Source organism: Xenopus tropicalis, chromosome 10 (assembly GCF_000004195.4).
Source record: "Xenopus tropicalis strain Nigerian chromosome 10, UCB_Xtro_10.0, whole genome shotgun sequence".
Classification (NCBI taxonomy): Eukaryota; Metazoa; Chordata; class Amphibia; order Anura; family Pipidae; genus Xenopus; species Xenopus tropicalis.
Genome location: NC_030686.2, coordinates 18094083 through 18166171, shown reverse-complemented (window position 1 = coordinate 18166171; position 72089 = coordinate 18094083). Strand labels below are relative to the sequence as shown.

At 40.9% G+C, this 72089-nt stretch overlaps 3 protein-coding genes across 5 annotated transcripts; 1 reads left to right on the top strand and 2 right to left on the bottom strand.

Annotated features, from left to right (window-relative positions):
• Window positions 1–18883: 18883 nt before the first annotated feature.
• LOC101732764 lies at window positions 18884–24364 on the top strand. Of its 2 annotated transcripts, none has more exons than XM_012952926.3 (5): window positions 18884–19145; window positions 21789–21811; window positions 22590–22655; window positions 23001–23157; window positions 24046–24364. In XM_012952926.3, exons 1-5 carry the CDS (start codon window positions 19071–19073, stop codon window positions 24046–24048), a joined length of 324 nt encoding a protein of 107 aa, XP_012808380.1. In that variant the 5' UTR covers window positions 18884–19070; the 3' UTR covers window positions 24049–24364. The 2 variants fall into 2 exon arrangements, with proteins under 2 accessions (XP_012808380.1, XP_004918645.1); XM_004918588.4 differs by having other exon boundaries at window positions 18887–19145; window positions 24014–24364.
• A 153-nt stretch (window positions 24365–24517) lies between these two features.
• LOC100488563 (all-trans-retinol 13,14-reductase) lies at window positions 24518–35907 on the bottom strand. The gene is made up of 11 exons (XM_002935545.5): window positions 35548–35907; window positions 35054–35236; window positions 34197–34426; window positions 33799–33994; window positions 32369–32563; window positions 31553–31672; window positions 30902–31040; window positions 30369–30478; window positions 30090–30256; window positions 29538–29697; window positions 24518–26099 (listed from the first exon to the last, which is right to left on the bottom strand). Exons 1-11 carry the CDS (start codon window positions 35702–35704, stop codon window positions 25954–25956), a joined length of 1803 nt encoding a protein of 600 aa, XP_002935591.3. The 5' UTR covers window positions 35705–35907; the 3' UTR covers window positions 24518–25953.
• Window positions 35908–41960: 6053 nt separating this feature from the next.
• mpp2 (membrane protein, palmitoylated 2) lies at window positions 41961–62146 on the bottom strand. 2 transcript variants are annotated; one of them, NM_001102706.1, is given in 13 exon segments: window positions 41961–45741; window positions 46066–46194; window positions 46810–47012; window positions 47828–47989; window positions 48064–48132; window positions 49635–49740; window positions 51887–52018; window positions 52984–53211; window positions 53781–53930; window positions 54990–55142; window positions 55387–55478; window positions 59288–59429; window positions 62088–62146. In NM_001102706.1, coding segments are annotated over 12 exon segments (1638 nt in total). In that variant the 5' UTR covers window positions 59325–59429; window positions 62088–62146; the 3' UTR covers window positions 41961–45564.
• Window positions 62147–72089: the final 9943 nt, after the last annotated feature.

Genomic DNA, 72089 nt, shown 5'->3' with positions numbered 1-72089 from the left:
TGGCAGGGCCAACAGCAAAATACCCTGTGTAGGGCCTCACTATTTCTAATCCAACCTTCATCTCTCAAGCTGTCGTTGAAGTCTAACTCCCAGCATCCTCTGACAATCTGGAGTCAGCACAGCTCCTCTAAATAACGGCTGTACTGAAAAGAATGCTACTTAAACCTTTGGCTTTTAGGTGTTATAGGATTCTCTGGATTCTAGTACAGCAGATGGTGAATGCAAAGTTAGCAGAACTATTTGGTGGGAGCAGGGTTATTTTTATGGGTGGCATCAGTGCCAAGGGCTGGTTAGAGTGACGTAAAGATGTTACCATGGTGGGTCTGTGGAGAAGTTCAAATGCTTTCCTTGGAGCAATGAATCACCATTCACCATGTGGAAGTGTCACAACCAAGTCTGGATATCCAGGATTTCACAGTATTTGCCTGAATGTGCTGAACTGGCTTAAAAAACATGTGGAAGAGGGAATAAAGGTCTGGGGCTAATTTTCATTGTTTGGGCTATAGCTCCCAATTCCAGTGTAAGCAAGTGAAATTGTACTAGTTTGGGGAGGGCACTTTTCTGTTCCAGCAATGATCAACAGAAATTTTGGGACTCTGTACATGTTATTTATGTAGGGCCCCCCATGAAACGAGCCAGCAGTACCAATATTTGGCCACACCCCTTATTTGTACAATATAAACAGCTGATGTTACTTTATAATAAACTGTTCATATAAAGAGTTCCATTGTATAATGTGCTAATTAACGGTCAGTTCATTGGGGGTCAGTGGAGTTTGTCCTAAGTTTAACCCCTTCCCACCTACCTGCCCCTGCTCTGCACTGTCATTGCGTTATATTAAAGTTACGTACATTTTTGCACAAGTTACGTAAACTGCATACATTTAGGGGCCCGATGATCTTGCTGTGGGGCCCAGTAACTAGTCAGAAGTAGTTCATAAAAACAGTAAAAATAATGAAAGTGCTACTAAGTCAGTCTTTTAATTGGGGGTCAGTTGAGTTTATACGTAAGTTTCTTTGAAAGTAATGTATGTTTTGCATAAGGGGCGGGGCAGAGACATTTACCTTACGTTTTTCAATTAATTGGAGGTCAGTGGAGTTTGCCCCTGCCAGCCCCTGTCAAGCTTCTCTGCATTATCTTTAGCTTGATACACAGGTTATGTAAGTTTCTAGGCAGTTTTGCGGAGGTTACATAAATTGCTGTAATTTATATATAATGTACGCAATTTTGACTTTTTGACTTTTGCAACATGAAGCAAATTCCACCAACAATATCTACTGGGCACTGTCCTCCAACATTGTGTTCACTATGGGGCAGATTTACTAATCCACGAATCCGAATCCCAAAAGGGAAAAAAATTGTATTGGAAAGGAAACTTTTGCGACTTTTTCGCCGCCGTCTCGATTTTTCGTATTTGTCGCGACTTTTTTGTATTTTGCGTGACTATTTCATCGCCGTCGCGATTTCTTCGTATTAAGCGATAGTAAATGGCGGAAAAACCAATCCGATTTTTTCGCAACGGCGACGAAAAAGTCACGGAAAATATGAAAAAGTCGCGACGGTGACGAAAAAATCGCGGGACATACGAAAAAGTCGCGACGGCAACGAAAAAGTCGCAAAAATACCGATCATTATGAAAAAATGCATTCGGACGCCTTCGGACCATTCGTGGATTAGTAAATCTCCCCCTATGTCTCGGGTTTGAACACTAAGCTGCTATCATTATGCTAGGGCTCCACTTCCTTAGCAACCAGGCAGTGGATTTTCTATTCTATATTCAGATTTTACCTTCAAAGATGGCATTTTTTTAACTTAATTGGAACAATTTTGGATCTTCGGAGGAAATACACACATACTATGTGATTGTTTAAAACCATGATGGCAGCAGATCAGGCTCTGAATTGTTTTAGATAAGTTTGTACAATGGCAAAACTTCCACAAACTTGTACTACTGTTGGGCCAACAATCTGATTACATAGGGAACATAAGCATAATGCCAAATACCTGGTTTAAAAAGAAAAGCATTAAAAACACGAAACATTTAAAAAAAAAAAAAATCAAATAGAAAATAATCTCACAATATCAATCTATCTGTCAGCCCTTACTGGGGTTGAAGTCAGGGCCAAGGAGGTAAAGCCACTAGATCTATGCCAAGAGAAAAACCTCCGTATATATCTCCATACCTGCGCCTTTAAATTCTAACAAATGAATAGCCATCATGGCTACAAACAATCAGATGGTCTGTGTGTTTTCCTCCGAAGATCTGAAACTGTTCCCATTAAGTTAAAAATGCCAAGTTTGGGCCAAGGCTGTCTCCCTTTCGCGTTCCTCATCATTGGAGGTAAAATCTGAATTTAGTGAAGATGTCTGGATTTACTTTCCCTTTTTAATTTAATATGCTGCAGATGAAAGTAATTTAAGCAATTTTGCAATTGGCCTTATTTCTTTATTTCTGTGGTTTTGGAATTCTTTCTATTTTGCCTCTATCTCTAAAGTGACACAGAAAACCAACATCTGGTTGCTAAGGGTCCCATCAACCAGAAAGCAAACAAGACTTTTTTAATGTTTGTTTCTAGTGTTTCCCCCTGTTGCTCTTATTTGTAACTAAATGTCTGGTTGCTTGGGCTAGTATGCCTAGCAACCACAATGCAATTTGAATTCCAGAATGGAAATCAAAAATAAACTGAAAAATGATTAGAAAATGTGCTAATGTTGCTGTTGGCATCGTACTTAAATGTAATTGGGACTGAATGTCCCATTTGAGAATAATGCCGGGGCCAGACTAGGGGTATGCAGAAGAGACCTGTGCCTAGGGCGTAACAGTGTGGTGGGCACCAGGCACATGCCTCTTCTGCCTGCCTACCTCTTAGATTGTAGCTCCTGGATAATCTTTGCTCTGCATACACCCTAACATTCCCATTTTTCAGCATTGCTGACCAGTTTTTCACTCCGACCCTGTAACTGCTTGGGGCCAAGGAAATAGACCCCCAGAATCATGCATATAGACAGGGTTGCCACCATTTAAAATTGCTTTTACTGGCTGGCATGGGGTGGTGACAAAAAGGGGAGGGTCATGACGTAAATGGGGTGTGATGATAGGGCAGATGATGTCAAAAGGTGCAGGATCAAAGGAAGAACAGGAGAAGGGAAAAAGTAGGAATGGGCAAGGTCGAGGCTTAGGTGGGTGGGCAAATTAACTGACAAACTACATTGCTGGTAAATTTGTAATACCGGCCTAGGGTTGCCACCTGTCCTGGTAAACCGTGCAGGATTCTCGAAGATTGGGCAATCGCAGATCACATCATCATGTCACGCGTCCCTGCCCAGAGTTCTCATGCAGGAGAGGTGGCAACCCTATACCGGCCCCAGCCTTGGCTTGTGTTTGACCAGTTAGGCCAGTAAAATATTAGCCGGCAACACTTAGGGGCACATTTACTAACCCACGAACAGGCCGAATGCGTCCGATTGCGTTTTTTTCGTAATGATCGGTATTTCGCGATTTTTTCGGAAAAATGTTGTGACTTTTTCGTTACTAATACGATTTGTGCGAAAAAACGCGAGTTTTTCGTAGCCATTACGAAAGTTGCGCAAAATCTGGCGATTTTTCGTAGCGTTAAAACTTGCGCAAAAATTTGCGATTTTTTTCGTAGCGTTAAAACTTGTGCGAAACGTCGCACCTTTTAAGTTTTAATGCTACGAAAAAGGTGCAACTTTTCACGCAAGTTTTAACGCTACGAAAAAATCGCCAGATTTTGCGCAACTTGCGCAACTTTCGCGCAAATCGTATTGGTAACGAAAAAGTCGCAACAATTTCCGAAAAGTCGTAAAGACACCGAAAAAATCGCAAAAAATACGAAAAAGTCGCAAAATGTTCGTTTTCAAATCGGAATTTTTCCAATTCGGTTCAGATTCGTGTCTTAGTAAATGTGCCCCTTAGGCTAATGTCCAACACAGTGATTTAATTGTCCGCGATAGATCTCTGCTATACACTGCCAACAATAATAATCACCAGTGGAAAGGGCTATGCACGTTTCTGCTTTCCGAAGCCACGTAGAATTGCCTACAGGAGGAAAACAATGGCACCTACAACAATATAACTAACTCTAATCCATTTTGTATTTTTAGGAAATTACCTTTTGAATTCAGTGTTGGTCCCAAAATCAGTATTTACTGCCCTCTAGTGGGAGATGAAGTTAGGGCAACATTTAAAATAGTTTTATGGTCATTGTGATTTTAGGGTGCCGAGCAAGACCTATGCCATTGTTTTATGGTATCTCTCTGTACAGGCTATGAGCAAACTTAGGGGTCTGTTCCTGAAGAATTGTGCTTAGTACAGGGGAATACCTATGCTGCCATTGTTTTATGGTATCTCTCTGTACAGGCTATGAGCAAACTCAGGGGGCTGTTCCTGCTGAATTGTGCTTAGTACAGGGGGATACCTATGCTGCCATAGTTTTCTGGTATCTTCCTGTACAGGCTATGAGCAAACTTAGGGGCCTGTTCCTGCTGAATTGTGCTTAGTACAAAAACTGAATATCAGCAGCCAAAGGCTGCTTTTTGCCACCCCAGGTGATGGGCTGATCTTGCCTCCTGGCAAGAGCGGCTCTGGTTTTACCATAAAGGAATGTCTGAGGCATGTTTGCTATACCTAAGGTGTTTGTCTTTAAATGATATTATATATGTCTACACTCTAATGACATAAGAGTGACATAATGACTGGCATCCAGCATACCTGTACGTTTATGAGATAAGCTGTATAAGGGAGTGGGTAGCATTCAGAATTTCAGTACCTGGTGTTTCATGAGTGGCCAGACTAAGTGGCTGTCCCTCTGTTTGTCGTCTACCTCAGTATTTTTCTTCGCCTTCTCTTATTGTTTCAACATGACATTCTTACTGCCTCAGGGTCACTAGAATTTTAGTCATTAATCATCTTCCTCAATTTTGGTGTATATTCCCTATAGCATATTAAATAAAGACAAGGGACAAAATAACCACAAATACCCAAGCACACATTTAAAATACAAATATTTCTACAACATTTCATGTAATGTTCTGACAACAATCCAGTCTTTTTGCATCCAAACACATGTACAGTGTTTGTTTGAACAGCTTTCAGACCTTCCCAATACATTAGTTTTGGCAAGGCCTGGAAGCTATATATTTTAAAAGTAACATTCAAAGATATTAAGTAATATGAACATCATCAAGCCTTAAGAGGATATTGCATTTAAAGGTTGAGTCTAAAAGCAATCTGTGTTTAATAAAGTATATTTGGGGGGGGGGGGATATTAACATGTTATAGTCATTTTATAGTTCAATAGGAAACGCAATCAGACACAGGGTGTAAGGGTGAAGACACACAGAGCTACTAGTAGCAGCTACTTGTCGTGTCTACAAAAATAGACTGATCATTTACTGATAATTATCTCTATGTGTATTTTAGCAGAGGCAATTCTCAGTATTGTCTATGGCAGGGTATTTTCCGGCATTTAGTAGCCGTGACAAGGAGCTGATACTATGTAGCTCTTTGTGTCTTTGTTCTAAAGCAGTGTTCCCCAACCAGTGGCTCGTGAGCAACATGTTGCTCCCCAACCCCTTGGATGTTGCTCCCCTTGGCCTCAAAGCAGGTGCTTACTTTTAAATTTCTGGTTAGGAGGCAAGTTTTGGTTGCATAAAAACCAAGTATAATGCCAAACAGAACCTTCTGTAGGCTGCCAGTCCATATAGGGGCTATTAAGTAACCAATTATAGCTCTTATTGGCACCCCAAGGAACCTTTTTCATACTTGTGTTGCTCCCCAACACTTTTTCCATTTGAATGTGGCTCACGGGTATAAAAGGTTGGGAATCCCTGCTCTACAGTATCATTTCTGTCCTGGTCTAGGCTCAGACTTTAGCAATCTAACAGATCTTATCTGAAAATCATTGTTTACTTTGTTGCAGCATTTAGAGGGCTTAAAGTAAAAGGAAAGCCAAATTCACTGGGTGTGCCAATATGTGCCTCATGTGACATGGCTCTTAACCAAGGGACAACTAGAAAAGCAAGGTAAGGTGATGGTACAGCCCTGCTAAACAAACCAGCTTAGTGGGGTTCATTTATAAACACTCAGCAAATTTGCACCTGGGAAGTAACCTATAGCAACCAATCAGTGGTTGGCATTTTTTTAACCAACTGCATGTAGAACAATGAAAGCAAACATCTGATTGGTTGCCATGGGTTCCTGTCCAGGTGCAAATTTGCCCAGTATTTATAAATGACTGAATTCACTGGGGTGGGGGTGGCTAACATTGGTATACCCAGTGCCAATATATTTTCTTGCTTTTAGGCCTCTAAATCATGGAACAAACAATGAGTTTCAGGCAAGATCTCTGATCACTGTGGCCGGAGCTTTCTGCTAAAATCTGAGCCATAGACCTAGACTGAACCCTCGCTTTAAATGAGAAAGAATTTAGCAGTAATTCATTAACAGAATTAGAAAGACATTCAAAATTGGATATCTCTAGTAGGAGAAACCGGTGCAAAAAAAAATGTGAAAGAAAACCGAAATATTATACAAAATAGTATATTATTGTATTGGACACACCAATAATTTAATGTTTCCCACAAGAAATGTTTCAATGCCAGAACAGAATAAATATCATTATGGTTCAAGCCTGACATAGTTAAGCTGGCCATACTCTATAAGAGCCACTCATTTGGTGAGGTTGCCAAACGAACATATTTTTCCCTTAATATGCCCATCCAAGTAGGGCTAAATTGAGTTACTCCGATCATTTGGCCCTAGGATTACAACAATCGGAATATGATCCTTCAGAGTGAGGACTGTATCAATGGGCTGATTCAATCCTTGATCCAATAGGAATCATCTGGGAGAAAATTGGGTTGGGTGGGTTTGGGGGAGGGGAATGGGTGTGCAGTGGGGGCCTCTGGGGTGGTCGCCATGGTAAATAACAAACAAATCTTACCATGTATGGCCACCTTAACTCTTATAGCTTCCAACATGGACAAGATTTTCATAGGCCTTTTGTTTGACCTTTTGTGTTGAGCGAATCTGTCCTGTTTCACTTCTCAGAAAAATTTGTGAAAAATGATGTGCAGCAAAAAAATTGTCGCACACAAATTTTTTGTTGCTGCACACAACTTTCAGTGGAGCCATACCTGCCGAAAAAATTCGCTCATCCCTATTTGACATTATAGCTCTATAATATTTGACCCACACTAAATAATTGGACAGCACTGCTAGATGGGTGTAAGAAGGGGCACTGAAGGTGGCCATACATGGGCAGATTTAAGCTGCTGATTAAAGTCCTTCAAATCGATTTGGCAGCTTATATGCCCATGTAAGAGGCCCTCAGACAGGCCTCCCAAACCAGTATCTGGGTGAAAATTGGCCAGGTGATGATTGGGCAGGCTAAATTTTCCTGACAACCGCAAATGTGGTCCTTGCTCCGACTGCTGCTATCGCCTTCATTGTAGGGCCAATCGCATTAGCGCAATATCACCGACCCAAGGTGAGCGTATCAGGGAAAGATCTGCTCATTAGCCGACCTCACCAAACAAATGGATCTTATAGTGTATGGCCACCTAAATAACTGATCTGATCTGCTGAAATTCTTTTGTGCAGCTGGCCACTTACTTTCCTTGGAACATAAATCAAATAGGGAAATTATTGATAGTTAGAGATAAAGGATTTGAAAAAATGCAAAAATTTTTACTTTTTCATAATTTATTGGCAAGAATATAAGGCTGCCTTGGTGGGGTTGGGGCATTAGGTATCCTCATTTCAGCAGACCTTTTGGTGCTCCATGTGGGTTTATGTAGACAGACATCTGAAAGAGAATTAGTTATATTGAAACATTATTGCCCTTTCAAATTTCCTCCACGGGCAAATCTCAATTATCCTGTGTAATTGGAAATGGGGCCATTTTGTATAATACTGAACACATGGAAAACATTTTAAGACGAGTTTGTGTATTTTTATTTTTACAGAGCTATCGCATGCTGAAAACTTCACATAACTTTTTAAAGAAGCAATCCTTCTATACATTGACATTTATTTCTGTTCATAGAAGAAATGTATCAAGTTATGTTTCTGATTTTGGAACACTGGCACCTTCACTGTAAACAATAATGTATTAAAACAAAAACTGTTATGGGCTATATATTGATAATTGTCTTGTTCATGGTGCTTTCGGGGCAAATAACTGCAACAATAGGCAAATAATACGTGGTATGGGCTCAATTGGAAATATGTGTCTAATGTGTAAAATACATCTGTTTGCTATATAGTGCCACCATAGGAACAGCCATAGTATTGCTCTTTAAATGCTGCCTACAGTTTCCCATCTTATGTGCTGCCCTTTTCTCATCAATATCGGCCCCCTGATTTGACAGTGATATATACAGCAGTCCAACTTTACCTCATGCCAACCCTGCATGAATAGAAAAAGTTGATTGTAGATCTAATTCAGTGGCAACAAAGGTAAAGTGCCAAAAGGACTAAATCATAATAGGAGTACACGCAGACTCATCAAGAAATTTACTTGTCAACTGCATATTGCAACCCAGGTCAGAAGTGACAGATATGTGACTGATCCCTTTCCATATATCAATCAAGCAGGCCTTTGTTTTAGCCCCATACATGGGCTATTAGGTCTGGAAGAAGGCCAATATGGCTAGCATAACATGTGAGATGTGGATCATTTGCAAGGGGGCCAATGAGAGCATAGCCAGGATGTGCCCAAGTTGACCAATGTGTCTGCCAGGTGGCACATGGGGTGCTTTGTTTGCCTCTGAGTACCAGTGGACAAAAAGCTCCTGTTTGCATACCTTATACAGGTATGGGATCCCTTTTCCGGAAACCCATTATCCAGAAAGCTCCGAATTACGGAAAGCCTAACTCCCATAGACTCCATATTAATCAAATATTTCAGAATTTTAAAACTGATTTCCTTTTTCTCTGTAATAATAAAACAGTACCTTGTAATTGATCCCAACTAAGATATAAATAATCCTTATTGGATGCAAAACAATCCTTTTGGGTTTAATTAACGTTTTATTAATTTTTTAGTAGACTTAAGGTATGGAGATCCAAATTACGGAAAGACCCCTTATCCGGAATACCCTTGGTCCCGAGCATTCTGGATAATGGGTCCTATACCTGTACCTTTGAGAGTTGGATGCACAAAGTATGCATCATTATGCATCAGACATGTGCCATAAGTCTTAAAGTTTGCCAGAAGGGTATCACAAACTTAAATGTTTTTGCTGGGGTCCTCGGAAACCCCTAGTTACCAATATAATATACCATATATATATATATCTGCTCATAATCATACACTTTCCTGCAACTTGGGAATGAATAACAAAACCAGCTGTAACCTTTGAGAAACATTTTCATACACACAGGGTTCTTCTGCTCCATTTTGCTCTACAGTGCTGCTGCGTGAATACAGTACTGCTGTGTGAATACAGTGCTGCTGTGTGAATACAGTGCTGCTGTGTGAATACAGTGCTACTGTTTTTGTTAGCACTGTATATTCATGAGCAGTGAGTGAGGGGAGCCACATAGATGAATGAGATATGCTCCGGTGTAGGCACTTGTAGCCAAAATATGCATAAAAACGCGAGAGAATGTCTACATGTGCCTGCACCGGAGCGTATCTCATTCATTCCAGTGCAGGCACAGGTAGGAGACGGATGGCAGTATTTTCGGCAAGCGCTTTTCCGCTTGGCGAAAATATATGGCAGACGCCTCGTCTGACATTAGCCTAACAGCAGCCCCTCTGGCATTTGCTGGCCCTGGTCTGCCAGTTGAAAGACTGCAACGGAGCCCTGCACTTATCACCTGCCTTATGGCAGTCGGTAAAGATGGGAACGGAATTTCCAGTCCAGTTAAATCCTAATGAGTATTTAAAATTCCAATACTCTAGCATTTTCTTTATAGGACACAGTGAAGACCTCTGAAGCAGACTGTGTTATAAACGTACACACGTGAACTTTCCATTATTTCCTTGCCAAAGCTCAGGCTCTACAGTTAAAAATCAGTTACCAGCTAAGGAATTTACTATTTGGTTAAGCCTCATTACCGATATTTACATATTATATACAAATAGAAATGTTATTTCAGAACTTAACTACCAGGAACAGAGTCATTTATGTGAATGATTTTCTTGATGTGCCTCATTAGGGTGAAATAAGCCTCATAAAGTCATTATTGTTATTGAGGGTGAGGGGGGAGGCATTGTTTTTTGGTTCGTGCAATAATGTAAACCAGTGCTGGAAGTGAGCCGAATAAACCCCCCTCCTTCCTACAGCTGGATTGCATTACTGTGCTTGTGTTCATGTAGCTTAAAAGTCATTGTATATGCTGATCTAATAACTTTTCAGTTTCTCACTCAGATAATTAACTTCTAGCAACCTATGAAATCTCTGCTTTCATTTTTCTAGCTGCACTTAAAGGAAAACTATACCCCCAAACAATGTAGGTCTTTATAAAAATATATTGCATAAAACAGCTCATATGAAACCATAAGACCATGCTTCTAAATAAACCATTTTCATATAAATATATTTTTTTAGTAGTATGTGCCATTGGGTACTCCTAAATAGAAAATTGCTATTTTAAGAATTAAGGGATGCCTCCTGGGATCATAGGATTCACGGTGCACCCAAATAAGCCAAGGCACACATACATGCTAGGTCACATCAGCCAATTAATGGACACTGTGTATGGGGGGCACTGTGTATGGGGGGGCACTGTGTATGGGGGGGACTGTCTCAATTGGGGGCACTGTGTATGGGGGGGACTGTCTCAATTGGGGGCACTGTGTATGGGGGGACTGTCTCTATTGGGGGCACTGTGTATGGGGGGGCACTGTCTCAATTGGGGGGACTGTCTCTATTTGGGGCACTGTGTATGGGGGGACTGTCTCTATTGGGGGCACTGTGTATGGGGGGACTGTCTCTATTGGGGGCACTGTCTCAATTGGGGGGGACTGTGTATGGGAGAGCACTGTCTCAATTGGGGGCACTGTATAAGGGGGGAATGTCTCAATTGGGGGCACTGTGTATGGGGGGCACTGTCTCAATTGGGGGCACTGTGTATGGGGGGGGGCACTGTCTCAATTGGGGGCACTGTGTATGGGGGGGACTGTCTCAATTGGGGGCACTGTGTATGGGGGGGACTGTCCCAATTGGGGGCACTGTGTATGGGGGGGACTGTCCCAATTGGGGGCACTGTGTATGGGGTGTACTGTCCCAATTGGGGGCACTGTGTATGGGGTGTACTGTCTATGGGGGCAATTGGGGGCACTTTCTGTGGGGGGGTACTGTCTATGGGGTCAGTTGGGGGCACTGCGTATGGGGGTACTGTGTATGGGGGGTACTGTCTATGGGGGCACTTTCTATGGAGGGTTACTGACTACGGGGGCACTTTCTATGGGGGTTACTGTCTATGGGGCACTTTCTATGGGGGCAATTGGGGGCACTGTGTATGGGGACAATTGGGGCACTTTCTATGGGGGGCATTGTGTATGGGGGCACTGTGTGTGGGGGGTACTGTCTTTTAGGCTATTGGGGGTACTGTGTATGGGGAGTACTATCTATTGGGCCATTGGGGGCACTGTGTATGGGGGTAGTTAGATAGTTATAACTCATAACTGACTGCCTTCCCTCTATATTTGTATTTTATATGTAGGAGTTGCTGTATTGTTTTCCTTAGGTAGTACAGTATGAGGGTATAGCACATTTTGTGTCTGATCCTGCCATTTCAACTATATAAAAGGAGTCTTTTTTGAAAAAAAATGGATGCGCTGCGCGCACCAAATCTTTTTGTCCCTCTTTTCATTTTTCAAATGTTGGGAGGTATGCCAAGTATATATCCGGGCCTGGACACAGCAGGACAAACTCAAACTGATAGTCGGGTGGGTACTTACAGACCCCTCAACTTAATTGGAAGCATATAAATTTCCAAAAATTCCAGGCCTCTCCCTGTAACAAACAGAAGTATGGAAGGGTGCCCAAATAGTGTAAAAACATTTTATTTATGCTCCAATAAAAAATATATTGCACTTACAGACTCAGTAAAAATCACCCAAGTTCCATAGTCTGGGGTTCTGGGGATACAGATTCATACAGTTTGCCGGCATTCCCCACTGGGGATGGGGCCCACAGGAATTTCTCATGTTCGTCATGAAATGCTTGGCTCTTGGGGCCACCACTTGGTCTGTCCTTTAATGCCTGGGGGCCACAATTGTCTGTCATGAATTGTCATTGTGCCTGTCGGGCCCTTTACAGTATTCATGACCACTTGGGTTTGCACTGGGTACTCTGGTTTCCTCACGCCCATTACATACAGGCAGGTCAACTGGTTCCTGATAAAATAGGCCATATTGTGTATGTGGATATTGTAAGATCCACGGAGGCAGGGCTGATATGAATGATGGATAACGTCTTTGCATGTCAGCACTACATAAATATCAGATCCTTTACCCCATTTGATAAATGGCAGGTAGGGATGTAGCGAACCTCAAAAAAAAAGTTCGCGAACCTGTTCGCGAACTTCCGCCGAAAATTGCGAATATTCGCGAACTTTGCGAACCCCATAGACTTCAATGGGAAGGCGAACTTTAAAAAATAGAAAAGCCATTTCTGCCCAGAAAACTGATTTTAAAGTTGTTTAAAGGGTGCCACGACCTGGACAGTGGCATGCAGGAGGGGGATCAAGGGCAAAAACCTCTGAAAAATTGACACACGCCGTTTTTCGAAATGATCGGTAATTTTGCGACTTTTTCGTATTTTCCGGCGCTTTCGTAAAGTTATCGTAAGTTTTGCGACTTTTTCGGAGCTTTCGTAACGTTATCGTAAGTTTTGCGACTTTTTCGGAGCTTTCGTAACGTTATCGTAAGTTTTGCGACTTTTTCGGAGCTTTCGTAACGTTATCGTAAGTTTTGCGACTTTTTCGGATCATTCATACCGTTATCGTAAGTTTTGCGACTTTTTCGGATCATTCGTAACGTTATCGTAAGTTTTGCGACTTTTTCGTACCGTTATCGTAAGTTTTGCGATTTTTTCGGAGAATTCGTACCGTTATCGTAAGTTTTGCGATTTTTTCGGTGCCGGCGAACCCAAATTGCGAACATCACGAAAAGTTCGCGAATTTGCAGACTTGCGAACACCCGATGTTCGCGCGAATTAGTTCGCCGGTGAACAGTTCGCTTCATCTCTAATGGCAGGAGAGTAAGCCCTGTATTCCATTTTACAATGTGGTTTCTGCACCCTATCTGTGCAGTATATGCAGGCATAAGTTTGATGTTTCCACGGTGAGACATACCACTTTGATTTGGAGCAGCATTTCTCTGCTATTTAGTGTAGTGCCTGGGAATTTCTGTGGGGGGGAGAAGTTCCTATAAAGGGAAGGGGAGGAATCTTCACCCCTGTGAGCTGGACAGGAAGGTGGAGAGTGAGGCACGGACAGAACTAGAGAGGAGAGAAATAGAGGGAAAGCTTGTGACAAATTAAATAGATAATCTCTGGGGCAGTAAAGAGGGCTCTTTCAGCTCTTTTCAGCACTGAAGAAACTCTATTTTGGTGTCCCTCACCCATTATCAAAGTAACAGACCAGTTACCCAGTCCCAATATTTTACAGCCAGCTGTTCAGTGATCAAACAAGTCTTGCTCATGTGTAAAGTCCCTCCTGGCTGGCAGGCTGTATGTGTACTAAATCATTCTAAAGTTTGAATTCTCTCAGCAAATAAACCTTTCAGCCTAGGCAGTTGTGATTGCAAATCAGAGACCTTCCATGGGTGGGTTATTACATCAAAGTATGCCCTGGCCTTGGGTGAAGGCATGCCAGCCTATTGTTATAACTGTTGTCAGATCATGTGTGAGCCCACAGTCTGCCATGTTGTTTAACCTAATAGTGTTCCATTAAACCTAAACAAGTAGTATCTACCCCAACCTGAAGAATAGTTGTCATAAATCAGTGGATGAATCACTAAGTGGCATCTGATCACAGTTTTTTTTTATCTAAATTTCAGGTCATCAAATCACATTAATTACTCAGTAAGACTATTTCTGTCATTCAGTTGTAGAAAGAATAACTTAAAACTACAAAGGGAAGTTTGAGAACAAACTTCATGTTGGTTTGAAAAATGTGAAGTCACTGAATGAAATCTGATTTGTTGTTCCACCAAATGTTTCTAACCTAGGGCCACAGTTATATAGTAAAAACCACTGTGCAAAGTTTGGGGACCCTGGTTTTAATAGTCTCTGAATGGCAGGAATTTAAATTTCCCCACTGAAAGTCAATGAGTGACATCTGATTGGTGGTTGGTGGCTCCATCCACTTTTTCTAACCAGGAATTGCAGTTACCCAGTGACTAACTCTGCAAAGTTTGGGACCTTAGGATTAATAGTTAAAGAACAGCAGCAGTTTAGATTTAAACCAATAAAAGTCAATAGGTGAATTGTGATTGGTGGTTGGTGGGTGTGCCCCCTTTTTCTAGCCTTCAGTTGAAGTCACCCAGTGACAAACTGCAAAGTTTGGGCACCCCGGCAAAAATAGTGTGAGAATGACAGCATTTTAAATTTAATGGCTGTTAGTGGTACAACCCACTTTTCCCATTTTTAAACTGCAGTCTCAAAGTGACCAACAATTTGGGGACTAAAGTTTGGGTGTAAAAATTGTGGGACTGGCAGCATTTTACATTTCACCATTGAAAGTAAATTGGTAAAATGTGATTGGCTGTCAGTGACCCCGCCCACTTTTTCTAACTTTGAACCACAATTAACCAGTGACTTTGCAAAGTTTAACAACCCTGGAATTAATACCTGAGTAATAGCATCAGTTTAAATATAGACCAATGAAATGTAATGGGTGGAAATAGATTGGCTTTTGGCCCCACCCACTTTCCCTAACCTTTAACCTTAGTCCCCCAGTGACAAACTGTGAAAATTTTGGGAACCCTGGCATAAATGGTATAAACCAATGAAATTCAATTGGTGAAATATGATTGGCTGTTAGTAGCTCCACACACTTTTGGGCATCCAACAATCATCATATTTTCATTCAGGGTGACCCCATGACTATTTGATTCAAGTTTGGGGAGTGTAGCCTCAAAGCTGTAAGAGTGGCAGCAGTTTAAAATTCCCCATTGAAGTCAATTGGTGAAATTAGATTTGCTGTTGTTGTCTCCTCCCACTTTGGGTCATCCAACAAATGTCGCTATTATGTTATTCAAGTTTGGGGGGTTCCCTTAGAAAAGCACAAGCAACCTGCTCCGCTATAGGGCGAAGAAGTGTGGAGAGTCTGGGTGTTGTACCCCTAAAACTGTAGGAGGAGTAGCGTTTAGAAAACGGGGGGCGCTGGAAGAAGAACAAGAAAAAGAAGATTAAGAAGGGAAAGAATAAGCTGAAGACGAAGAACAGTTTTTTTCAAACCAACATAATTCCAGTACTATTGGTGGCAGCAGCAATAAACGGGTTAATCTTGTAGATTGTAAGCTCTTTTGGGCAGGGCCCTCTTCACCCCTTGTATCGGTTATTGGTTGCTTTATATGTTACTCTGTATGTCCAATGTATGAAACCCACTTATTGTACAGCGCTGCGGAATATGTTGGCGCTTTATAAATAAATGTTAATGTAATGTAATGTAATTTATGATCACTACAGTTCCTGGTCTCTGTGGATTTATTCAAATATAAATTTGTATATAAGCAGCAAATCAATTACTGCACTTGAACATCACCCAAAAATATAGATGACAAACTCATATATGTTACAGGTATGGAATGTTGTATCTAGCAACTCGATATCCAAAAATACACCAGCACTCTTGTCATTGGTTGTCATGTAGTACAAGGGCACAGATCCCACTCAGTGAGTAACCTTCCATATACATAAAAATGTTAACTTGATAAATGATCATTGAAATGTAATGTATGGTAAAATGCTGCCATCAAGTGGCTATGTAAAGCTTCTTCATATAAAGAGCTGGCCCATGTGTAGACAAAAAGCACAAAAACAGAGGGTTTCGTATTCATACATGCAGCGGTAACTGTTGCAGTAACAGATACTACTTCACAGTACAGTACAGCTGTAATTGACTCTTTATAAAGCTCTGCAGTTAGCTTGCAGGCTAAATGGCATATACAGTAGCAGCCCAGACTTTACTGATGTTGGGTCTGCTTTATTCCATCAGGGTCTACCCAGCTCAAATAGTACATTACAGAATATCACTTGGTAGAATGACACTGGGATAAAGCATATACAATATAATATATATTATTTCAATAAACAATGATAATTAAGATAATTAAAATAATGAGAAGTACCCAAAAAATGGGATATTATGGGTCAGAAAGAGTTGGTGACCCATAGACTTGAAGCATAATGAGCAGAAACTGCAATAAGATGATAAAGCTCTGAGCTATTGTAGGCCCTTTCTTACCCAAATAACTATTAAGTTGCACCATACTAAGCATTGTTTGACCCTGATATGATAACTATAGGTGGCCATACACATGCCAATGAAAGATACTGAAGGTTTGAGTCAGCAGTTTATCGGCCCATGTATAGGGCCCTCGGACAGGTCTAGTCAACTGATATCTGGCTGATGTTGATTATGTAGGCTTAAAAATCCTTGTCAGGATAAGAAGCGCATCAGTGCCTTGATACACTCTGTCGTATTCAATGTACACAATGTTGTAATTGTGTTTGAAATGTCAGGTTCATGTGTACTCGTCTTCCCATATGATTCTTCACTAGGGATATGCTGTATGATTCTCACCCACAGTAAGTAAGTCAACAGGCCCCCTGACTAGAACCATTCAGATTCACTCAGAATATCAACCACACAGTCTTATTTGAGATTTACATTAATATAGAGTATTAAATAATAGCTCATGAGGATGTGAGGGAACATATTCAAATACAAAATGTTGCCATTTAACCATTTCTTCCTACATGGTGCTGATCCCATGGCATCCAATCACCATCCTTGTTTTAGCATAACTGTGTCTCTCTGTCCATCTATAGGAAAGGCTTAAAGTGTCTCACTGCCTCAGTACAATAGTTCAAAAATGTATCTCTCTAGTAAAAGAGATCATCAACATCATCATCATTTATTTATGTAGTGCCAGCAAATTATATCAGCACAGTGTCCTAAATAGTATTGGTATTTCTGAAACTATTTGTGACTTTCTTAACTGTTTACAGGGTAACCCTGGAAATAAAAAATAACAAAAGTGGTATAAAGGTGATACTTTTATTGGCTAAGATAATTATAGCAAGCTTTCAGAACAATTTAGTTCCTTTTTCAAGCTGATTACCTTTTTAACCTTGCACTACGAATACATGTGACAGGAGACATTGGATGCATTCCTTGTTCTGTATAAACATTCTAAGATCCAAGCAAATAGAATTGCTTTTAACCATGAAGTCATTGGAATACTAGTAATAGAAGACATTGGATGCTTTCCTTATTCTGTTTAAACATTCTAATACCAAGCAAATAGAATAGCCTATAACCATGAAGTCACTAGGAATACCTGTGCCAGGAGACAACATTCCATGTTCTGTATAAACATTCTAAGACCCAAGCAAATAGAATGGCCTATAACCATGAAGTCATTGGAATACTTGTGACAGGAGACATCGGATGCATTCCACACAACCTGTATCCCATCAACATGATTTGGGCCAAGGACCAAATGGTCAAATCAATCAGTGAAAGATCTGCAGTGACAGATCTCATGTGTATGGCCACCTTATTAGTGTTTACACTACTGGAACTGACAACTGGTTTAGGCAATAAACACAGTGGCCTCTACACCTTCATAACATGAGAACATAAAATGGTTGGACACTAGAAAACTGAAAGCTAGGGCAAGTGATGCTGAAGATATGAAAAAGAGAGAAATGAAACCAGAAAAGGGGAAGATAAGTGGGCGGGAAAGTAAAATTAGATAAAAAGGAGCAGAAAATGGTCAGGCATAGAATAAAATGGAATATAGGAGGGAGAAGAGAGCAATATTCTGATGATTCCTGGAGGGCCCACAAAAAAACAAATCTAAAGCAAAATGCACTAATGGCAGTGCAATCAAGGGAAGGAGTTGGGTCTTTTGGGCCTGATGTCAGATTTTGTATACAATTTGGAAGGACAAGGGCCAGTTTTTGGGCAGAGTAAAACCATTATTTGTTTTGGGGCCACGGTCCCATGCTGTAGGCATGAAAACATCCTTAGAAATCTGTAATAATAAGTCAAATCAACTATACTTGCTGTGTTTTTTCTTGAAGATGTTTTGCCAGTCATTTGACTGGCTTTCTCAATTCAGAATGGCATGTACAAAGATCTTCCTGGAATTAAATACCCTGGAATGTTGCTCCAATCAGCATAATGCATGTATCATATACAGCATGGGGACAGGGATCTTATGAAGGGAAGGTATTGATTGTATTAGCATGATTGGAGCTATAAGGGGTTATAAAGCCATCCAGAGAGAGGTGCCAAAACAGCATTGCATGTGACAGACAATAGATATTGAGAAAAACCAATAACATGAAACACATCAAGTCCATTTGACTTAACTTATTCCTTCAGATATACCATGACCTAGATTAATGAGAACCTTCACAGACATCCTTAGTAAAGTTGCAAACTGAATATTCTAAATAACCCACAGCCAGTTCAGGGAAAAGATGCAGAGAGAAGGAGAGACTCTGTATAATAATTATCAGGAGAGACAATGGGAGGGAAAGGGGAGGTTGCACAAAGAGCGAGGCAAGGTGAAACCCAGACAAACAAAGACAATAAGGCGGTGACAGTCTGAGATTGGGAGAAGGTCAGGCAGAGAACGAGGGTGGAGACCTGAGGCAAAGGGAGGAATGAAAGGGGTGGAGAGAAGGGGGCGGAAATGGGAAGAATGTGAGGAAAAGAAAGGCTTGGAAGGGGACGTATGGTGACAGCAGCAGAAAGAGAAAGTTACTGGGAGGAAGAGGAGAAGGAGTAAGGCTGGCAGTAAGTGAAGAGCAAGAGCAGGTGGGAGAGGAAGAAAGCTGAAAGCTGACACATGGCTAACTGCTCTCAGTTCAAGAAAGTCTATCTCAGGCTCCTCTCCACTTGCCTTATACACGTCATCAAAGCGGTAAGAAGTGGCAGCCCTTAGGCACTTGCACAATATATCACACATATATTTATTGTGTGGGCCCTGCCTTATCCATTAATTTGCTTTTGTAGTATAGTGGCAAACTGTGTCTCTCCATTTCTTTCACTGCTAATATTTGGGAGTTGTATTTTACCGGTGCGGGATTTCCTTTAGTATACAGCATCATAGATAAATATGGCAAATATTTGCTTTGGACACAGGCAGAAGGTTCACAGGTTGGGCAGCAGTGGAACAAAACATGACTGTTGCTATTTCTCTCTGCTTTATCTGCTCTCCCCCACTTTTCCCACCTACAGCCGCTGCGCTGAGAGGCCCTAACTGGACTTTAGTCCAATTTGGTTGCCTGGCGTACTGGTTAGAAAATCCCCCCACAAGTCTTTATTATTCTCTTTCTATGTCTGTCAGGAGTTGTACCAACAGTAAATTATAGAGCACCAAAATAGCATTTATACCCATTGGTCAGGCCTGATTCTGCCTTTACACTTGGGAAAAAAGAAGGATCTGCAGGCAGCACCAACATGACATGATGACACCATTTATAGAGTGTTAATTAAGCCCTTAGTAGTTGATACTATGGTAACTGCATGACATACGCACCTGCCACAAACACAACACTAATGTAAATACTGGGATTTTTCAGAATTATAAAGCTATCATAGGGTATTTGTAGTTATCGGCCAAGTAACCCCATGCTTCTCACACACAAGTTTGTTATGTCACAGGCCGTATTCTCTGCAAATGGAATAAGCCAACAGGGTCCCTACAGGGTTTGTGTCTGGCAGCTTTATATTACATAAAGGCAATTACTGTCAGAGTCATTGCATAAGAATATTTTATAGCATTGATCTTCTGGCACCATATGGATTTTCATAACAAAGTTTGAATTTTATTAGGCAGTATTGAATTCTGTAGAACGATACACAGCAACAGCTTCCGACTAAAAAACAAATGTATCATTTTGAATGTCCAACCTCGTAGCAGCGGTCAAAGCTCTTACTCCAAACCCTAGGCTTTACACAGATGGAACTATAAGGAAAAGGATCAATATAAGTTTATTGTGTATTTAGTCATAGGCATCGTATATAGTCATACTTTGTAAAACGGCAAAGCAAACAGGTTGAAGTTATTCTCAATACCCAAAAACATTTTATTTGGCATAGGCCATATATATTTATATATATATATAAAGCCACATAGCGATCCGCACTCCAAACTCTCCATCAAGTTTTTAGGTGCCCGGGTGCTGCCAGGGAAATATTACATAGTATGAAGCATATCAAAGGCGCACACCAAGGTCTTTTACATAAAAAATCCAATCTTTATTTTCACATTGCCATCCGATCAATGTTTGGGCTTTGGCCTAGAGCCTTTATCAAGATACAAATGGCCACAATCGCATATCAATATAAATACTCCCATACCACTGGGCGTGTATATATCATAAATTAGGTAACAATTTTATGTAGACTGAATGGTCTATGTGGGGTAGTATCAGTTGTTGGCCACTAGAAATAGTTTCCCACCTTGGTCACAAGTCATACTTTGTAAAACGCCAACCCAAACAGTTGCAGCTATTTTTAATACCCAAAAACATTTCATTTGGCCTAAAGGTGGCCATATACCTTACAATTATTATTTTTCCTGCAACCATTATAATATATCATACTAATAAAATCAGAATAAACTTTATCTAGACCTTTGTTTCAGATGGCAAACCCTGTTGTCCCTCCATATAAAGAGTATCACTTGTTATTCAATGGTGCACCACATGCTAGAGGCCTACCTGGGCTTATTTAAGGGTAGCAAACCAAAATGTTTTCCTATGAGATGACCCGTGACCCATGCCTTATGTGCACTGGAATCTAGAACCCGTTCAAAGACTGTGGACTTAACTTTGTGCACCATGTTAGTTGTGTGATGTCCTAACAACATTTGCTTCTGAATGACCCTGAATTTAGAGGACCCCGCCGGCGGGATGGCAGACGCGGCGGCACGATTTCGCTCAAATCGCCGAAAAAGACTTGCGAGTCTTTTTCGCCGATTTCCTGAAATCGCCCCGCCGCGTGTGCCATCCCGCCGGCGACTTACATGTTCGCCGGTGGGATGGCAGGGGTAGGCAACTCGGGGGATTAGTCGCCCGCGAACAGGGAGTTTTGTCGCGGGCGACTAATCTCCCCCGTGTGCCAGAGCCCTTACACTGACTGGTATAAGCCCTGCAGCAAATTAAAGTTATACTAATTGACAATAAATATATAACGAGATGAACAACACATTAATCTTGCGTCATTCATTGGGCTAAACATGTCATGATAAATAGGCAAAGGCATGTGTTCTCTAGTGCATGAAGTGTGACAAGTAATAGTACTGTAAACAGGACAGTTCAAAGTTATAAAATAACAAAGTCAGTACAAACTCCAATAGAATATGAGATCTTATCCAAACATACTGTAACTATGAAGGGGGCTGGAACAATTTGCACAGAACTGAAGTAGCATTTTCAGTGTTCATTAACTATTTTACATTATTATTTTAATCCTTAGAAAACAAGAAATGGGAAGATAAAATGTGATATAATGATATGATAGGGTCACTTAGTCATGATGTTGGTTATTTCTCTTCCAGGTACCCCGCTGCAGTGTCACAGAGTAAGCATAAGTATGATGCAGAAACAGCTGCTTCCCACACAGTTATATTTCCCTCCCTATTTCTCCTCCTATTGCTCCATATACTTCTCCCTATAACTCCTCCTATTGCTCCATATACTCCTCCCTATAACTCCTCCTATTGCTCCATATACCCCTCCCTATAACACCTCCTAATGCTCCATATAACCCTCCCTATAACTCCTCCTATTGCTCCATATACTCCTCCCTATAACTCCTCCTATTGCTCCATATACCCCTCCCTATAACACCTCCTAATGCTCCATATAACCCTCCCTATAACTCCTCCTATTGCTCCATATAACCCTCCCTATAACTCCTCCTATTGCTCCATATATCCCTCCCTATAACTCCTCCTGTTGCTCCATAAAACCCTCCCTATATCTCCTATTACTCCAGGGGTGATCCTGCTCTGCGTGCCACCATGAGGCGGTTTTCATCATTCAACCCCCTCCCCCCCCACGCTTACCTTTCCAGCGTCAGAGGGGGGTCTGGGGGAACATATCACTAGTGCATAGAACCTAATTTTGCTTGTTGCTCTAGAAAAGCTGGATTTCCAGTGTAATAACTGGAATTTCAGTCTTAAAATTACCATGAGAGACTTTTTTGCCACCCTGATACAGGGTTCTTTCTTTGTCTTATGGCAGGAACGCCCCGATAACACCTTCTATTGCTCCAAACAACCCCTCCTTCCAATTTTACCAATTACGCCATATAACCTTTCCTTAACACTGATCATTTAACTATGTGTATTGTGCAGATGCCTGGAAGGAACCTATTGCTGTGAACCTGAGTCTAAAACCTACCTGGACTACAGTTGGTATGGGTGGGTAATGCTATATACTTGTTCTGCTCAACATATGATGTGGTCACCTAATTCAAATAGGAAAGGGATTTTGCTGCACCCATAATAATGCTGGAGACAGCTGTTTGCAAAAACTTTTAAAGACATTTAGCTGGGAAAAGATACAGAGAGTTGTAGTTTCCAGCTTCTGGAAGGTCATAATCTTGACATTTTATTCAATGGAATGGCATTTTACTGTTGACAAAAGAAATTAGATATGTTTGATTTAACTAACTTTATGGTCCTCTACATGAGCCCTCCCACTTGACCACCCAGACCTCTGCCACCAGTCTGTATGCTAACCTTGTCCATGCTCCCTCTAACCAGGCCCCTGTTCATATGCATGCTGGTAGTGTTCTCTGTGCTCTGTCTCTGCGGGATCTGTAATAATGGATGCCAGTCCCAGTCTCGTTCTGCACCCCCGTCTCCATCTCCAAGAGGAATACCCATGAGAGATATGTGGGCACCACCGCCTTATAGTGAAGTAAGTGTGGGGTACTTCAGAGCATTACTCTGCAGTTGGATGGAGTGTAGTCTTTGCCCCATATATAGGCCAATAAGTTGCTGACTGGGTCTAAAGTAAGTCAAGTCAGCAGCATATTATTAGGCTGTTTATGGTCATCCTGCTTAATCTTTATTATGCTACAAAATCAGTGGTGCCCACTAATGGCAAAAACAGCTAAAAAGTCCTTCTTTAAAGGGCAGGAGCATTCTGGCAGTTACAGACCCGGCCTCATTCTAATGCATGCATAGTTGTCCTACAGATCCCTGCCAGTAACCTTGCCATACTTGGTTTAAAGCAGAGATTCGTAACCATTGGGCTGGAACCAAAAATGAGTTTCCATCTTGTTTACAGTGGGTCTTCATGATTCCCTTTTTAATAACGTGAAATATATTCCTACAGTAGAAAATAGCAATTATAATTAGGTATGTGACTGCTTTTAAATCAATTGGGTCACAAAGCTAATTTGTTTATCTCCATTTCAGTCCCTTGAGGAAAAAAAGGTTAAGAAACACTGATTTAAAGGATGTGGTGAAGTCAGCAAAAATGTGCCATACAGACCTTGTAGCTAATTAAAAGGAAGAGTATACTGTTTATTTAGTGGGGATACTTATGATATATTTTTGTTATCCTGGGAGTTGCTAGTGTGAGGTCTGGTTGCAAAATAGATTCACTTTCTGAATGTGTTTTTTTTAACCTTTTGGTCCTTTAACTTCTATGGGTTGGGCTCCATTCTTGAAGCATTGCTTGGGGCCCCTTAATTCATACTCTTGTCCTGGAATTTCTAGATGTGATTGGAAATTCTTACTTCTGAATATTCTTGTCTCTCTCCTGCTAGGTAACATCCAAACCTTTCCTTTACCCCCCCAGTGATGCCAGTCCCCCGTCCTACCACAGTGTCATCCAGGACCCAAGGACACCTGCCCTCCAGCAAGGAGAAAGCTGACACCAGACTATGCTGAAAGTGGTGCCCACACAATAGGTCATGAACAAATGATAGATCAGCTGCAGTGCTAGGAAAGACCAGAAGTGGAGCATAATAACACTTCATGGAAGTGGCATAACGAGCTTCTGGAGGAATCACAGGAAGAAGAGGAATGAAAAATGGAAATCATATGGAGTAATAGGAAGTGTCATATGGAGGCGCTTAATGGAACACAAGGTAGTGTTAACTGTAGGCGGTATTTGGAGCAAGAAGAAGAATTATAGAGAGGGGTTTATAGGGAAGGTTATATGGAGCAATAGGAGGAGTTATAGGGAGGGTTATATGGAGCAATAGGAGGAGTTATAGGGAGGGGTATATGGAGCAATAGGAGTAGTTATAGGGAGGGATATATGGAGCAATAAGAGGAGTTATAGGGAGGGATATATGGAGCAATAAGAGGAGTTATAGGGAGGGATATATGGAGCAATAGGAAGGTTCATATGGAGGGTTATTTGGAGCAATAGAAGAAGTTATATGGAGGGTTATATTGAGCAATAGGAGGAGTTATAGGAAAGGTTATATGGAGCAATAGGAGGAGTTATAGGGAGGAGTATATGGAGCAATAGGAGAAGTTACAGGGAGGGTTATATGGAACAATAGGAGGGTTCATAGGGAGGGTTATATGGAGCAAAATGAGGAATTATAGGGAAGGTTATGTGGAGCAATAGGAGGAGTTATAGGAAGGTTTATATGGAGCAATAGGAGGAGTTATAGGGAAGGTTATGTGGAGCAATAGGAGGAGTTATAGGGAGGTTTATATGGAGCAATAGGAGGAGTTATAGGGAAGGTTATGTGGAGCAATAGGAGGAGTTATAGGGACGGTTATATGGAGCAATAGGAGGAGTTATAGGAAGGTTTATATGGAGCAATAGGAGGAGTTATAGGGAAGGTTATGTGGAGCAATAGGAGGAGTTATAGGGAGGTTTATATGGAGCAATAGGAGGAGTTATAGGGAGGGTTATATGGAGAAATAGGAGGAGATATAGGGTGGGTTACTTGGAGAAATTTTAGTTATAGGCAGGGTTAGAATAATTAAAGGGAGGGTTATAGGAAACAAAAAGAGTTAAAGGGAAGGTATATGGACAATGGCCAGATAAGAAAACTATATATGGAACTATAGGAGGAACTGAAGGGAGGAATTATATGGAGCAATAGGAGGAATAATTGTTAAAAGGAAGGGTTACGTGTGTTAATATAATGATACTGAGTTAATAAAAAGAAGTAAGAGATATAAGAGCGAAACATTAGGAAAAAACAGGCGAATCTATGCCTGCCGAATTATTTCGCCCATCACTATTTGCCACAAATCCGGGCCTGAACATGTTGCTTCTTGCCAAATTAAAAAAAGACCAAAATAAGATTCAATCTGAATTTTTATTAAACAATACATGCAGTGGCGTGCACTGTATAACAACTCAATACGAAATGGGGTTGAGCAAGCCAACTCTCCCATGGAGAGTCATATATCCTACACAGCAGACAATCAAAACCTGCATTTCCTGCACTAACACATAGCACCACCAGCAGGTCTTTTCCTGTCAGGGGATGCTGGGAAATGTAGTTTAAATGAGTCAGGGTACTGCCTTCTGGTAACTCAACTGGATAAATGTATAATACTGTCGAGCAACACTACAACACAATAAATATACTTGTGAAACAGTGTTTGCTGTGTGTTACTTGTACTGTGCAGGAGCTCCCTTGTGTTACACTTTCCATATACACACCACTGTCTATGTGCTACTGGGGGTATATTTGTCACTGTGAGCACATCCTGGGATAGGTTTTTGTGCGTCTCAATCTCTCTTCTTCATTCTTTGCCTTTTAAGTCTCTTCTTCATGATGATTAAATCCAGATACAGAATCCGGTTGAGAACCGCGCAGGCACAGAGCAGCCCACCATGTACTGCTCCCGCCAGGCCACTGCTAAACACGTCCTGCCCTGTTGCACACAAAAACAGTTGGGATAAAAGGGGATTTCCACCATCCTGTGTAAACCACACAAGTCAGTAATATTTTGCAGCAAAATACAGCAGAAAATGGCATCTGTCTGTCTGTCTGCTAAAAGGCAGCACATAGTATTTCCATCATAATCTCTGCCACAGCCTGCAATGTATGACCCAAAACTAATTAGCAGGTGGTGGTTATATAGAGTGGTTATATGAAATAATAGGAAGAGGGATAATATGGTAGTTCTACATGTAGAATTACCCTGAAGTTTAGCATTTGATATGTAAACAAAAGCACAGGGAAGGAAAAGATTTGAGGTACAATAGGTACTTCTGCACTGGCATGGGTTTTCTAGAGCAATATGTTAAAGTTAGTTAATTGCATATAAAGGTTCTAGAGCAGGCACTGGCATAACTAGATGTACAGGGCCCCACAGAAAATTCAATTTAGGGCCCCAAAACATTGTGTTTTTGTAAGCTGACACATCTTATTAATATATATTGAAATTACTCCTGGGTCCCCTGCGACCACAGGGTCTGCTTCCTCCGTAGTTTAGCCGCTGAATGCAGTGGTCCCTTAACCTTTTTTACCTGTGAGCCACATTTAAATGCAAAAAGAGTTGGGGAGCAACACAAGCATGAGAAAGTTTATGTGGATGTCAAGATGCCTGCTTTGAGGCCACTGAGCCATAGGGGGTGTGGGCAGGGTCAGACTGGCTGGCGTGACATCAGGAAAAAACACAATGGGCCCCGGACCCAAGCCCGTTCCCCTGCCCAGCCAACCCCAGCTCCCCAGCTCTCCTGCCTGGACCACGTCCCCGCTCCCCTGCCCAGGTTGCCCCCTCTCCCCTGCCCAGGCTGCCCCTCTCCCCTGCTTCCCCACTCCCCAGATGGTAAAATATATGCAGCAGGGTGGAGGCGGAAAGCAGGAGTAGGGCCCTGAGGTTTCAGCCCCTGTGGGTCCCAGCAAACTCTCCAGTCTGAACCTGGGTGTGGGGGGCCCTGGGGTAGAAGTTCAACATGTTGCTCATGAGCCACTGGTTGGGGATACCTTGCTTAAAGGGTTGTGCCAGAGGAAAAAGGCCCATTCTATCTAGCTTTTGGCATAGCTGTAAAGATGACGTGGGGCAGAACAGTCAATATGCAAAGCTGCTTTTGCTACAAGTCCATAGGTTGCCAGTAGTGTCTTATGAGGTATCTTGTTTCTACATTTGTTAAAAAATTCAAAATATCTACAAAAAACTTGCAAAAGTGCCCAGTAGACCGTTTTCGTCTAATTGAAGTTATTTGATATATTTTCCCTTTAACTATCCTAATTACTATTTACTCTTGGCTTTGGCATAGCTGTCAGGCAGGCAACTGATCTCCTAGAATTAGTTATCAAGTATAAAGGTGGCCATACACGCACCGATATTATCGTACGAAACCTCGTTTCGTACGATAATCGGTGCGTGTATGGCATGTCAGCGAGCCGACCGATATCGCAGGAAGCTGCTGAAATCGGTCGGCTCGCCGATCGGCCAAGTTAGAAAATTTTGATCGGGCGCCATAGAAGGCGCCTGACCAAAATTCTCCCTTCAGAGCTGAATCGGCAGAAGGAGGTAGAAATCCTATTGTTTCTACCTCCTTACCTGCCGATTCAGCCCTGAATGGTGTGTGGCGGATCTGACGATGTTTCGTGCGACCGACGGTCGTACGAAACATCGTGAGATCGCCACGTGTATGGCCAGCTTAAGGGTTGCAGTTCTGTTGGTTATTCACTTTATAGATATTGCTGTGATAAGTGCATATTTTCTGTACTCTATTCTTATCAGCACATGACAAGACATCTGATTACAGGGTTTAAAGTCTGGATTAAAAGCATAAAAGGGAATGAATTCCTTCTGATCTCTCTCTGTGTACTGGGCAACTATTAACTCTGTTTCATAATATTTCTTCTTCAACTACTGAAGGCCATATATACTGTAGTTTGTATCTATTTAATTTATGTGAATTTGATTATTATTTTTCCTCAGTCTGTTAATTACAAATTGCACTATTTTTTCTAATCCTTTATCAGATAACTGGAGTTTACATTAGATGTCCCATACTTCAGCCAACAAACTAAAGCTGGCCATACACGTACCAATATAATTGTACTAAACCTATGATTTCAGGAACAAATGTGGGCTCAGAAGTATCGTCCTAATAATTTTTGCACCATGGCAATTGGTCGTTTAGTCAATCAGACAGGTTTGCATTATAGGTAACGATGAAATCTGCGCATGTATTGTGTATCAGGTGATACCCTTTGGGGACCTACAATGGAAGTCACTTTCGTATTATCCTACAATTTCAGTCTAAATTTTAGTTTCAGATCATTGCATTTAAACGTATGAATGATATCTGAATGTGTGTCGGAAGAAGACTAAAATCTGAACATGTAGGGCTTAAAGGGTTTTAAATATTGCTCTGTCTGCCAGGGACTTAAAAGTGTTAGAGACAGGGTCAGGTTGGGGGAATATTGGGGTACTGGGGTGGGGGCAACCTTTACTTATGTCTTCCTGTTGGCCATGGGTTGACTGACATGTCCGGCATTGGTCAGAGACACTTTCCACATTTAGTGGCAATGTGTCACTATGCGATTAAAAGCTAACTGGTACCTAACACAGCCATCATTTATTGTCCTGCATTGCTCAGGTACACAATTCCTTCTGCCCCTGTCTTGGAGTTACATAGTCATAGTTACATAGAGAATTTGGATTAAAATAAACTCTATTGAGTTCAGTGCTTCCAAATGCCCATATACACACATACCTATACAGACCCATTAGTGCATTTACATACTGTATATAAAATGATATACACCTTCCTATACTTAATTAAAGGTCGATCTTAAAATCACTATTGACATTAGGGTTGGAATTTTTTTTTCTTCAGCCTTCAGATGGCTTCAGATGGGGTTTTTTGCCTTCCTCTGGATCAACTAGTAGTTAGGCAGGTTATATATAGGCATTATGGTTGAACGTGATGGACATATGTCTTTTTTCAACCTAACTTACTATGTTACTATGTTACTATGTAACCTCTGGCCCAATATGTGGGCAAAGTAAGTCTTATGTGAGAACTTTACATTTTGCTTCTCCTGGAACAGTAGCTCATGGCAACCAATTAAATGATTGCCTTCAGTGTTCAACCTGCAGCTAATTGGAAAAATGTAACCACTAATTGGTTGCTATGGGTTACTGCCCAGGTGCAAATTTGCCCAGGGTTTATAAATGAGCCCCAGTGAGTGAGGAAATGTAGTGTTTAGTGACACAGTTCAGTAATGGGGGCTGCAGGGAGAGAGTGAAATCAGTGCCAGATCACATATTAAAGATAAAGAACAGCACTCTGTATATTCTATGGTCCATCTGTGCCATTATTTTATAGAGCAGCCCCCCTAGCCTCACCTGTCAGGTAAAGCCCTGGCACCGCTGTCTGTGTCCGCATCTTTACGATAATGTCACTCTGGTATCGACTACAGTTCTGTTCTGCACTGTACATCGATCCTTTTGGTGCTCTCAGGTAATACTCGTTACTTAGCGGAGTTGCAGCTTCCATGTATTCAACCTGTTATGAAAGGACAAAGGTTGTGGAAAAGTTGTGACCCACTGGGACAGAAAAAAAAGCAAATATATACAGTATACACATGATCAATTTGAATTAAAAAGTGTTTGCCAGTTATTTTAATAAAAAGACAAACACAAATGGTTCCTGCTAATCTATCAGGCTTACAGGTTAGGAAGCTTTCATTATAAAGCAGATTGGAGAATCTGATTAAATACGGTCTCCTTCTAGCAAAAGCACTGTTCTGCACTACTCAGTACAACATATGACAAATATTAAAATTGAAACATGTAGAATGCATCCCCAGCATATGAACACATTCCCTATTTATTGAGTTATATTGAGATATTTTGAGTTCTCTGATAGTTACTTCAAAGCCCCCATCTGCATTTTACCTTGTCTTCAAGCTGTGGATTTTCCTTTAGCGCTCTTTCTAGCATCTTCTGTGCCAGTTTCATTTTCATATTGTAGTAGTCATCACCACGGTGTCGAGGCTGATGTTCCTTCCACTCTGAGAACCAGTGATACGGAGCCATAGTCAAGAGGGTCATACAGGAACGCCCTATAGGACAAAAAACATATAGCGTTCTCTATGGGATAAGGGAATAATATCTAAAGAAACTGATTGGTGAGAGTTTATCCACCACTATGAATGTACAAAAGCACCTACTTACCGGGGTGCCGCAGATTATATGTTGGGTCCTTGGCAGAGGGGGAGGTTATGAACATCAGTGGCAGATTCTCACAAAATTCATCAAGTGTTGACAAAGAGCACTGGTCCATCCTGCAGAAAAAGGCAATGTCTGTAAAAGATTGGTAGACTATACTGCCTGGCTGACAGTCAGCACTGCCATCGGAAATGTAATTGGAACACTGAGATCCAATACAAATAGCATATTAGGGGTTCCCTATAATTGCAATAGATGTGCTTTTCATAGATTTACCCACTTTGCCTTCTGCCAGTCTGCCTTACTAATAGTCCAACCATACTACAATAGTTTGGGACCTTAGACAGTCTGATAGTACTGACATATTGCACTTCTACAAACCATCAGTTTCAGGTACATAACCATAGATACGGTAGACCCAGTGGCTGCTGGGTGCCATAAAAAAGATTTTGCTCTGGAGTCCAAAGTAACTTCAAGGCACACCATTACTCAATACAGAATCCTGTCTTGTGTGGTGTAAATAAAAGCAATTGTCTTACAGGCTGTTGAGGTCAGCACCTTGGAACATCCAGTAGTTGATTGATTTTAAGCCCAGCTCATCACTTGTCCCACGAAGACCAACAAAAACCAAAAAGCAACCCATGCCATACTGTAGGCGGGAGAGAATGGAGGCAACCTCTGTCGAGATAAAGAGCATGTGAAGTGAGAAGAATAAAGTAGTGGAAAAATGTAAAATGGCATTATGGACATCTTAGGACTTAGGGAATAGCCAAGAGAAGTGCAAAGCAGTATTATTCTAGATCAGGTCCTTAACTAAACTGTCTAGCTACAGTGTTGGGGAGCCACAAAAGATAAGGGAAGGAAAAACAGGTTTGCAGGGTTATGCCATGCTATGACTTTCATTGGTTGTTGCAAAAGTATACTAGCTTGCAGACAACAGGCTGCACAACCATGCATTACTATCTGTCACACTGGTGTGCACCATCAGGATGAACTTAGGTTGTTACTCAAATAGCAAAGACTTTGGTGATGAGAATTTGCTATGAAAATGTCATGGGTAACATCTGAATGGGGTGCTAGAGGTTGGGGATAACCAATCAAACAGGACAAAGTGGTTTAAAGACTAAACCACCTGACACCTTTACTAATGATGGTCCTAAACTGCCCTTATGAAACCTATTCTCCCATACCTGGTTTCTGTTTAATCTCTGGGGGCAGGAGCCTTTCATAGGTATTGAAGATCCCGGCATCTGATATAATGATGGGTGCAGAAACACAAATCTCTTGCCCTGATTTCTTCACAGCCACCCCTGCAGGAAAGAAAGGATTTGATTCAACTGGATCTACACCCATCATGAGAAGCTAGTTCTCATCTCAACAGTCTTTTCATTTGAGGTAAATATCTGCCTATGAGTACATTGGGCAGGTGTAGTTGATCACTAATTGACTCACCAATCATTGACTGGTTACTGTGTAGTACAGTCACAGTTTGGTGGTACATCCCTTAAGGTAGTAATACACTGGTAGGCCCTTTAAGGTATCTTATTGATTGGTCTACGGGTTGAACAGATGGTTATAGTACACCTGGTAATACATAGAGATGGCTGCATATGGCGTAACTTAGTTGCGCTGGGCCATCCTGTAAAAAAAATCTTCTAATGGGGCCCAACGTGCCGTGTAGCTATTTAAAAAAAAAGGTGGGTGAGGGGCCATGGAGGAGGTACTGTAGTACAGCAGATGCCGTGGTCCTGGCCCCCCTGTGACTGCAGGGTTATTGTATAGGTAGTTCACCACTGGTTGCAGGATAGTCTGTGGAAACATACCCCTAAGCTGACAAACATGGGCAGCATATCTTTAACTGGCCAAACTGAGTGCCCTACCAGTCTTAGTTCCACTGGGCCCTCTATACCTCTTGGGCCCCACAGATATCACCACACAGCCAAAATGTCCTACCAAACCTGGCCTTTTATGCCCAACTCTACTCATGTGCCTTATATTGTTCTCACCTGTAGCCCTGCCATTGCTCAGCAGGATACGCGTCACAGGGGCTTTGACTAGCACTTTACCCCCAGCACGCTCAATGACATTGATCATGTGGAAGGGAATCTCACTGCTGCCCCCTCGGGGGTACCATGCCCCTCTCTTGTAGTGATGTAAAAGGAGAGAGTTGATCATAAAGCTGGAATCATTGGGTGGAACACCTGACAGAAAAAAATACTGTTGTAATTGAACTGTAACAAAAGAGACTAGGAAGATATCACAAGGTTATAAAAAAGACTGTCCTCTTTCAATCAGATAAATCGCACGAGTTTCATGTGGCCTTGGCATTGCGATGGAGTGAGTTCTTACATAGTAACATAGTAGATGTTCCCATTTCTGTCTTCCGTTTTTTTCCCTCTGTTCCCTATGCTTGACATCTCTGCCCCATGTACTTTGAAATGCAGACAATAAATTGCTTTGTTTACAAGCGCTAATTGATTTATCAGATCTGTAATCTGAAGAGTAATAAACCAATTAGAAGGAATTAATGGAATAGCAGAAAGGTTACACTGCAGGGGAGAGGTAGGACTGACAGCAAATATCAAGTTAGAATCAAAGGATCAGAAAACTGGCCAGAATGAAATATACTTCTTTTTTGGACAATATTGAGAGCTGCCATATTGTTTACATCAGTAGAGGAGTTCTCCTGTAAGTGCAGGATAAATGTAGGCTCTAGAGGGGCTACAGAATGTCCAGACTGTTGGCTACTGTGATAAGTGATTAAAAAAGGTACAATGCAAACAGGGCCAACATTAAAAAAGAAAATTAAAATTAGAAAAGAGGGAGACCCCCTGGCAGTACAGAAAAACTCTGGTTAAAACCATGGCCTTTTAGTTGCTTTTGACTTACAATTCTCAGAATCTACTGGCAAATTGAGTAAAATAGGCCAGTCAGCCCCATAGAATGGAAACTCCTCTTGTTGCACTAGCTATTGGGCATGGTTATTCCGTAGAAACTGAGTTTATGTGTTCTGCTAGCTATTTCCGTTACTAAGCTTTAATGAGGCAATGGGGAAACATGGAGCCTTTTCCCCTACATCTTTGAAATCTGCCAAGTTTTCCCTAAAAATACCACGTCAAAATGCCCACAGTCACACCCATTTTGATAGGGGCTTATGCTTTCATGTGATTCCCTTTGCCAGCAAATAGAGAGCAGCATGAGGTGATTTAGTGCATTTGGGCACCTTTGTTTTAGGTAAGAGAAAAGCAGTTGGCAACATTTGAAACAATCTTCAACTGAGACATTGCCCTGTTGTAGATGGACCCCTGAGACTCCCGCATTGGCATGGCTGAAAACTCACCAATGGCCTATAGTAGGAGAAGATTACATTTTCTTACATTGCTTTCACTCTATATAAGGGCACTTTGCCCTTGTGTGCCCAAGCATGCTCACTTACCATAGAACACATAGCTGAAGACAGTCTGTAAATCTTTGTTGCTAGTTAGTTTATTTAATACGTCTTGGTGGCTGGACTCAGAAAACCAGAAGATAGGGGAAAACATGTGAAGGATCCGAGTGCGCAGGAGGAACAGTGACAGCCATTGAGGTAAAATCTTTAGAGCCCCTAAGAGTGCCACATGACGGGCGACCTTCTGTATTGGAAACAAATGGGCACAACAAATATCATTCCCTTTATCATTTTTATGTAAAAATTTGCCTTTTCTCCAGTTCTCTTACACTTTCTCTTTTATTGTTGTAACTAAAAACATCAGTATATAGGATTGTCTTCTAGATTCTAAACATATCTTCTAGATTCCACACTTGGAATATTGGTCAATGCAAATGGATTCTTACTTTCATCATGGCCACAAACTTATCAATGGCTTCTTCTTCCCCAGGAAACTGCTTCTTCAGTCGCTCTGGAAATCCCCTTTTTCCTGCACTTATTAGGTACTGCCTGGGTCCAACCATAACAAAGTCGTAGTCATCAGCCAATCGGTTCCACTGAAGTTGCCCATCAGTCAACTGGTCCATAATTATACGCATCATGCCATTTTCATGCATTTGTCCAACATAGTGAATACCTGGGAATTAGATTGTGAAATGCACAGGGAGGAAGAAACAGGATGAGAGATTGTCAGGGATCAGAAGAGTATTATGCAGAAACATAGAACTGCCCCAATTTTAGGCCTATGGAGTGTGGGGAAGGTTGACCACTGCTGCTGTCCAGCATAAATTAATGGTGATCAAAATGGTCTGTGACCTCTCCTAATGGTATTTGATGCAATGTGCTCTGGAGAGGGGACAGACGCTCAAGTCCGTCTGTCACCTCTGCATGTGTGTCTGCAAGGGCAATTCCCATTAAATAACATTTTGGCCATTTTGGCCCTCCTTTAGTACCATGACTGCCCTTTGTGGTGGGAGTACTAGAGGAATCTATGGGTGGTCCACTATTCATATCATGAGAACAGCCAATCTCCAGTATTCTACACATTCTTATATAGTACCTAGCATTCCCTGACAGTCAATCTGATGCCACTGTACCTTACAATACACACATTCACACTTATCCTTTTACTTCCTAGACAGATACGGTTCATGTGTTTGGGCAAATGAACTTTCTTTACTTTTCCTGCAAGTGCTATTCTGTGGGGGTCCCACTACTGATTTTACCCCCTCTGATCATTGTCTCTGGCAATCACAGCCCTCACCAACATCAAATTCATATCCATGCTGTTGGAAGGTATGGCAGCTCCCTCCGGCCTGCTCATGTTGCTCCAAAACGAGGACCTTTTTTCCAGCTTTTGCCAGTAAAGCAGCCACGGACAAACCTCCTACCCCACTGCCAATAACCAGTGCATCCAGACTGGCAGGGACCTTGTCCTGAGAAAAGCCTGCAGAGAAAACCAAAATGATCAGATTAATGAACAATGGATTTATCAACAGTACAGCAATATGCAAAGCTGCCTGTTAATGACTAAAGGGAAATTGGCCCCAGTAACAAGCTCATTTGTGCTCCAGGTCATAGCCATAAAAATGAATAGGGGGGCTAATTCTATTCTTTTGTTGCCTGTCTGCCAAGCATCAAAATATCCAGAATTCCCAGTCTGCCATTACTCTTTAATTCCAAAAAAAGAAATTATTATAAAGCTTGAATAGGTTCCATATACATATACACAAAACCCAGTTGGCACGGAGAACTTACCTTGCCGCAGGACCTTGTCTCTTGCTCTTTTATCTGTTACCAAAGGCTGAGTGGGCTGAATGGCATCCTCTCGGAAAAAACACCCCCATCCATGATAGAACCACAGATACAGACCCAATATTGGTAGGAACAATAGCAGCCCCCAAAGCACCAGCATCACTTAATACTATCATACAACTCACGCACGGGACACTTGGGAGTGTTAGAACTCCCAGAACACAGACTCAAGCACAAGCTCAGCACACGGAGCTGCAAGCAGAGAGATTAGCAAGTGACGCTTGTCACAGGGTTCGAATGGACAAAGGTTCTTTCTCCTCAATGGAATTCCCATGGAGTAATCCTTTAACAAACAATATCTATAACTGCTACTGATCTCGCCCTCCAGATAGAGCTGTCTCATGTTTTAATGCCAAATACACCTTAACCACCTCCTTCAGGGGTTTTTTTTTGGAAGGTTTCAAGTTCCAGTCCATATGCAGTATAAGGCACTAAGGCATAGAAAGAAGGCAAACTAGCCAGCAATGTCCTTGAGGTTGTTAGTACCAGAACAGAGAAACATATTGGATTAGGCAGAACCACAGTGCCATTTAAAGACATTTTCCCTAGGTTTTGAAGAGAAAGTGCTTTCCCTGGGGCTGGTTGCCTGTGGGAATCAAATTACGCATGGTGGGGCTAATTCCCAGTCCTAAGCCACCCCATTGATTCCCAGTCCCTAGGCCATTTCCAATCATTTCTATTCCCTAGCCCATTCAAATGATTCCCAGTCCCTAGGCCATCCCATTGACACTTACCCTGACACAGTGAGCACAGTGCACTTTTGAATGCAATCACCATGTTTTTTCGCCATGTTTTTTTACCACAATGCACTGTTTTTTCCCAGACTTTGGGGCTGATTCACTAAAGTGCGATAAGCGTTATCATATGCTTTTTTGCATTATAATTGACGAGATAAATAAGTACCGATTCATCAAGTCTTTTCGCATGCGTTAAGACAAATATCGCATGCGCTAAATAGCGCATCATCGCAAGGCATATATTGTAATGCATTGCATTAATTAGCGCATAGAAATAGTACTAAAGCGTTAAATGCGCTAAATATCGCATTAGTCTATGCGAAAATTAACACCTACTTGGGACAGGCGGTACCTAAAGAAAATTGTGGTTGGTGAGCTTTTGGCAACACAATATGGACTTTACAGTGGGATTTTTTCAAGTATGTGTTGTCCCTAGAGTGATGCAGCCGCCAGTTTGCAGGGAAATGGTCATTTTTAGAAAAGTAGTTTTACGAACATAATGGTTACGTGCGTTAAATCATGCGCTAATATAGCAAGCGGCGAAATATATCACACGCAGCGGGAATTAACGCATGTGCGGAAAATAACGCAAGAAAAACGCTCATCGCAACTTAAATAATGCAAACAACATCGCGTCTAAATTAACGCAAGTATCCTTTTAGTGAATCGTGCGTTGTCGCAAAAAATAAGAAGCGATAAAATTTTTAGCGCATGCTATAAATAGCGCTCGTTATATCGACGTTTAGTGAATCGGTCCCTTTATGTGTTGTTGCACGCGCAATGTGGCCATTAAATAGAACTCCATTGTGCTCCGACTCTTGCACCCTTCATCTGGTGCAACTGGCGCTTAATTTGAATGGAAGGCAGGGAGGACTGATCGTCTCTGCACGCAACTATACAGATGCAACTGTACAGCGTGCAACTATACACTTAAAAAGTGACTTTAGATGCAACTTACTGTGGGAAAAAACACAAAATGCCCACCCATTTTTGTGGGTCATATTTATGTATGATAAGCAATGCTGGATACAACACCATTTTTATTTTTCTGGCCTTAATAAATGCAGGAGGCATGTCTGCAACCATTTGGCATCAGTGCTCATTCCTGGTAGTGTATTCAGGGCTGCCATCAGAAACATTGGGGCCCTGTACATGTTATTTATATGGGGCCCCCCATGAACACAAGCAAGCAGTACCAATATTTTGGCCACACCCCTTGTGTGCGCACTATAAACAGCTGATGTTACTCTAAAATAAGCAGTTCATACAAAGAGTTCTATTGATTAATGTGCTAATTAACAGCCACTTCATTGAGGGTCAGTGGAGGTTGCCTTAAGTTTAACCCATTCCCACCTACCTGCCCCTGCTCTGCGCCGTGATTGATTGATATGGAAGTTACATGAGTTTTTGCATAAGTTACGTAAACTGCATACGTTTAGGGGCCCAGTGATCTTGCTGTGGGACCAAATAACTAGTCAGTAGTAGTTAAGAAAAATAATAAAAAAAAATAATGTACTAATAAATCAATATTTTAATTGGGGGCCAGTGGAGTTTATATGTAAGTTTCTCTGAAAGTATCGTAAGTTTTTGCATAACTTACATAAATTGCGTTACTTAGGGGCCCAATGATGTTGCTGTGGGACCCAATAACTTGTCATTTCCCCTGCTGGAAACTTCATGTAGGAAAATAGCTCCAAATATAAATAGCTGACATTACACTATAATAAGCAGTTCATACAATTAGTTAAAATGAATATTTAATGTGCTGATAAGTTAGTCAGTTCATTGAGGGCAGTGGAATTTACCTTAAGTTTTTAATTCATTAGTGGTCAGTGGAATTTGCCCCGTCAATTCTTTGCATTGTCTTTTGCTTGATTCGCAAATTCAGACGCTTTGTAAATTGCGGAAATTTTGACAGAGAGTTTGATGTAAGTTTGTTTGCACCACTTGGGGGCCCATTTACTAAACAATGTTGAGACAATTTCGTTTTTTTAACTTTTTTCTAACTTATAGAGTATTTTGTAAAAACAAGTTTTTTTGTTAAATTTCCACCAAAAAAGCATACGTAGCGCAAAAGAATACAAACATTTTGGAATTCGTCAACACTTTGGGTACACGTTCCTTGGGACTATCTTTTCGCTAGGTTTGATCTGCCTAGTGCCATTGAGTCCTGTGGAAGGCTTCCAGAGCCAGACATGGAAGACATCAAAGCCAGAAAGGTTTTCTGGGCATAACTAACTTTTCGGCACCAAAATATTGCGACTTTCGGAACGCAATTGCGATATTTTCATACAAATGATAAAAGCATTGTCGAAACATTTTAGAAATTATCATGGTTACTCCGAATTTTTACCATATTAGGGCTGATTCACTAAAGTGCGATAAATTTTATCACACTTTTTTTGCATTAAAATAGACGCGATAATTAGTGAGCGATTCACTACAGTATTATCGCGTGCGTTAAGTTGCCATATCGCATGCGTCAATTTTCGCACGACCGCATGCGGTAGTTTTAACACATGGGTTAATTAGCGCACAGAAAAGAATACTAACGCATGATTCACAATCACTTAGGCGCGCTAAATATCGCATTAGGCTATGCGAAAATTAACACCTACTTCAGGCAGGCGATAATTATAGAAAAGTACAGTTAATGAGCTTTTGGCAATAAAATATGGACTTTGCAGTGCTATTTATTGAAGTATGTGTTTCCCCTAGAGTGATGCAGCCGCCAGTTTGCAGTGAAATGGTAATTTTTAATACAGTAATTTTCCGCAAGTATTGGCGTGTATGGCTAACATGGCGTGCGTTTATTCGCACGACTATTTATATGCGGCTACAAGTGATGAAATGTTTCGCTAGGCATGGATTCGCAGCAAATTTTTGGACGTGCGGCAAATTTTTTCATGCGTTTCGCAAAACAATCCGCCAATGGCAAAACACATGAAAAAATTTGCCACGCAAAAGTTCACCGCACATCCAAAAATTGACACAGGCATCAAAAAATAATAGTCGCGGGCAACAATTTTTTTGGCCGCAGAACATTTTTGCCGTTTCGTGGATCTTTCAAAAGATTTGCAAATTTATCACCAAAGATAACCAGAACACATTTGCTCATCACTAGTGGCTACTATTTATATGCTACCATTCATATGCTACCATTTATATACACTATTTATATGCGGTGACAACTTATATACACTATTTATAAGCTACTATTTATTTGTGGCGACTATACGCGAGCGTTATTTAGCACATGTACCGTCAAATACTGCACGAAAATAGTCTTCGTGAGTTAAATAACGCATGCAGTATCGCGTGTAAATTAGTGCAAGTATGCTTATAGTGAATCGTGCGTTAAGATGCGAAAATTTAGACGCGATAAAATTTTTAACGCACGCTATAAATAGCGCACGTTAAAACGCACTAGAGTGAATCAGCCCTATTGTGTTTTAAGCCCAGAAAAAAAACGGATTTTAGTAAATGTGCTCCTTGGTGTGGGAAATTCATTCTTGATTTCAGGTTCTTGGGTGTCCCCATCCAACACCATTCCAACATAGGAAGCTATTGAAATATAAGAAAAAGCACTAACTAATACTATGCAAAATGTTTTTCACTTCCACTTGGTCCTTATATGTTAACTCTAAAAATATAAGTGCATTGCTTTAGGCAGGCAATACATCAAAGTAGGGTTAGGTTAAATAAGTTTTGAACCAATACTGAAGCCATTGTTTTTAATCCTGGGACTTAATGAGCCAAAATCAGTGCCTTATCCTCACAACAAGCCCAGAACCTAAATTAGAGTAAAGGTTGCCATACATGGGCTGATAAAAGCTGCAGACCGAGTAGGTAGCGTATCGGCCCAGGCCTACCTGACTCATATCTGTCCGAATATTGATGCATTAATGTGGTCCTCCACCCAACGGCATGTATCCCATCAATCTGATCTGAATGTTTGGTCTGAGGGACAAATGATCATATTGATCATATTGAGGAAAGATCTTCTCATTAGGCAACCTCACCAAACAAGTGGATCTGGTAACATATGGCTAGCTTTAGCCCCAAAGCAAATTTATTCTTCCATCTTCAAGTCAGCCCAGAACCAACACTTTGATCAAGTAAACTTTGCCAGAATTCCTTTTAGTAAGCATGGAACCTCAACTCCTCCTTAGGCCAGTGAGCTCAGAACTTAACATGGGTTTCGATTAAGTGGGTCTGGAATCCTAAAGTTTATTTAATCCAGACTTACGTGTTTTGTACCTAAAGGGTACTTAATCATAGGTCTATGATTAAAGGAACAGTAACATCAAAAAATTAAAGTGTTTTAAAGTAATTCAAATATAATGTGCTGTTGCTCTGCAAAAAAAACTGGTGTTTTTGCTACAGAAAAGCTACTATATAAATAAGCTGCTGTGTAGCCATGGGGGCAGCCATTCAAGTTGAAAAAAAGGAGAAAAGGCACAGGTTACATAGCAGATAACTAGTAGATAAGCCCCATATAATGGTGGTTTGTCTGTTATCTGCTAAGTAACCTGTGCCTTTTCTCCTTTTTTTCAACTTGAATGGCTACCCCCATGGCTACAGAGCAGCTTACTTATATAAACTATAGTAGTCATTCTGAGGCAAACACACCAGTTGTAGCAATGCAGGGCAACAGTACATTATATTGTAATTACTTTTATAAACTTTCATTTTTTGGTGTTACTGTTCCTTTAAGTACCCTTTAGGTACGAAACGCGTAAGGCTTCTTTTTTTTTTTTTTTTAATGTATGGATTAAATAAGATTTAAAACATTTTTATTCCCATTTTTGTGGAAAACTGGAATGCCTGTCAGCATTTTTTCCAATTTATGATTTCCTAAATGGCTCCCTAAGCTGAAGGTCTGGGCCATGAGCACTCGGACCCACCTTTACCAAGGAAAAAGATCTCTATACCATTTGCTATAAATGTGATAACCTCTTATGATGTTCTGGAATCCTAAACTTTGTTCTCGTAAGCACACCCAGATCCAAACCAGAGCTGTGTGCTATTGAGTGTGCTTGGATCTCAAACCCACCCTTTTTTTTTAAAAAGGTTCTAAAAACAAATAGAACTGTAGGGTGCCTGAACAAGATGCTGGATAGGGACTTACAGTAAGTGGAACAAACGATACATAATAGCAAGTAAAATTTTTATTTGGATTTAGTTTGTCTTTTAGGCCACCCTAAACCATTTTAGTCATAGCTGTCCAACTTATTACATGTGGGGGATGATTATTTCTCATATAGCATGTTCAAGGGCCGAATTAAATTAAAATGATGATGTCAAACAGTAAAGTCTATGGAGCCTTCAAGCGAATTGGAAGCCATAAAAAATTTTTGGAGGGCCACATACAGCCCTTGGGTCTTTAGTTGGACAGTCCTGATTTAACCCATTCTCAAACTGGTAAATTTTTAGAGAAACCCTTTTAAAATAATACTATTCTATTGTTTTATACATAAGAAAGTATCTCTATTTTTTCCAATATGGCATCACCCAACCAACTTGGAAAGAATGGAATTCACGCAACAAGATATTCACCCATGGGATCCACCCCACTCACAATGAAAGTGAAAAGAATGTTCAGTCTTCCTTACTTTGTCATTTCATATATAGAGATATATAACTTTTTATTGAAATCTGAAATTTACAACACAAAATGCTACAAGGAGAAAATGCTAATTACATTCTGGGAATTATCGGGTCAATGTATAATATATCACAAATATCTGGCAGTGTTATGCTGTGAATAGAAAACCAAACTGGGTTTTCTGACCTTAGGCCTCAAAAGCCTATAGTAAAGTATTCACACTACAAACCTCACATTTCTACAGAAACAATACAGTACTGTCTACAAATAAATTGAGTATACTTTATCTCTTTAAATATATCAGTCAAAAATATAAAATCTAAAATATTCACACAAATACACTGGAACACTCAGTTTTCTTATTCAGCTAATAGTCAGTACTGTAGATGTGGTCACAGGTAGATTGTTCTTAAGATCAATGGCAGGGATATTTGATAGACTAAAATATACCTTGAGGTTTTCAAAGTGGCTAAACAAACAGATAATAGAACAGATACAGATAATAGAAACTTAATTGATCAATTAGTGTACTGAAGGTGGTTATATAGTAACAGATGTAAGGCCTGCTAATGTCTAAAGTATTTGGACATTAAGGGGCAGATTTATCAAAATATGAGATTAGAGTTTACCCCTTAAAAATTAACCCACTCCCTATTTATTCTTATGGGATTTTAGAAACATATTAAGCAATGAGTGAAAGTTAGACTTCACAGTTTGATAAACACACTTCTAAAACTTCTATATAAATGAATAGAAAGTGGGTGAATTTTTCTGTGGTGAGCTGTAATCTCACATTTTGATAAAACTGCCCCTAAATCTAAAAAAAATCCATGTCCTCCATTGGAAAAATTACTGTTGACTTTCAAACTGTCTCCAGAAGGAATGTCAGCTCAAGGACCAAATATAGTCTGACAAAAAAGTCTGGGTTTGACAGATGCCAGGAGAACTCTACCTGTTTCAATGCATAAGGCCAACAGTAAAGTTTGCTGGAGAAGGAATAATGGTATAGGGCTGTGTTCTATGGTTTTGTAAAGGGTCCTCCATTGCACTGAAAGCAAATCTTAAGGCTACGGGGTGCAATGATCCCAACCTTGTGGAAACAGTTTGGGGAAATATTAATTCCTTTTCCAGCACAATAATACCCATGTCCAGAAAGCCAGGTCCATAAACAATGGGTTTGCTGAGATGGGAGTGGACTGTGACTGGCCTACAGGGACCCCTAACCTCAACCCAACACAAGGGATGAATTGGCTGAGTTAGGTCTAATCCCCCACATTAGCACCCAACATTAGTTGCTGTGATGAAGCTAAATGGAAGCAAATTCCACCAACAATATTTCAATATCTGGTGGGAACCTTCCCAGAAGAGTAAAGGTTTTAATAGCAACAAAGGAAGGGCCATCTTCATATTGATAGAACAGGAGACACTGTAGCACACCAAACACATGAAGTTATTGCTTAAATGGTTCCATACACAAGTCTTGTGTAAATCTACATATGGAACCATTAAAACACCTTTTAAGCACTAACTTTACTTGTTTTGTGTGCTACAGTGTCTCCCGTTCTATTGATATACCACGTGTCCTACGGCAGGTGGTCACTTCACTGTCTCAAACCCTACCTATGGAAAGGTTATTCACAGGTAAAGCATTCCAACCTTGTGTGGAATTGCACCTTTATATTAATACACTTTTGGCCATACTATAGAGTAAATGCTAACTACTGATTGATTGTAATGGGTTACTATACATGGCAAAATATTACCTCGTATCTATATAGAACCATATAGTCATACATAACTCTAACATTTCTCCAGTGTGCAGCATCCTTATCTAAACGGAATCCACATTATTTACCTGTGTTCGTTTAATATCACAGTACACATATTATACATAACAAATTGTATCTAGGATGTAAACATTACTTCACTTCCAACATTGTGTTTCACTCTAAACAATAAATTAACCAAGTATGCTTTATGCTTTAAGCAAATTATAAATACAATGTTCTATAAGATCACCCTCAACAAGTCCATTCATTCAATGGGCTGGGCCCAATATGGCTGGTCTGATGTTTTTTGCCTCTGCCCTGAGAAATACCACCAGTCACACATCACACATGGCTAATGTGATCTATGGCCAATGGAAATTTCCCGCCAGCCCCAGTTGATATAGATTGGAAGCATGAAGATTCTGCTTCTGCACATGATCCAATAAACTGCTAATATCTGCCCATAAACCAGCAACCTTAGAAGCTTTTGGGTTATACAGTATAAGGCTAAACACAAGGGCTATATATATATATATATATACTGTTATTCAACAGAACTTGCATCCTTGAAAAAACAGTAATATTTACATTTGTGCATGGTGTCTTAGTTATGGTCATCAAGAATATTTTGGTTTGTTGCAAAATTGTGTCCTTTGTGTATTTCCTACTAGTTCATTAGTTCAATACATGAAATAAATGATTACAAATTACCTATCTGCCTCTGTGATGTAGTACAGATTCAGAGGAGTTTTTGCCATGAGGCAAATTGAGGACCTTGATTTGGGTGACATTTAGTGATGAGCGAATCTGTCCCGTTTCGCTTCGCCGAAAAATTTGCGAATCTTTCAAAAGATTCGCGAAACGGAGGAAAATTTGCACGTCAAAAAAAATTGTAGACCGCGGCAATTCTTTCCTCTCGCAGCTATTATTTTGTCGCGCAGCTATTATTTTGTCGCCCGCGGCTATTCTTTTGTCGCATGCGGCAATTCTTTCCTCACGCGGCTATTATTTTGTCGCACGGCTATTATTTTGTCGCCAACGGCTATTCTTTTGTTGCCAGCGGCTATTCTTTCCTCGCGCGGCTATTATTTTGTCGCCCGCGGCTATTATTTTGTCGCACGGTTATTATTTTGTCGCCCGTGGCTATTATTTTGATGCCCGTGACTATTATTTTGACGCAGGCGACAATTTTTGGACGTGCAGCAAATTTTTCCGTGGCAAATTTTTTCATCCATTTCGCGAAACAATCCGCCAATGGTGAAGCGCGGAAATTCGCCGCGAATCCATGCCTGGTGAAACATTTTGCCCATCACTAGTGACATTTACTTTTCTGCTAGCAATGGTTCACCTTTAACTGGAAATGAAGCCCTGCCTCCTTGCCTAGTCTGAATGTTGGTAAGTGAGGGGGAAGCATTAAAAATCTGCCTTCATCTGCAGCAGAAAAGCAAATCCACCCCCATGAACACTGTAAATGCATGTTCTTGAGCCAGTATTGATTGCTTTAATGGGTAAAATAACAGATTTTTTTCAGATTCCCTGCCATCCAAAGAGATGCCAAGCTCTTACTTGTTTGGATTTGTCATTTCTATGTATATGAATATGAAGGTGGTCATGATTAAACATAGATATATATGACAAATCCCATACTCCTTTCCGTTACCTGGGATTTGTAGTTCTACAGCTTCAGTCAAAACTTTGTCTCTTTATAGCTTAGAGAAGGGAGAATAAACCAAAATGTAAAATCTTTGTTCAAATGTGAATCAGTAGGTAAAGGAACAATATATAATATATATGCCCTTTCTGTGACTCTGAATATGTTAAACTGAGAATATGAGAACTTTGAGGTTCAATAGACCCAGCTGACTGGAACCCACTGTGGCTCTGAGTTGAGTTTCTCCAATGCCACCTGCAGTTCCTGGAATGTCTGATCCAGATCATAGTTGACCAAAGTAAGGTCAAAGTAATGGCCGTAAGCTTGCTGGAGACGCTCACTCTCTTCTACAATGCGCAGAAGCTCAGCATCCTGTGGGTTTGTAAAAGAAGAGAGAAGGAGCAAGAAGAGTTTGTAATTGATTAATCAGTCAAAGGAAACAATGAAGGCAACGAATGTGGAAATTATAAAGGTTTAATAACACATAGCAACCAATCTTCAGGCAGCATTTAACAGTCATCTGTTTGAAACCAAAGATTTGACTGGTTGGTATGGGTTACTAGGTCTAGTTCAGAGTCCTTGGAATTTCCTACCAAGTTCTTCAAAAGCTTCTACAAATGATTAGGGTTCTAGGGGGAGATGTTATTACATGGATGCATTTTTCCACTCAAGAAGTGTTTGAGATCTTATACTCACCGTCAGCTGCTTGTTTGTAATGCCAACTTCCACTGCTGACAGATTGTTGGATTTTAGGGTCTGGAAGTCAGGAGCCCCAACAAATACAACATAGGGTACGAATTCTGCCGTCCTCAGAACTTTCACTGCCTAAGGGACAAAAATGCAGATTATTCACAGAAGTCCAGATATTAATGGGTCAGTGGTTTTGCTCCTGTTACTCCTAGCAGAACGCAAAGTACATAGGGCTCTGACTATAAGGTAGGCCCTCTCTGTCTCTGGCCCAGCTGTTTAGCTAAGGAGTAGTGTATGCTAGTGTAACAGGAAGATTTTGTACCACAATAGCTTGCAGTATTTCCACAATTGTAAGATTTAGTGGCATGATTAGCCAATGCTAATTCTGCTGATCTTTTTGGTGAGCACAATATTCTAATACAAATTGGCTATTTGGTTATCTGGTCATCCTAGATACTGCCTCTTTAGGGCTCTGGCACACGGGGAGATTAGTTCCTGCGCAACGTGTGCCATGCCACCGGCGACTTACATTTTCGCTGGTGGGATGGTAGTTCGGGGAGATTAGTCGCCCGTGACAAGGGAGATTTGTCGCGGGCGACTAATCTCCCCGTGTGCCAGAGCCCTTAATAATGCAACCTGGTGTATCAGAAGACACTTATGGTTTCTTCATTGCTATTTTTCATTCATGGTATGTTTGTTTTCAAAGTTATCTGTTTTAACTTTAGGAACTTTGCTACAATGTTCACACACCTGAGGGTTGACATCCAGAACACACATTTTTCCTGATGCCACAACCTCCTGGATCGAACTGATTTTAGTGCCATAGAGGTTCCCCTCATACTCCCCATGTTCCAAATATCGACCAGCCTTGATGTCCTGCTCCATCTCTGCCCGGGTTACAAAGGAATATGATTGGCCATCCCATTCACCTTCTTTTCTCTTACGAGATGTATCTGTGGGGATACAATACAAAGGGCATTAGCAGACAACACAAAGGCACCTTCTTGATAACAACAAGATTATCTCACCGTAAAACAGGGATCCCCAACCATTTTTACTTGTGAGCCACACACCAAAAGTGTCAATGAGCCACACAAGCATGAAAAATATTTTTTGGGATGCCAAATAATGACTGATTGGCTATTTGGTAGTCCCATGTGATGTGCCTGTTGGAGGCTCTGCTGGGGGTAAAACTGTGTCTCTGTGATTCCAAAACTTGCCTTCAAGCCAGAGACTTAAAAATGGCAACTACTTTGTGGACATTGGGAACAACATCAAAGGGTATGGTAAGAAACATGTTGCTCCCAAGCCACTTGTTGACCTAGGACTTCCATGGAACTATTCTCTCAAGGGTCAAATTAGCATTAAAAACATCATAAATACTGTATATACAAAGTGCCCAGATCTCTGCAGCCTTAAATGAGGTGTATTAATCTTATGCCAGCAATGAATACACTTAATTTGGGCCTGCAAAGATTTTAGAGCAACAAGTATTGCTACTATTTGAACTATGTACTGTTTGACAGGTGAAGATTGGATGGGGTGCTGTAAAGTAATTACATATTTGCTGGTGGATATTTAAGGATCAGTTGGATATTGTTCCAATTATCCACTGGGGCAGGCCATGAAATGACTGCAAAAGACTGCTGAGATCCTGCTTCAGGTTGGCTAAAGAGCCAACTAGCAGACCTAGCTGATCCATGCATTTCCAGCTCTAGACAAGTCCCTTAGAATGCAGGCTGGCTTGAGGAATAGGTGGTGGACTCACATGGGATTGTGGTGCCATATCTTGAAGGGTCAGAAGTCAGCAGTTTGTTCTTCAAGCTCCTTCTCCCCACACCCTGTGCACCAATTAAGATGAGAGTCTTTCTGCGGAAAGGGGGCATACGTGCAACCTCCTCATATATCAGTAGCTCATGACGGTCAAACTCTGCAAAAAGAGTCATACTTTTAGTTAAATTCTTTATTTTTCTGTCTTGTTAGTGATGGGAACTGCAAGCTTACCTGCATTTTTTGTTGTTACATACATAATCCTCTTCTTTTTCTTTCCACCAATACTTCCACATAAAGCACCTACAGGCACACGACATTGGATGTTAACATTGGAGCTATGTTATTCACAGGGATAACGCAGATACATTTGCATGATGCCTACATATGTACAGTAATGAGTGATTGCACACAGTGCTATATGGAATGGAAAATAGCATTGCAGCATCTTTAGTTGCTATAAGGATATAGTCTCTAGTAAGGGGGTTGGCAGTGGCGTAACCCTGCGGATATGGTGGGGGGGGCAGGGGACAGGGGGTCCAGGTCTGCTTCCTCCATTTTACAAGTAAATCCCCACTCCACGCATGCTCGAAGGTAGGTGAAAGGGTGGGGATCAGGGATTAGCTAGTGAGCGGGGGGGGCAGGGGGGACGCATTAGGGAGATAACAGGGTGTGTCAGGGCAGTGAGCTGGGTAAGTTTGCTACTCTGCGCTGGGCCCATTTTAAATTTTTTTGGAGGGGGGCCTGGTGTAGAGTAGTTAAGCCACTGGGATTTGGTTTGCAGATGACAGTGACGGTAACACTGCTCAGCCATGAACCTCAATTTTTATAAAACTACAAGTCTCTGCACCTGCTGACAGCCATGAGCTGTTTTCTAGCTCTATGAAAAACCGTGGCACAAAATAGCCAAGAGAAAAAAATGTAAGCTTTTGTAACTCTAGCGGTTCTGCCATTAAGGTGCACAGAAGATGGAGCACAAAGAGCTCATCCTCACTATAAATACAGCACTGCCTGTATTGGTGCTCTTTGGCACACTAAGTGGAAGACATGGGGGTGTCCTCTGGAATGTTCTAATAGCTTATGCCTAGTTTGGCTAGGTAAATCAGATAGCCTGCCATAGGCAGAACTGGCCTCTTGAGCTCAACAACTATGGTGGGCAAAGGAGAAGAGCACAATGTTCACCATCAATCCATAGTGCAGAAGCGCTTCATGGATGGATAATAGTGGCTTAGGCTCAAACAGTATCCATAAATTCTTTTGTGTTTGCCTTGCATAGAAAGGGCAGTTTAACCCCTTTTTTAACATTAGTACAATCAATACAGCATGTTTTACACATACCTTTTGCCCATTGTTTTACCCATTGTTTCTGAGCTAAGCAGAGCAAAATATGAAATTGAAAGTAAAGTTACATTCCACTTCTAGTTCTTCCAAACACAATCAAAACAAATCAGCAGTCCACTGAGAGACCCTCTGTATTATGCACTGCTTTTTATCTCAGGCATATCTCAAAGGCTTCAGCAGGGGTTCAGGGAGGGGTTTGTTTATACAGAGGCTTCTTAGTAGACTGCTTATTTGTTTTAATTGTGTCCAGACAAAAATATATTTTCTAATTAAAAAAAAAAAAAAGAATGTTCAGCATAAGCCCCATTCATTGAAATAATATTGAAAAGGGGAGTATATAGCTATTTTACAAAAGAAATCAGAGACTTTTGAATTCACACAATGCAGTGTCTACTCTATGTTGCACTCCCACCACAAACTACTTTTTTTATTGACATGCAGATCATGGGCCAGAAAATACTTACTGGAGTTAGGAGTGAACTCTCCATCCCGTTTTACAAATGCTTTCCTCTTCTCCTCCAGTAGTTGACTGGGGATCAAACCTGCAGTGCCACCTTTTACCAGACAGGCCTGGGGAACAGTAACAATTAGAAAAGAGACAGAGAATCAGGAGTTGTTCAATAGAATTACATTTATGATATCAGGGATCATTTACAAGCACAAGTGCAATTTTGGCTGAAAGTTGTCACGTTTTTACCCACAATGCAGTGTTATTCCATGTGGCTGTGACAAAAGATGTGCCTGATAGAGATGTGCGGGTTGAGAAATACTTGGCCCGCATCCAACTCTAATCAGCCGCTCCCAACTCAAACTCTACCCGGCCCGGCTTCTACCCTTTCTTTATAGATCCACGCCCGATGATGTCACAGTGGGCACACGCCTATAAATCCAACTGCTGGAAACCACAAGCCAGCTGTGTAAGGTAGTGGGCAGGAGGGCAGGTGGAAGAGCTCAACTCAAACCCACCCACGACCCGCAAATGGGGTGCCAAGGTCGTCCCAAACATGCCTGACCCGCAGGTCCTTCAGGTATCGGCCAGCCCACACATTACTAGTGCCTTTTCATGTGGAATAATAAGAAATGATGCTTGCTTTTGAACGTTAAGTAGACACAATTTTGCTGAAGGATTTACAATGTATGATTCTTTAGGCGTTTTGCACACAAGTCGTTATGGGAACTTATCATAAATAGGTGGACTGGTACACAATTCAAAACTGAAGGAACGGATTTGTGCCAAGTGGATAGCGCAAAGTCCTCCTATGTGGAAGTGCAAAGAGCAACTTTAGATGCAAGTCCTCTAATGAGTGGCTTCTTCATTCAAGGACCACAACTGTAGTTACAGTTGTAAATAAGCCCTGTTATCATCTCAGTTAATCCATGAACATTTCATAAATAGGTGAAAAAGTTCACCAATTGATAAATACACTTCTCAAGATCCCATAGGAATGAACAGAATATGGGTGAGTTTTTATGTATTTAGCTCCAGACTCCTATTTTGATCATTTTGGTTAAAGGGTTCCATGAGAATTGAGATGCTAGTCAGCCAAGGATTATCTAAAGACTGGTATGATATTAGATACACAGTGAGGAATGCTAGGGATAGAAATAGAATAAGTGCAACTGGATGAACCCCGGACTTTGGGATGATCCATTGATTGGGGAAACATTAATAAACCTGGTTTGGAGTTCTAGGTCAAATGAGATATAAACCACACAGGATCCAAAACTGGTCAATAGACTTGTGCTGGTGGATTCTAAAAGTTATCAGATGGTGGTAAGACATTAAACATGCAACCTCAGAGGATTTCAAGATATGCAAGGGTTTAACACCATTGGCTGCTAAGGTACACAGAATCGGTTAGATGTAAGTCACACAGGGTTGCAAGATCCCCCGGTATAGCACATAGACCTGGCGGATCAGTAGAAAGTTAAGCAAAAAAACGACAGGACCCCTGAATTAGACAGTAGTTTACATAAACAGGGCAAAGGGCACGAGTCATGCTAAAAATGGCTTGGAGAACACAAGACTGGAGAGGTGTTAAAGATAGTAGACTGCAGGCAAGGTGATCTGTAGGAAATAAAGACTGCTGACATGTTATAGACATAGGACTAGGGGAAACCTACATTGGTAAAATGTTAAAGCATTGGAGGATATGAAGACTGGAGAGATGTTAAAGTCAAGGGTCTTGAAGACACTAATTTAGGGGTATATTTATCATGCTGTGTAAAATGTAGAGTGAAGCATTACTGGTGATGTTGCCCAGGGCAACCAATCAGCAATTAGATTTCAACAGTTAGAAAACCAAAGCAAAGCATCTGATTGGCTGCTATGAGCAACATCACCAGTAATGTTGTACTCCAGTTTTTACAGTATGATAAATATACCCTTAAGACTGGAGTGATCGCCAAGACACAAGGGTGGTGAAAGGCAAGACTGGTGAGATGGTAAAATCAGAGGGATGGAGTCAAATTGGTTAGATGCTTATGGGGTTATGTAATAAAATGCACTAAGTTTGCCCAGGAGCAGTAACTCATAGCAACCAATCAGGTAGAATTTAATGGTCACCTGTTTAAAAGCAGACCTCTTATTGGTTGCTGTGGGTTACTTCTCCAGGTCAAACATAGTGCCTTTTATAACATATGGGGGTTACTGTACTGCACAGGAGAATACCAAGACCTCATGGACAAAACTGGCACTTTAACCATTACCCCCTACCTGCCACCAGTTGGGATCCTCTTGATTAACAATCTGTAGAAGGTCCCCAGCTTTGAAAGGCAAGCCAGCCTCTTTACATGGGATCAGACTGTCACTGGAAGGATCATAACTAAAGTGACACTTAACAAACACCTGAAAAAGAATTCACGAGTAACACTTATTGTATTATAAGGAATGTCATACATTTCATACATAAGGCTAACATAGGGCTTTCATTGTTATAAAACTGGTTAAAACCTCTGTGTACTGTATTATCTACATTTTGTGTATAGTTTCATTAAAAACTTGAAGGGAAGTAAAGAATTACAGTGATATAGAGAAAATGACATACCTACCTATAGATACAAGTAGCATAAAGAAAAGCATAACAATACAGATATGGGTGTAAGTATATATAAGAATAAATACAGACGTTTCGATGACCATCCATGATGTAATTAGATCTCCTGCGCTTAGTAGCTTTATCAAGTAAATACAAATAGCCCAATAAAAAGATACCAAAAATAGATCTCACTTCTCATATAATAGTTTCCTTTATAATATTGGAACTATTCCCAATCCGGAGCTTGTAAGTGCAATTGAAAAAGGTTTTTACTACCTGTTCCAACTTGGTGGTACCTTTGTATTGGGTTATTGCATCTATTTTTTTAATGGTAATGCTCTCAAGTGCAGTTTATCAAATCAACTGCCATTGAAAAGTCTATATTTACACAGCCATATTTCATTTTGTAATCTAAGAATTATCAAACCCTTTTATTATGACTGTCTTTTCAATAATATAGTTTTTACATATAAATTGGATTTTCCCAGATCTGTCTAGCTAATTCTTGTATTTCTGACAGATCCTTCACCAAGAGAGGAGCCAAGGTGGTTACTAGTATTTATACTAGTGAGTGTTATTGTTATGCACCAATATAGCAAATCCTATCATCAGTAATTGATGTTTGGTAGAGAAAAGTGTATTGGTCGTGTTTACTAGGATTGGAGATAAATATCACCAGTGATGTTGCCCATAGCAACCAATCAGCAATCAGAAAAGCATTGGGTTCCTGCTTAAGGATAACCATCAGAGAAAAATAACCATTCTACCAAGATACCTGCCGCAGAGGATGCTGCTCCTGATAGCTGGGTAGTATTTTCAGCACCACGCTGCCGCTGGCCTCTCGGAGCATCTCTTGCAAGGCCTGTGGGTCGCTGCCCACTTCTCTCCCATTCACTTCCCGGATCACATCCCCTACGTGCAGGAGGCCCTGTTGATCAATTACCCCACCGTGCAGAATGCGGGCAATAACAAGCTCTCCTCCCTCTACACGGAATGTCACACCCTGCATGAGACACAAAGCATAGTGCATGGCTCTCCTATGAGAATGTTTTTGGTACTGAAAATGTTTAAGTAGAATGTTTTGATCATATAACACTAATATGGTAAGCTCTGTTAGATGGCTGACATGTTTGTTACCACTAAAGATTTAGCCATGGTGGAAAAAATCAAAATCCTCATTAAAATAAACAATTATGGAATACTTTACCAATCTGGTTCCAAACATACTATGCTATCCCCAACCAGTGCCTCAAGAACAACATGTTGCTCACCATTGACAAGTTGCTCCCAGTGGCCTCAAAGCAGGTGCTTATTTCTGAATTCCTGGCTTGGGGGCAAGTTTTGGAGGCATAGACACCATGTATAGTATCAAACAGAACCTCCTCTAGTCTGCCAGTTCACATGGGGCTACCAAATAACCAATCACAGCATTTATTGGGCATCCCCTAGGAACTTTTTTCATGCTTAAGTAGCGCCTAAACTTTTTTTTATATTTAAATGTTGTCCATGGGTTAAAAAAAAAAAAGGTTGGGGGGTGGGCCTGCTATAGTTTAGGAGAGGATACCAACTCACCAGGTGCTCCCCGGCGCTCTTTCTTATTCCCACCATGCGCACTGCATCAGGTGGCACTGGCTGATTACTTAGGGTGGGGTCCAGCATTGGGCTAGGAGGAGGTGTCTCATAATTCTTCGAAGCAACAGAATCATGCGTCTGTAAGAGGGACTAGAACAGATAGAGAGGGATTTTGACTCCAAAATCTAAAATCAACAATTAACTAACCAGGAGAACTATTTTTCTATTATTATGCAGTCGTTTTTGGGAGATATAAAATTTAAAAGGACTCAGAGAGGAAAAAGGCTTAATTAAAATTGTGTCTATCTGTCTGTCTATCTATCTATCTATCTATCTATCTATCTATCATCTATCACAAGAGAGGATACATTGAAAGTAGGAATTGCTGTGTTGTTAGACACTATAGTTGTACCAACAGCTGCCCTGATACAAGGCACAAGCTTCACTATCTAACAACCTACACCCTAAGGGCAATTTTACATTGATTCCATGGCTTTATCAATGTGATGATGTTTATTGGCTGTACATGTGCCTAGCATAGATTACATGAGCAAAGTGGCATGGTTCAATGCACCAATACATGGCCAATAGAGGGTCATCATCAGACTAGGCTTTTGGATCAAGTGAATACATTTAAGGCTGATGTCCCATGAAGATATTTAGTCAAACTGGTTGAAAGGCCTTCTGAAGTCATGCGAAAACTGAAGCAATGCGTAGGCCTTTCCACCAGTGATTTGAATTGTTGCTGCTGGAAAGGCATTTTGGAGAAATTAGTCATCTGTGGTAACAGACATCTATTGCATGTGACTAAATTTCTCCATGGGATATCAGCCTAAAGCTACACCCCACACCCAAAAACAGTTGGCAAATCGAGTAGAAGATTAGTGAAATAGATTATAAAACGAATGGTTTAGGCTTAAGACACTACCTTCAGCCCTGCATCTACATTCTCCCTTAGCATTGTGTGTGCAATGCAACACTATCAATGGAACTTGTACGTACAATGATTTCTGTAGGCTAATCCTGACCATGGTAGCATCAGAAAGAGAAACAAGTCCCCACTCCCACAAAAGAATGCATCCCCATTAGAGACACAAGCTTACCGAGTTAAGAAACAAAAGTGTAGTAAGACAAGGGACATGCCACCTCCTACATTAATGCCCCTTTAGTCCATTCAGACATGAGCACTTTGCTGGCAAACTGGCATACCTGAAAGTGTGGTTCCTGAAGGATTCCCTGAAGCTCAGCTGCTACACCACTTGGGTCTCGTACTCCTGCCATGTCTTGTAGAATCTCCTGTACCAGCTGCAGATTATTTTCCCTCACGGCTTCCAAACGGATCTCCTCCATGCATTCATGAGCCTAGGTAGTGTGTGGGAAATTACAAAAGAAAAAACTATAGTAAAACAAAAAAGACTAACGGGCCTCATTCCTTGCTCAAATACCTAGATTTCCTATTGTACATTACCCTCTTGTTGTGTAGAGTTTTTTTTCAGCTTTATTAATGGAAGAACTGTGGTCACAACTGCGCCTTCTCTACTTATGTCCTTGTCTCAGAACCATTAACAAAACATTCCATGTCCTCTTTTTTCACAAGTTAGCTCACCTTTGGACTCTCCATGATTCCTTGGAGAAAAATTAGATCTAGATCCGAAGAGGCAGGGAGGTCTGAGAGACCGTGAAGCACCCGCTGCATGGCTGTGACATATCAAGAACATCAAAGTTAATTAAGAGATCTTAGATATCAGTTTCCAGGATCAACTGTACCTCAGAGTTGTAAGATGGGCACAAACATGGTTTAGTACTCCTGCTACAGAACAGAATGAGGGGTTTAAGTCAGAAGGAACAATTGGTAAGTAGTAGTTTTCAGGCTGATCTATTAAAAGTAACACAACCACCATTGTAATCCAGTCTTTAAATTTACCATAGGCACTTTAAAAATACTTTAAATAAAAGTGCTTCAAAAACATATCTTAGCCAACATTGGGTAGCTGGGTTTATAAAGCTTAGATGAGGCTGTTTGGTTTAGACGAAGCTCGACAATAATAGACAGTTAAACATCCCTTCATTCTGGTTGGAATAGTGCGCTCTGGAGCAGAATACTTGGGATACATCCCAAAGCAAAGAATCTGCTGTTTCAATGGAGAAGAAAACAGCACTACTATATCACGGCCTGATGCCATGATACCATTTATAAGTTCCAAATGTGCAGTCAAACCCATTTTTAGCTCCACAGATGTGCAGAAATGGTTGGCTCAGGATGATGTGGTGGGATTAACAGAGATAACTAAACATTTATTGGCGTCTCCTGAGGGTGCACTTCAGCTGTGGAGGTGGTCCTCACCAACAGATTATGGATAAATATTTAAAGGATTGCAAAATGTTGAATGAGTATAAGGGCAGCAACAATGGATTATAAACTTCATTTGGCTGGAAGGTGCTGTCTAATACAGTATGTGTTGTGACTACAAGATTGTTGTTGTCTCTACAGGGATCATATAGCTAAGGAGCATGTCACAGCAATTTAAAAGGTGAGGGCTAAAAGACAGTATTTGTTATACTGGTAGTTTAACATATATATAATAAAAAAAAGGCAAAAGTAGACTGGGCATCGAGGGCAGGCACTGTGGATGCATGGAGTATAAGGGAAGGACAAAGAAATGCAGTGACCTCATTACTATATCAGGTGGGTTGGTGGGTAGAAGAAGAGATAGGCTAGTCTGAGTTTACATTTAACACTGGGAGGAACTGGGACTGTGTAAGGTAGGTAAGAGGCAGAAGGGGTAATGACTTTCAGTAGAAAGTATATTTGGGGATTGGTCGGAGGTAGGGTGGTTGACAGTAAGTTACCTTTTCTGTGTATTTCGGACTCCTCTGCTGAATCCAAAGAAACCCCCTCGACAGAGACCCCACTTACAGGACTTGCCATGTCAAACCAGTATCTCTAGTCTATAAATCCCTCCCTGGGTCCCCCAATGTACTGCCACTGCTTCCTAGAGTGCACTTGTATCCCAGTCTTTTCCTGCGTGATCAGTACCAGTTCATTTTCGTCTCTCACTCGCTTTCCCTTCTGGCTGCTCTTCCTTCCCCTTCACTGCCTCCTGCCTTTCTCTGTCTCACGCCCTCCCCATCCCCACACAGTTATTCCCAGGCAGATGATAGGAATAATTAGTGTAGAAGGAAAGAAGCAGGATAACCACTCAGAGAGGTACAGACAGAAACAGTCACAATTCCCAAACAGAGGCTGGTAGAAAGGGAAGATCAGGATCAAAATATCCCTATAGAGCCTTTCAAAGAAACCTCTAGGGGGTTAAATATGAGATAGCGCTTTAACCAATGAAAGAAAGGATAGTCCCCAGGCTTTACCCTGGTTGGTTGCAGCCAAAAGCTTCCATATCCAGGGGGCCTGGATTGAAGCAGGGGGGGTCCTACATTTCCATCTGCCTATTCCTCATCAGCTTATCCTCGTCTCTTCGTGAGTGCCCTTTTAAGGCTCATGTTCTCTGAGCATCAGTCTCTAGTTTCCATGGTAACCCTGGATTACACAGTATGGGTACCAGCCGGGATGCTGGGAATTTTATCCCCCTCTACTGCTTGAGCTTTGAGACTTATACATAATCTATTTATAATATATATATATTTTGAAGGGGGGGGGGTCTACACAGAGCAAAAATTAATTGTGAAAAACCTAAAGGTTGATATATCTCTGTGTATGCATTTAAAGATACATATATAATTGTGCTGATTTTTACATATGATAAATATTCAGTGAGGCAGTTTTAATGGCTGGGTGCTTGCCTGCAACACGCATATGCATAATTCACAGATTCACAGATAACGAGAGCAGATTAATTATTGTGAGCCTGCATCCAAGCTCCGCCTGATTTTTCTGAATGGGGGAGGGGGGAGCTATCAGAAAGAGTCAGGGTCTAATATAAAATGTATAGAGTTAGAGCAAGAGAGAAAATGCAGAGAGCCTGGGATTTCAGCTAACCCAATGGTATTAGGGTGATAAAGATCCAGTCCTGTGTTTTTTTTTTAAACCTAATTCTTCACTGTAAATGATAACATGAAATAAGGTCTTAAATATTCGCCAGATAGATATTACCAGCTTAATGACATGGGGTTAGTCAACAGCTTTGTGGTAACAACAAATAGATGAGAGGAAAAGAAAAGGACAGGGGTGATTAAGATCAATAGGGCAAATTCTATGAATAAAAAGGAGAGAAGAATTGGAAAATAATGGCCAAGAAGCAAGGGCAGCCATGAAACGGGATGTTGCTGAAGTAATAGAATAAAAGCCAGCATAGAAAGGGAGAAATGGGGCATGCTGTGCTGTCAAAAGGCCCGGATTAAGTCTGTTTTACATGGCTGATTAATCACACACTACAAGCACAGTTGTACTTACTCACAATTAAAAAGACACATTTTGCTTTAATAATGATTGGAGTTGCAGATGTTTGTTAGGTCTGGCTGCTGTTGTGACTGTAATGCTCAGTTCACTCAAGATGTGACTAGTAACTATTTATATATATATATGTAGCAATGGTTTAAAAACAACAGATAGTAGAACTGAAAGAAAACTGGGAGCATAAAAACTGGGAGAACTAGGGGGGAATATTGTGAAAACTGTTAACGAAATTATTAGCAGAAGTATGGGCCGACTGTGAGGGAAAGAGCAAAGTAAGTGGTTGTGAGGCAGAGCTGTGCTTGCACAAAAAACATGAGCAGTAGTAAAAATGAACTGTGAGTAGTCATGGGAGAAAAGAATAAGTAGCAGAAATGGTGGTAGTATGGATACCTGTGCACAGTAGTGAGGGATGAATTTTTGTAGTAATGAAAGAGAAGGTTAATTAAGAGTGAAGCAGAGATGGGAGTAATAGAGACATCAGTGAGTAGTAATGAAAGAGAATAATAAGAAGCAGAGAATGAAGTATTATAGATAACTGTGTGTGGTAGTGAGATAGAACTGTTAGGAGTAATGAGTTAGAAAAATAATGAGAGTAAAGCAGAGCCAGAAGTAGTAAAGAGAGCTGTGAGCAGTAGCAAGAAGGAATTTTAGTCATAATGACAGAGAAACTAATTGGTGGTGACTGTTGAGTTGTGAGTAACAGATGGAGCTTGGTGATAGCTGTATTGTTATTAGTAATGAGAAGTGGTGAGTACAAGTGGTGGTGAGACAGAGTTGTGAGTAATATTTAGAGCTGTGACAATTAATTGCAAACTCTATAAAAGTGTGACAGTGATGAGTTGGAATGTAAGGTGCAGTGAGAAAGAGTTGTGAGCAGTAGTGAGACTGAGCTCTGGGAGATTTAAGGATGGGTAAGAAAACAGCAAGCAAAATCATGAGCACTATTGAGTAAAAGTAGTGAGATCTAAAAAGTCATAGAGAACTGTCTGTGTGTTGAAGCATAAAACTGAAGGGAAGACTAGTAAGGAAGCAGCTTTGAGAGAGGCCTGCATAGTAAAATATAATGTTATATTATTTGTGATGTATCTGTACTTACCAGGGTCTGAGTTGTGGGAAGGCAGAGCGACAGGCATTGGGTACCCAAGAGATTCCTGGATAATAAGAGAATAGATGGTATAGAGGATGTACCAGCAAGAAAATATTACAAATGTTGAGTGGTCCTAAAGATCCGCAGGTACCTGCAGCAAGCAGAGATAAAACAGTGTTAGAAGACAGTCACCATCTTGTAAATTAATTCCCTTGCCTATTCGCATATGTTTGACTACCACTGTCTACATCATAATATAATATCATTTTAAGGTGAATTGTCCCAATCAGAGACTCTGCACTTTTATGATGTAGCCCTCTAGTCTTTCCTATCACTAACTGGTTCCTGAACTCCCTGTACTTGCTTTGAGCAGTGACTACTGCTGAAATACGAATTACTAGGATGGAGCAGGGTGGATCAGAGACCCCCACCCAACCAGACACAAATCAGAAGCAATAGAAGTGAATTGTGTGTTAAATACATCATGGATAGGCCTTGCAATCACCCTTGTGTTCCACCTTTTTGCTTAACTTCAACTGCTCTGTTTTGTTAAGGATTTTGTAAGCTTTGAGCAAACTTTATATACAATTTATTGTAGATTCTGAGATGTTACAGTTCTTGACCTCTAGCACTTTACTTAGAGATTCTGATGTTATGTGTTTTGACAGTGTTGCAAGTATAACGGCTTCAGATGAACTTTGCTGATCCCTAGTCTTCTGAGGTAATGGACTGGGTATCTTCCAATGGTATCTTTAGTGTAATCTAATTATTTCCCTGCTGAATAAATGTAATAATAACAGTCAGCCCAGTAGCCCAGAGCAACCAATCAGCAGATAGGATTTCCTGGTCTGCTGTTAGAACGCAAACATTCGATTGGTCGCTCTAGGAAGCTTTTTCATTGCATTTTAAAATGACCATGGGGCAAAAATGTCACTTTGCAGCTTTGACATGGGCTGGAGTGTCTTTGTGAGAGTTGAACGAACTGCAGCAAAATAGGCATCAGTTATTTCATAAACAGATATTATACCATGTCATAAAGCACAGAGTTCAATATGGTCCTGTCCTAATTTAGGTGTAATAGTGCCCCTTATAAAACAAGTGTAAGCTGCAACCAATAAAAAAATTGCAAAGGACCTTGTATTTTTAACACCCCTTTAAAACCAAACAATTACACAATCCATATCCTGCAATGAAATGTTATTCATATTGCAGGGCCACATTGAAGTGATGTCTACAACATCAGGCTAAGGCTAATGCCACACGTAGCATAGGTAGCATATTCTCGGCAAGCATCTGTAAAACTTGTGCTTGCACAGAAAAGCATAGAATACGCTCGGGTCCAGGCATATATAGCCGATATCTGCCAAAAAAACGCGAGACTTAACGGTGGATATCGGCTACATGTGCCTGCACCCGAGCATATTTAATGCTTTCAGTTGTAGGCACAGGTAGGAGAAATTTGAAGCATAGGGGCGTATTCTCTGCAAGCATTTTTCTGCTTGCCGGGAATATGCTCCGTCTAACATTAGCCTAATGGGTTGCTAACTAAGCATGCATGATGTGAATTCAGTATGTTGATGGTATTAAAGGGGTGGGGTGGCAAGTGTATTGGCAGGTCCAGGCTAAGATTCAAAATAGGCCTTTTCATAAGTACTCAGAGGCCCAAACAGCCCACTGCAGGCCTGATAAATAGCGTAGATCTATGCCAGTGATCCCCAACCTGTGGCTCGTGAGCAACATGTTGCTCTCCAACCCCTTGGATGTTGCTCCCCGTGGCTTCAAAGCAGGTGCTTATCTTTGAATTCCTGGCTTGGAAGCAAGTTTTGGTTGCATAAAACCCCGTGTAATGCCCATAGGGGCTACCAAATAGCCAATCATAGTTCTTATGTGACAACCACCTGCCTATTATGATGCTTGTGTTGCTCCCCAAAACATTTTCCATTTAATTGTGGCTCACATGTATAAAAGGTTGGGGACCCCTGGTCTATGGCATCTTACAGCAGCATTTGCCAGAATCTACAGATTCCCAGCCTTGGCCTGGTGCCTGGACAGAGATTTAAAAAAGGCCCTGGTATTTAATATACTCAAACAGCCCCACATGGGGCAAATTTAAGCCCAACTAGTTCTCAGTGTATTCAGTTATCTCACAACCTTGGACTCATTTGTATGAACGCAGTGCATTTGGCAGGTAGCAACCCTTAATGAGTGTTAGAGATTGCCAGGGAAGGATCAACTCCTATTTTTTGTACAAAATATCTCCCAATCAATAGCACACTCCCTGCCTTCCCCCCTAGAACCAAGGCTGCCTACTGTGCTAGAGACATATCCCAAATTTGCAAACATTAACAAATTATAGTATATTTTCTAGATAAATGAAATGACACACTGGCAGTACATACAGTACATTTGGAACTCATACATGACAAACACCCTTGCCCAATATACACTTATACATGTATGCGTATGTACTGTATGAAGGGAATACTTGAACAAAAGAGGTACATGTAGCAAGAATGTGCATCTACTCATGTGTCATGTATATGTCCATCAGTTTGCATGTATAGTGTGTGTGTATGTTTGCAAATGAATAGGTACAGATGTATAGGTATATAGAAAGGTGTGTTTGTAACATATACAGGTACATGTAAAAGGAGAAATACATAGAAACACACCTGTTTACATCTATACAATGGCACACATACATAAGTACGCACGCACATCTTGTGTCTGTGTCTCCTATGCACAAGCACAGCCAGGGTTATGCACACTGCATACATATGTATGAATACATCCTACAGTGAACACCTACCCCTCTCAGTCTGGATGGCAGGATATAAAGGGCCTGGGGTGCCTAGGTCCTGATAGCTCTTCTATCACCCAGCTGTGGCTCAGCTTAGATGCTGCTGGCTTTTAAAGGGGCAGCGCCAGCACTAGGGCCCACCAACATGAAAGGGTGTTTGTAGGGGGTACTGTGAGGGACACCACTGACACTGTATGGGAGCAGCGCCTCACTGCACCACGTCTTCTCTTCCTGTTTAATAAAAAGGGAAATGGTTAAACACACTGGGATTTTGTTCTGAGTCTGAATTTGGATTTTATATATAATGTTTCCCAAAAAGGATTACCTCTTTAGAGCACTACCCAGTGACAATGCTTAAATGTGCATGTAATACCTTATTCTGCTTTATGACCAGCATATGATGACAGCCTAAGGATCTCAGAGGCAGTGTAAGGCATAGGTTGGGAATAATAAAGGTTAAAAGAGGCTTAGCGTCCCCAAAAAGAGACAACAATACAGTTACAAGCTCCAAGCTTCCATTAAAAAAAAGCCTTTGTAAAAAAAAACCCTGGTTGTAAGGGATGCTGGCAGTTGCAGTACAACAGCCAGTGGTAATCCCAACAGACAAGTAGTGATACAGCCAGATTTTTCTGCAGGTTTTTTCATGTGTGGTTTAACCTACAAGAGATGCCTAGTCTGCTATATTTTGTTTTTCTATAAATAGTCTCTTAATTATTTTTTTTTTAGATTGAAATCTATATTCCTCTAGGCTCCTCTTTACCTGTTGTATTGCATGTATGTACCCCCTTCTATTTTACAGGGCTATGGAATATAACTTTATAAAAGCGCGTTCATAAGAATAATAATGCAGGGATTCCTGCAACCTGTATGAACAACACCATGTTATGCACACTCACATCAATTTTGGGAATTTTGCCAGCCGTGTTTACTCAAAAAGCCCCCATGCTCCAATGTCTAGCAATGGAGATTGCATAAAAAAGGCCAGCATGGGTGATCTGATGAAAATGTGCCCACATTAGAGCAGGGAAACCATATATGTTCCATCGCTGGTAATCTGGCCAGATATAGTGGCACCAAGACACTCATCTGCTTCATTGGCCTTTGGAACCAAGAAAATAAAAATGATATCATTAAAGATAAAATATTTTTACTATACATGAGCAGCAAAGAGGATGGAAAAGTAGCAGTTGTCCAAGTCAGGCTTGTAAAGAGATTAGTAGAGAAAATAGAACACAGAAGCTTTAGCCAGAGATATCCCATAGTAATACCTCAGGAATATGATCTGCAGCCATTAACTAGGGGGCATGAGATTAGACAGAGGGTTTGGAATCCGAATCCTTGTCGTCCTTTTGGGGTAACTGTGCATAGTGTTAACGGGACCAGCTAATGTGAGGACAACTTGTGCTGTGTTTGTCTTGAGGGCAAAAAGCAAGAGTAGGTCAGTTACTAGCTAAGCAGCTTTGTCTCCATTGGAGAGGTTAGTCTGGTCAGTACATTCAACGCATCAGTACTAGGCCAACAGACACAGGCCTAGGAGAAGTAAGACCCTTATTTAGTGTTTTTGGTGTGGGCTCTTAGTGTGTGGGTAGACACCTGGGAAAGGCTCAGAGGGCCCCTGAATAAAATTCTGCAGGGTAGTGTGGGAGGATCGCCAAATGGTGGACTACAAAATTCCTATTTTTTATCATAGTCCAGTCCTACTAAGGGTGCAAGCAGAATCCGGCAATATAGGGCAGGCAGAGTTTGGCACATACAGGCAGGGGAGGGCAGGCAGAGAATGGCACACACAGGCTGCATAGGGCAGGCAAAGTATAGCACACACAGACAGCATAGGGCAGGCAGAGTATGGAACATACAGGCAGCATAGGGCAGGCAGAGTATGGCACACAGCCAGCATAGAGAAGGCAGGGTATGCACACACAGCCAGCACAGGGCAGGCAGAGTATGGCACACACAGGCAGGATAGGACAGGCAAAGTATGGCACACACAGACAGCATAGAGCAGGCAGAGTATGGCACACACAGCCAGCATAGGGCAGGCAGAGTATGGCACACACAGCCAGCATAGGGCAGGCAGAGTATGGCACACACAGGCAGCATAGGGCAGGCAAAGTATGGCACACACAGACAGCATAGGGCAGGCAGAGTATGGCACATACAGGCAGGGTAGGGCAGGCAAAGTTTGGCACACACAGGCAGGATAGGACAGGCAAAGTATGGCACACACAGACAGCATAGAGCAGGCAGAGTATGGCACACACAGCCAGCATAGGGCAGGCAGAGTATGGCACACACAGACAGCATAGAGCAGGCAGAGTATGGCACACACAGCCAGCATAGGGCAGGCAGAGTATGGCACACACAGGCAGCATAGGGCAGGCAAAGTATGGCACACACAGACAGCATAGGGCAGGCAGAGTATGGCACATACAGGCAGGGTAGGGCAGGCAAAGTATGGCACACACATACAGCATTGAGCAGGCAGAGTATGGCACACACAGCCAGCATAGGGCAGGCATAGTATGGCACACACAGACAGCATTGAGCAGGCAGAGTATGGCACACACAGCCAGCATAGGGCAGGCATAGTATGGCACACACAGACAGCATTGAGCAGGCAGAGTATGGCACACACAGCCAGCATAGGGCAGGCAAAGTATGGCACACACAGACAGCATAGGGCAGGCAGAGTATGGTACATACAGGCAGGGTAGGGCAGGCAGAGTATGACGCATGTCATTTTTTATGCGCACAACAATTTTTTTTGATGGGGGCGACAATTTTTCGCTGCACAGCTAATTTTTCCGTGCCGAATTTCTGCGCCTTTTTCGCAGACAAAATCGCTGCAAGTCCATGCCTGGCAAATTATTTCACCCATCACTAATGTTAACAATGCAGAGGCTTACAGCCTGAATCTATGGTGTGAGCAATGTAGGGGGCCAGGTAATCTCAGTACTGATACCATTTAAAGTTTACACAAAGATAAGCAGTCACAGCAGCCAGACAATGGGCTGCCAGTTGGACAGCACTGATCTAGAGCAATGGCTTCTAGACTTTTCTGTTTCAAGCCGCTCTTTGAGTTCCTTCATTTGACCCTGTCCCTCCCTGTCCAACTTTTAGGGCTCTAGCACACGGGGAGATTAGTCACCCGTGACAAATCTCCCTGTTCGCGGGCGACTAATCTCCCCAAAATGCCATCCCACCAGGATAGGAATGTTACAAGTATTTGAATACACTGCCATGTAGGTACAGTGAACTAAAAACCATGCCTTTTTACACCAAGGACCACTAACCCCAATCATTTTGGACAGGCATTGTTTGGAGGTCCATAAGTGGACTGTCTGACCAAAATAGGGCCAATTCAGATGTATGGAATACTAAGCTATTGTTTCTTTTATTTTAACAATTACACATATGTACTAAGTTACCCTGCACCCTGTATAAAACACACAGCAAACAATAGTCTGTTATTAGGTTTTATTACACAGATCACCAGGAAAACAGCAATTTTCTTAACACAACACTACAAGATGGATGTATTTCAAACACAAGAGGTCCATCTAGGGAGATGTTTTGGGTCTCCTGTCTTCACTCAACCTGTCCCACTGTAGTCTCCTAACAGCAAGGAAGATCATTCTCCTACTGGGTCTCTGGTCTCAAGACTAAAGAAAAAAATAAGAAAAAAGCAAAAATGAACAGAAAAGAAAGGTATATATAAAAAGGAGCAAACCCAAGTGTCAGAGAAAAACTGTGAGAATACATTTATGTGTACTGTAGACTGAACAAGCAGATAGAAACCTAAACCTAAACTTAAAACAGAATTAATATAGAATGATACAGGATGATATATGGACAGTGAATAAATGATGATCCCCAGAAGAACATCATGGCATACAGACAGTAAAGGGGCCATTACTCACCATCAGTTATTAGAAGCTGTGGCTTCTTTCTACCCCAGGTTCCTCCCATCTTTTTCCAAATCTACAAGTATAGAAGAAATGCTGATATTTTCCTTACTTACACATGGCTAAGATGGCATCAATCTATGCACATTGTATAATTAACCATTTAATATCTCTGTTTTTTTTTTTTTTAATTTCCAATCCCTGAACCATTATACATCCTCCTAATAAATCAGATCTCCATATGTCACTATCCTATCAACTCTTAACTCCTCAAATATCCAGAGAACATTGGAAGTTGGCAGGCACTAGTAGAATTGACCAGTATGAAGAAGTGGAGAGTCGGTGGATGATTGTGAATGTCCAATGGGATGAGAAGAGAGAAGCTTTATAATATTAAGAATCTGTTCGCTATTGCATTAAAGTGATCTTACAGCTTTACAGTAGACTCATAAGTGTCTATGAGTAAATATACAATCGGTATAAACCATTTTGGCTTTAAGAGTATAAATTGGATTATATTATCAGGCATATACTGTATATATATAAAATAATATTTTTTTCTTGATCCTTCACTTCAGATAAATACAATAATACCAAAACTTGCTCTAAGCCACCCAGCACATCAATTTGCATTCGCTCACCCCTTCACAGAGTTGGTCCAGGTGCCGTGCCCCGGACCCTTCACCCAGGGAAAATTTTTCCACGACTATTTCTTCATTAAATTATCACATGAATCACAGTTTTTCATGGACACTCACCCCACTGATCTGGTGGTCCGGGTGCAGCACCCCAGACTCGTAGCAAAGGGAGACCCAGCAGTCACAAGCACAATTTCTCAATGGGTATGCACTTCAGACATGGGTGAAGGTGGTTAAGAAATAGCTTTAGTCACAATAATCCTGACGCGTTTCATGTCTTTCAACATTTAGTCATAGATTACGCATCAGGATTATTGTGAAAAAAGCAATTTCTTAACCACCTTCACCCGTGTCTGGAGTGCATACCCTTCACTTTAGAAACAACATGGTGGTTAATTAGACGTCTTCTAAAGGAAAGACTGAATGGAATCTATTTTAGGATGGCCCCTTTTATAAACTCTCAACAAAAAAATGGTAAATGTAAATAACTGGAGAGTAAAATATAAATATGTATGAACATCCTACAAATTTAGGGTGAATGGGCAAATGGACACTTTTATTATTCTCGCTTGAAGTCTGTCACGACAAGGCAATCATCAGACCAAGCAGTCGGATGCCAGAATTAATCTGAAATCTGACGTAAGATTCAGACACAACACAGTATTTTTTTTTTATAGATTTGGCTAAATTCTTAGTGCTCGGTCCAACTGGACCTTAATCAACTAATGCCATATTCCAGTCAAATATTAATATGCAAACTTAGATTTGGATTCAGTCCAATTTTCAACAATATATTGAGCAAAGACTCAATGAATTCAGTGAATTCTACTTTTGAACTTATGTCCTAGCTCAGAAGGTTTCTTTGGTTTTTCTCCTATGATTTTTTACCCATCATTTGCTGGGGTGCCATAATACAGTGATATACAGTGAGAGACTGTATATTATTGTAGCTTAAGACTGCAGAATGGGTTTTTACATAGTGGCACATGGGTTGGTGTCATTATTGATGGGAAAATAGGTCAATACCTTTAAGTAGTGTGTAACTGTGGGTGAAGAGTCTTCATTGTTAGGTAAAGAAGCTACATGATATGAAAATCAAGCTTTTTACCTACCTGGGGCGAGTGATGAATGTTATATACTGCCACCAGTCGTCATAATACTTGGCCAGTTGCTCTGGGGATGCTTGATCTCCTGGATGCATAGGTTCACTGGGAGCCCCTGAGCAATCAAAGCTCACAGCCAAAATGATGAAAAAAAGAACCAAGAATTTGCCGAGAAGGGAAGGCATCTGCAATAGAACAGTAGAAGGTTTAGCTTAATTCCGAAAGAGCAGGACTAAAATATGACAGTCACTGTGAGCTTCTTAGCTACTGCCATTCATTATATCTCCTATATCAGCCCTCTTTTATAGTAAACAATCATTTATTTGCTTCTAAAACATGTTTTACCTTTTCTCACAGATTTATTTGTGGTCCTAATTTCCACCTACTGCATCTTCCAGGAGTCAGCACAATGAACATCTGCTCTTCATCTGATGGTCTTGTGGTCTCACATTAATTCTGCTCATTAAATCTTTTTAAAAAAATATTATTTTCCTGCTCTGTCAGTAAACAGAGTGACCTTTTTTAAGGACAAAAATGCTGTGGTCCCGAGTGTTGCTTTTTGCCCCAAAGGAAGAAGATTGTAAAAACTTGTGATTTATACATTTTCGAATTCAAAACATTTTTCCACAATTCAAATTATTTTTGTTTTAAAACTTCCAGTCACTCAGTATACCTTTTTTTTATTTATATATGATATATGCAGTTGTCATTTTAGTTATGCCATTCACATTTTTCTACGTTTTGCACAGTGATTTGTATTAGGGAGTTATGCACCTTGTTTAATTTCAATTTTAAGATGATACAGGTATAGGACCCGTTATGCAGAATGCTTGGGACCAAGGGTATTCCGGATAAGGGGTCTTTCCGTAATTTGGATCTCCATACCTTAAGTCTACTAAAAAATCAATAAAACATTAATAAACCCAATAGGAGTGTTTTGCATCCAATAAGGATTATTTATAACTCAATTACAAGGTACTGTTTTATTACTACAGAGAAAAAGGAAATCAGTTTTAAAATTTTATATTATTTGATTAAAATGGAGTCTTTAGGAGACGGGCTTTCCGTAATTCGGAGTGTTCTGGATAACGGGTTCCCAGATAAGGGGTCCTATACCTGTATATAACTGTATAAAAGAAAATATCTAGTAGAATTAACTCTAAAACAACTGGACTTTTTACTTAAAAATGTTTCACCACTCATCCGAGTGGCTTCTTCAGTTCAAATGACTGGTAGGGAATTCCCCGGTATTTAAACTCTTTATGGTAGTACAGTCACAGACATCCAATCACAATGGTTCCATTAAACTTATTCAGTTAAGTGTTGGCTGACACTGACAGGTGTAAGAAGGTATGATCCAGTCACAATTGTACCATGATTCTTATTGATGCAGGTGTTAATCCTTCAAAGTACATGGCTGGAAGAGTGAACTGTTGGGAAACTACCAGTCATTTGAACTGAAGAAGCCACTCAGAGGAGTGGTGAAACTCCACAAAGTCCAGTTGTTTTAGACTTAATTCTACTAGATACAGTATATCTTACCTGGAATGAGAATCTTTATAGACATAAGTGTAAAAGACCCATACTGAACATCATGGGACCCCAGAGTTTAACAAACCCTGTTTCCTCTCATTTTATAAAAATGTTGTCCTTCTGGGAGAGTCACCTAGAAATACTCATTCTTTCTTTTTATGGTTTAGCTTTAGGTAGGAAGACCTGAAGATTAATCTGTTTTGGCTTTTGTGCCTCACAAGTAAACACCATTGTGTCATTTACCATTCTGCTTATCTGTCACACAAGGACAACTCTGTTTTGCTTCTGAATATAAATGAATCATGTCAGATTGGTGTTTTCTTTAAATAGTCAGTGAAAGAAATGATACTTTTGAAAGGTAAATTGTGTTCTAAGCCTGTTTTCCTATAACAAGAATAGTTATAGACTCCGACTAACCTTGCATAGCTTTATATTTGTTTGCAAACCAAGCAAAATAATATTCACACAGCTTTGCAATACAAACACAGCAACAATAAAACAAATACAATTCCACACAACTCGTGGTCCTGTTCAAAGAGTCTTTGACTAACTTCTGTTGACTTGGGCTTTAAGGGCAAAGACACACGGGGCGATTAGTCACCGCGACTTTTAATTAACCCAGTCGCGGCAATTAATTGTGGTGACTTTTCGTCCCGAAAAATTGTGCATGCATTTTCGCCACGTGGATTAGTCGCCAAGGCTTTTTATAAAGTTTCGACTAATCGCCCCAAAACTTTACTCCATTGTTTTCTTCATTTCAAGCTGATGACTGAGATTACATTTTGACCAAGGCCTTTTTATAATTGATCTTATTTCCCAAAATAGTTTTGAACTGTTAGGTCCTAGTAGGAAATGTACAGGTATGTAATGCTCTGCAGAAAACTGAAACTGTGGTGACCAGTAATTAAAAGTTAAATTACATGTTAAACTGTGGCAAATTCTTCTTAAACAAGATTAAATTGTAATATCACAGCTAGTGATCCTGGAGCCCCATGTTTTTGCTGTTTGTAAAGAGCTAGGTCTTTTGGTGAAATTACAAAAACCACAAAAATTATTCAGCCGAAGTCAAATTGTTTTCGAGTTCATTTAAAATGTTTTCTTATTCTTTTTTTTTGGACAAATCAATGGTCTCAACTTGTTTAGAATGAACTGAGCGTGACCTATGTCGGTGACTTTATTAAAGCCCGTCTGTTCTTTTTCTCCAGATTCCTCACACACCTGCCTAATTCTGTCACATCGAATGATAAATGGACATTTAAACATTCAACTCAACACTTTCCCAAGGATTTAAGCGCTGCACTTTTAGCCCAGAGTAAAAGGAATGTTCTATGGGACAGACGAAGGGGAGCTCTTACCTTGACGAGTTTGCAGCTAATGGCGTCTGATTGACCCTGGAAAAACAACGTCGATTTTATTCTGCTTTGTGGCCCTTCCCACTTCTTAGTCACCATAGATTTATGGCTACCTTCCATCCTTGTCCCCCCTTCATACCTGTCAACATGTCACCTTAACAGTTAAACATCTGCGCATTGCCTTTAAAATAAGTTGATTTTTACGGTTGATAAAACCCAAACAAAAGGCACCAATATGGCTGAGATTCTGCATATGTCTAAGAGAAGATGTAACAGATTTTATTCCTTTTATCTTATAAACATCTAATCTATGGGAGGCAATCAACAGTTGCAGGCAGACTTAAATACCTATATTTTCAAAGCCAACATAATTGGTGATGTTGCTCATAGCAACCAATCAGATCTTTGCATTTGTTTTGCAACTTGTAGGTGATGGTTAAATTCTAATTGCTGATTATTTGCCATGGGCAACATCACCGGTGATGTTGGCTTACACACGGTAATAAATATGCCCTACAGAGTGATGCTTGATGACACTATTGCATGCTTAGCATGTTCATTGTGTTTGTATTAGCCCACCCTTTCATGTGGCTAGTATTAATTGATCTACTAACACTTCACAAGGAAAATAAGCTGTAAGCCCCTGAAACATAGTTTGGTTTTATTGGCCTCAATGCCAATGTCTTGGTTCTACTGTTGCTGACTGGTTGTTTGGGCATTAAAAAAGCTTCAATAAAAGTCAGGAACCACAAAGAATGGCAAGGGTCAATTGTGGATAGGTACAATGGTATAACTAGATGTTACTGGGCCCAACAGCAAATTCATTGAGCATTAAACATTGGTAAGTTGATCCATTCTACCAGATATAATTACATTTTTCATTAATTAGGGCCTTGGACTGGGCCCTGTACACCTGTGCCCCCCCCCCCCCTCAATCCCCTCCATGCTATGGCTTGCTCCATCATCAACATCATCTCAAGGAGGCATTTTGCAGCAACTCCTCCTCAATAAAAAGTAGTTGGTAGGAACAGTGGGTCCATCCATGGATCAGCCTCAGCTGATGCAGCATCACAGCCGGTCCACCAGGTGGCATTTGTGGTGTATGCAAGTTGGTACTCATCAAAACCTTCATTTAATCATGCTGATAGCTCAGGTGATCAGCAACAAACAATTATATATTTATTCCTTAAATACAAACAGAGGTGTAGGAAAACTAGTGTTATGGTTAATTCCAACATCAAGTTGGACTTGTGGGCATCAATGTCAATGTTTCAGTACTACTGTTGTTGCCTGGGTGCTTGGGCATCATAAGATAAAAGTTGGGAACCACAACAAATTGCAAAGGTTGTTAGTGGCCTCTCGTTGTCATGTAGTACAGATTCCACCCCATGCCCCAATCTCCCCCATTCTACTCAAACCCTTCCCTGATATGCTTTCTGCCCTACATCTACCCTGGTGGGTGGGGTCAGATTTTTTATTT

What these genes read in the sequence shown, in the direction of transcription:
- mpp2 (XM_012971499.2), bottom strand. Translation starts at nt 56,709, where the DNA reads ATGGCAAGTCCTGTAAGTGGGGTCTCTGTCGAGGGGGTTTCTTTGGAT. An exon ending in AGAGTTCACTCCTAACTCCA is followed by an intron (nt 48,133 to 49,634) that starts GTAAGTATTTTC and finishes GTGTGCCTGTAG; the next exon opens with GTGCTTTATGTGGAAGTATT. An exon ending in TTACAAACAAGCAGCTGACG is followed by an intron (nt 45,742 to 46,065) that starts GTGAGTATAAGA and finishes ACAAACCCACAG; the next exon opens with GATGCTGAGCTTCTGCGCAT.
- LOC100488563 (XM_002935545.5), bottom strand. Translation starts at nt 35,704, where the DNA reads ATGCTGGTGCTTTGGGGGCTGCTATTGTTCCTACCAATATTGGGTCTG. An exon ending in GAGCAATGGCAGGGCTACAG is followed by an intron (nt 31,673 to 32,368) that starts GTGAGAACAATA and finishes TCTTTCCTGCAG; the next exon opens with GGGTGGCTGTGAAGAAATCA. An exon ending in GCCAGGGCTTTACCTGACAG is followed by an intron (nt 26,100 to 29,537) that starts GTGAGGCTAGGG and finishes TGTGTGCAACAG; the next exon opens with GGCAGGACGTGTTTAGCAGT.
- LOC101732764 (XM_004918588.4), top strand. Translation starts at nt 19,071, where the DNA reads ATGGCTAACTGCTCTCAGTTCAAGAAAGTCTATCTCAGGCTCCTCTCC. An exon ending in CTGGACTACAGTTGGTATGG is followed by an intron (nt 22,656 to 23,000) that starts GTGGGTAATGCT and finishes CCCTCTAACCAG; the next exon opens with GCCCCTGTTCATATGCATGC. An exon ending in CACCACCGCCTTATAGTGAA is followed by an intron (nt 23,158 to 24,013) that starts GTAAGTGTGGGG and finishes CTCTCCTGCTAG; the next exon opens with GTAACATCCAAACCTTTCCT.